This window comes from Saccostrea echinata, unplaced genomic scaffold (genome assembly GCF_033153115.1).
Source record: "Saccostrea echinata isolate AGI-Se365-2 ecotype Australia unplaced genomic scaffold, CSIRO_AGI_Sech_v1 ptg000003l, whole genome shotgun sequence".
NCBI classification, from domain to species: domain Eukaryota; kingdom Metazoa; phylum Mollusca; class Bivalvia; order Ostreida; family Ostreidae; genus Saccostrea; species Saccostrea echinata.
The window spans coordinates 12,847,344-12,919,432 of NW_026889752.1; the positions used below are offsets into that span (position 1 = coordinate 12,847,344).

Consider the following 72,089-nt stretch of genomic DNA (forward strand, 5'->3'; position numbering starts at 1 on the left):
TTTAACTACAACCCGTGTTTGTCGAAAAAATTAACCCAGTGGATCAACACTCCTGAATGAGGATGACATTTATATTATGTACATACATATGTACATACTATACTACATGTATTTGACTCTGCACTGTAGAAGTTGACAAAGTGATTGTATGTTGAATATGTGATTGTACTTTTACTGCAGTTCCTAATTCTGATACATTGATACCAAATTGTACACAATGCCCTTGTTATTCAAGATTCTTTTCTGATGACAAAAGCAAACCCAGTAACATTTGTTTTTACAATCACCAACTGAGTAAGCATTTCTAACACAGAAATTAAATCTGTCAAGACTTCCGGCCTGTAGAGAAGGGAGGACATGCGGGTCACCAAGTCTCTGTTATCCAAAACAGAAAGCCAAAACACATAGGCTATTCCCATTGTTGACATTTTAAGGTCATAGTTTTTTATTTAATCATTCACTTCATTTTCAATATGGATCTTACAACAAGAACTAGCTTCTTACTGTTTGTAACATTTTTTTCAGACATCAATTAGTTTCGAAGAGTCTGAGTGATCACAGGCATCCACATCAAGCTTCTGTTGTGTTTTCTGCAAGTTACCGATAACCAAAAATTGTTGATGTGTAAATAAAAATGAAAAAAAAATAAACAATGAAATGAGGTACGGAAAAAAGTTTATGACGGTCTTCAAATTTCAACAAAGAGGGCAGTTAACTAGTTATTAAAAATAGATAAGTATCTTTGTATATATATAGATATATATCCTCATTGCAGTTCTGTGCTATTTATCTGTTTGATATTAAAGCTGTTAACACCTCTTACGAGGTCTGTCTGTTTGGAATAGAGTGCAGGGTCATATCAACTTTTCATTTTTATGAAAGAAAGAATAGGTAATCATCTGACATTTAAAAGTCACGTGCAAGGGAGAGATTGAATGTAAGAGAAATCAGTTTTTGTAACTTAATTCATGTACAATACAGACTCCTCTCCATTACTCCACAGAACTCCACTCCACTCCACTCAGCTTTTTACCCCAAGCCAGTAAAAATGGAGAAAGAACAAGTCTCAATAAGGCTTATCTGTGGTCCCCGGTTGCTCGTCAAATTTCGAACATTCATTAACATTTTTAAAAATTAAATTTTATTATTAACTAATGTCTTTATTATTTGAATCATCATCTAAAAATGTCAAACAATAGATATAGGCAGCATACGAAGCTGCGCGTTGAAGGTAGGGTCCTTTGATTTTCATGAATATCAAAAGAAATCAGCGACAGGTACACACTTCAAAGCTTTCGTAAACACCGAGCACAGGTTTGTTCAGAGTCGAGTTTGAAATATAATGTGTATATTATATGTGTAAAGCTTGAGTGAAAATATCTTTGTTGAACAACCTTGTGCTCTATGTTTTCTAATTAAAAGTATTGCGATTTTGAATCTCTTCGCTGACTTCATTTACATGCGATTAACCTCTTTATGACCTATTTAGAATCATAACAAGCCACGTGGATTTGTATCGTTACGGGTAAATCCCCCAGTAAACGTGCTAGTTCTCAGTTGAAACGTACTCAGTTTTATATCGATCAGCATGGACTTGTTTGGTTCATCTTGTTATAGCTTTTATAGCCAAAGTTTTGTTAATAGAAAATTGTATTTGTAGTTGATTGTGAATCTTGAACATATTATTCGTCTTTGAAAAAAAATATCATACCAAGATCTTCTTTTTATAGTATCTAATCTAAATGTCTCCGCCCATTTCGATGTAATAGAGAAACCGTAGTCTGATCGGGGGAAAATGTTCCGGCATTTTTTAGTGTGATAGGTGTTAAAAATAGGCTTGTATTTTTGGATATGTTTGATTATTCATTATAAATACGCAATGTTTTAATTAGAAATACTTCGTTATACACAATGAAAACAAACAAAATACCGTATGCTAATATTTAACCGGTAAACCAAGGGTGTAAAAAGGGACCACACTACTATACTTAAGTAGAATACTCCTTCTCTCATGATCGGCGGGCATTTATTTGCACCACGCAATTGTTGACATCAAATCAAAATAAATAATGAAAGATATTTTTGAACCTTGAGGAGATATTGTGCCAAATATTATTTTCTTTATTCATAGAAAATTAAAAAAAGAAAAAGAAAACTAGCCTACAAAATATAAATGAACATTATTTTCATTATCCTTATACGGACAAACCCATTTTCAAAATTGATAAAGAAATTATACAATGCAACTGCAAAACCGAAAGTACATTACTGTGAGCATATAACCAAAATAGACAAGCTTAGATATGATTTATATTACAACCCACTTTATAATAGAAATTTGTGATTTGTTATTTACTTTTATTATTTGCTTTTAATTTTTATTATATATTAAAACAGAGATAGCTTGACGAATCGAAACTCCTTACGTTCAGAAGGCATTAACCTTAAAAAGGCTTTCTATTTTTATGTCAAGCAATCGCTATTCAACAAAATTTTTATACTTGTGGAAACATATTTGTTAAGTACCCTTTATTTTTTAAAAAAGAATGAAAGCAAACCTACAGAGTATAAATAAATTATTCGTTTTCGTATGTAATACAGTAAGGAAATAGTCAATGATTAAAAAAAATGCGACGAACCGAAAGTACATTACACACTCAACATATTACAAACCCAGGTAAGTAATGAAAGCGAAGAGTTATATGAAAATGAATTTGATCGTAAAAGCTATGGAAAAGGTTGTAATTTATACTTACTTTGACCATTTTCCTCCTGACCAACCTTCCTCTACGATAACACGACACGGTTGAGTAATCTTCAGGGCATTTAACAGACTGTGGGTTTTTTTTCCATGCAATTCTATAAGATAAAAGTTCAAAAAGAGTAATTAAACGCATTTGTTTTCATTGAAGAAATATCCATTTAAAAAGAAAGAAAAGAAAAACAAACACATAAAATCTTAATCAACAATATTTCAATCCATTTGTAACAATACGTACACACCAAGTACACATATATCTGACATCCTGGGTTTTCCAAAGGGATATTTAAATTTAATTTTACCTGTCTTAAATCTATAAAAACAGGTCATTACATACCGTCAAAAAATTCTTTGTTATATCTATATGTCTGTATTAGGTATTTATCAGAGTATCGGCACACTGTATTGACTTCAGAAGCCATAAAGCGTAATGAAACTTTTTCTTTTCAAAATCGATGTCATCATAATCATCACCTGCTCTGTTTTGCAGTTGTAATTCAATTAAATGCATAACGTGGATATTTCAAGCAATATTTTTATTTTCTTTAAATAACTTTCTTAATCGTGGAATTTGCAATCAAGTTCTCTTCTTAACAGGCAATTTTGTTTCTAGAAATGATAATTGTTTTTGTTACAATTTGCTAGATATCATCACATTTGATGTATATTACTTGGTAATTTAAAATGATACAATAAAGCTATTAAACATAAAGAATCTTCAGTTTCAACAGGAAAATTCTTTATTAACATACAATTTAGTGTTTCCCAATGTAGAGAATTAGGATTATTCACACGTATTTACTTTATACGTGCAGTTGTTATAAATTAGATTATATTGGACACCTTGATACATGTACTGCATTTATAAAGATCATGTTTTATGAAACTGAAGTTCATAGATATTGTTATTTCGCATTTTAAACACATGTAACCTATTGAAGTGAATTATGAAAATAACAGTAAAAACTTTTTATTCCCTTTTAATTTCCTCTAATAAAAACCGTGTTGAAATAATAATAATTAGAGGGTGCACCCAAGTAGAATAAGAAAAAAATAATGATCTTTTGGATATTTTGAGTAAATTGATTAACCTGATTTAAGAGTATTATTTCTAATTTTTTCAAGCATTATATAAAAAGTAATGTCACAAAAAATATATGCAATTGAAAAATAGAGAAAGACTACTAAGGTTCACATAAATGTTCTTGACTTGTTATGTTGATTTTAGACATGTAATAAGAGAAAAAATATAATTTCCATATATTCATTTTTTTGTTTCAAAGATGTTTTAAGTCGTCAACTATAAGTAAAAATGAAGTACAAGATATATACGTAAAGATAGATTTTTTTTGAAAATTCTTAGATTTCCAAATAGCTCTTTAAATAAATAAAATGATCTTTGTGTTCAACTTTTTTTATTTATATGATGTGGCAATTTTGTTTCTACAAATGATGGCTGCTGCTTTGCATTTGATGAAATATCGATGGAATGAAAAGGAACCTTGTGTTTAGTTTGATCACAAAAACAAGTTTACAATTTCCCTCCCACTCCACTCCCACCGTTAGTTCGGATCTCAAAAGATTTCAGTGTACATGCATACAAAATATATAATTAATCAGACATGACGTTGTTTCTTTTCCGTTGCAGCTACCGCCACATTCCTCCCTCCTTATTCGAGAATTCTATTTTCAGATATTAAAAGAAAAAGTGCTTTACACTGTATATATGTATACATGGAAAGTAACATTGTGTCTTGCAGGAGATTTTATCATTATTTTATATATTAGCCAATAATTTTGTCATTATTTTTGTATATCAATTATTTGTTGTTTTAAATGAAATGTTAAAAAATTGCAAATAAGATAAACAGGAAAATAACTAGTCCTACGAGAAAAAATAGTTTTATTGAATGTAGAGAAGAAAATCTAATGCATTTCAAAGTTTTCACAATATTTGACTGTCTTAAAACACGATATTTAAATTATTTTACTTCTTGTATATTGTATTTTTTAAACTAATTAATGAAGTCAGGTTATAATACAATGATTTTATTTACATTTCTAACATATAGTGCTGATAAAAATGTTATTTTGGCATTTTCAGAGAGATGCAGAGAAAGATACTATAGTGACAGATGTATTGATTGACTGATTGTTGTTTAACGTCCCTCTCGAGAAATTTTCACTCATTTTGAGACGCTACCACTTGCCGGTGGAGGGCTACAAATTTTGACCTATACTCGGCCTTCAGGGCCATTGAGCAGTGAGGGATCTTTTTCGTACCAACACCTAATTGGACACGGGACTCGGTTTATACGGTCTCATCTGAAGGACCGGTCTTCACGTCCCGCAGTGGGGTTCTAGGTTCTAACCCGCGACGTAAGGATTAACTCCTTACTCCGCGACTCTAGAGCAGATGCTCAAACTACTGCGCACGCGGACGACGTTACAGATGTATACATAAGGATATAAATTTCGTTAACAGTCGCGGATCATAAGACCAAAGTCGACGCTTCGCGTCTCGTTTGATCTGATGATCTGCACCTGTCATTTCGATGTGATACGGCTCTTTGTATCAAGTTACTGTTTACTAATATATGTTAATCATACAGTTTGTACACTTGTACATATGGGTTTTCTCTGCATTGTTTTTCAATTATGAGAATAAAGTTCATTGTAATTGTCATTGTCCAACTGTTAAAAATCTATCATTTTTCCCATTATTAAGATAAAGTTGAACTTGCTGCGCCTCGGTTGACAATGGCTTTCTTGGGTTGAAAATATTCAATGTTACCCTCAACTACATACAGTATTTATATTGACATTTAAAGTTACCTAGTGAGTCAATATCATGTGTTTCTTTTAAGATAATTGTTTCATAAAGCTAAAGATTTATGAGAAATATGAATAAGGCGAAGTTTTGAGATCTCAACTGCACGGTAAAAGCAAGAAAAAACTGCAGAATGTAAGTGCCGAAAACAGAAAAGGTGTATCTATGGCCTGATTGTTATCGTCAATGTCAACAATGTCAAGCTCATGTGTCTTTTATTTTTAGCGTGAAACTTGTAAACAACATTGAATTAGAGCAATCAAATGTGAGGAATAAGTTCTGATCATCTTTTTTGAAGATTATATCAAAATCCTCGGTCATCCGACATTTATATCTATGGAATTGATACCACGGAAACTTCTTCAACTTTTCTGCGCATGCGTACCTTAAAGAGGAAGAAGTGAAGCAATATTTTCGTGTTGGGGTAAACTAAAATAATTTTTACTTATATTTTTCTCCATAAAAGTAGATTTTTTAGGTTCTGAAACCTGTAATTTTCTGAAACCTAATACTTTCTAGATTTGAATAAAATTTGCATGTGTCTTGCAAAATTTTACTTTTGTCAAATTTCCCGTTTGTCCGTCACAGTATCTCTTTAAACAACACAGCTGCTACATAAATATCGTTGCGAATAAACTTTAATACACTTGGATGGATTTAAAACTGACAAAGAGAAAGTTAAGTTTTTGCATGTTGTTGCTGGTTTTAAGTAGCTTTTGTCTTTTACTTGTAGCCCTAAAGTGACAGGGTCCAAGACATTCACGATTTTTATTCCCTTGCTCAGGGATTGATTGATTGTACGTTGTTTTACGTCCCATTAGAGACGTCACCATATACCGGTGAAGGGCTTGGACCTTTACTCGGCACTCAGGGCCATTGAGCAGTGAGGGATCTTTAACGTGCCAACGCCTGCCGTGACACGGGACCTCAGTTTTTAAGGTCTCATCCGAAGGACCCGCAACTTTCACTTCAAAGTGCCGAGCGCATGGTGAAGGAACAGTTGCTACCCATTTTTTATCGACTTAGGTCAGTCGCGGCCGAGATTCGAACTCACGACCTCCCGATCACGGAGCGAGCGCTCTACCGACTGAGCTACCGTGAACGGTTTCCCTTGCTCAGGGATATTATGCACCAAATCTGATTTTAATTTTTTTCATTCGAGATGGGAAATTTGACAGATTCAAAAGTTTAAGTATTCATAGATTAGCTGAACCATAATATCTAAAAATATCTAGCCATTTATTGGTTGTAATAAAAAAGGAATGTAGAATGCATAATATATTGTCTCTCTTTGTTAAGTATTGAATACAATTTGGAAAAAACTTCCTGAATTGCATTTTATTCTTTAATTAGTCCACACACTTACATTATAAAATGGGTTCCATATTCATTTACTTATTTCTCTTTCGTTTGTATCTGGTTCATAACGAAGACAATGTATGTGAAAGGTAAGTACATAGTCTTTAGAATTTGTAATTTTCTTAAACAAAGCTTATTGTTGAAATCTTCATACGAGTGTAGGAGTTAAAAAATATTCATTTTTAGGTATTACTTATATTTCTACAGCTTTGACGATTGCTGTCAAGAATGGGATGACATCTCGATGATTTGCAAAGGTACGTATATCTACGTATATTTAGATTGTTAACAATGACTTCACAATGACACAAAGATAAAAGATTCAATTAAATTCTTTACTCTCCGCTGGGAAGATGACTAGAAGTGGAAGATGTAGGGTGAAGTCGTTGAATATGTTTTTATTCACTGAGAGGAAAAACAAACGTTATGAAAAATAGCATAGAAAGAAAGATAGACTGAAAGATATAATCTGCATTATCATTGATCTTTTCAAGTAAGTTGTTCTTGGGCCATGTGATTGATGAATTCATAATTATATTTTTTGAGGGATTGACAGATACATAATTACATTTTTCTTGTAATTATATTTTACTTCTTGTTTGTTAGAAAATTTGAGCTCTGCATTTAAAAATTTACATTGGATGAGTATTATAAAACAACATTAAGTCTTATTTTTTTGATTTTCTACATTAGGATTAATTTAATTAAATTTTCTTAAAAAGGAGAGTAATTAAACATCCGGGATGGTGCACGAAATGTATTTATACCATGCACATTTCAAAAAAAAAAATTGTCACATCTCTCTTAACTTTGATATGTTTTTTCCTTTTTTTTGTCATTTGCGTTAATAAAAATAGAGAAGCAAGTATAAACTTCGCCATCGATTGTATGATAACGCCCTCCTTTTATTTCCTTATTCTGAAGTCTGTTCTCCCGGATACGTTGGGTCAAACTGCACACAGATATGTCCGTATCCCAATTATGGCTTGGATTGTCAGGGAAAGTGTGAATGTGATGAACGCCTCTGTGACATTACTACAGGATGCTATGCTGAGTCTGGTAAATAGTACTTAAATTTTGAAAACAAATTAAATGATATGATAACATAATGAATTATGTTTTTCTTCCTGTTTTCTAATCTTGGAAAACGTTGTACACTATTTAATAAACAGTTAACATAAGTAGATATTTCGCAACTTTTTTTCCCTCCTCATTAATGTGTGGCATCTCTTGGAGAGAACATATGAGATAATTCAATATGAGGATGCATATGCGATTCACACATTTTCTTGAAATTCAAGAAATGTACAAAGATATATCTGAATAATTGAATAAAGTGAAGAGAAATCTTTAACATTCCCGCTCAGAAAAAAGAAACAGTGACATAAATTCAAAACGATTCTGTCCGTCCAATATGAATATTTTCAAAAATAATTCTAATTTAAGAAGCTTCACAATCCAAACATTTTGATAATCTTTCGTTTCTTTAAAAAAAATTATATAGTTTTCGTAAGAATTAAACATATTTTTTTTCTTTTCGTTTGTTGACAGTAGGTTGCAGACAAGGTTACTTTGGTGATCGCTGTGTGTATAGATGCCGATTTCCAAATTATGGGAAATACTGTCAGCATAAGTGCCAGTGTAAGGAATCTGAATGTAGTCATGTGACCGGATGTGGAGAGAATCAAGGTAACTAATTCATTATAAATCTCAAAATGAATTTCTTGTATGAAATAATATTAAAATTGACAATAAACGATGTTTTTTCTTTAGTCACGTTCAATATCTCTGTAACCAACTCACTAAACAAGGACAAAATTTCCACAGAAGTTTCGATGTTAGTCATCGTACTTTCTATTGCTTTGACCTTTGTCGTCATTCTAGCAGCAGTCATTATATTTGTCTTTTGTCGACGTCAAAAATCAACAAGTGAGCCACATCATTTACCTGCACCTCAGATAAGAGGTTATTCGGACTCAATTAACTATTTTGTTGATGATTCCAGTCAACGATATAGTTCAATGTATGATACTCCAAGAAGTCGCCTCGAGACTGGCCGAATTTCCTTGAATCAACAACGGGAGAGTTCATCCACCAAAATATACCCGGTGTCATCTGACTACTATGAGCCTGTTGACGCTTACACGCAACTGGACAAAATGGATGGAGCTGACTGTAGTTAAAGAAGAAGCAAGAATGTTTTTCTCTGATGAATGCCAAAACGCAGAATATATTTTGTTTTCAAAAATCTTTAATCACGAAGTTTTTTTTATATTTAAGGTATACACATATTGTTATTTGTTTTCACACATGAAGAAGAACGTTAAGAAGCATTATTTACATGAATAAGTTTTCTTTTTTTCTGTCCATATTTTAAAGTGAAATTTAATTTACGAAACAAATAATCTTTTTAATTGTATACTGCTCATCATTTATATTAAAAGAATTATATTTTAAGTAATCTTACACAGGATATATCTGATACAAAGAGTAAGTAAAATAATCTTTTTAGTCTTTTTGCATAATTTATGTAAAATGTAGGTGATTGATTATATATATATATATATATATATATATATATATATATATATATATATATATATATATATATATATATATATATATATATATGAAAATAAAAAAATAACAAGGCAACAATGTTAGTAAAACGTAAGCGCTTTCATTACTTCTTTAGGAGTTTTACATTCCAAAACAATTCAAACATGTGACGTTATAACGCTACCTGATATATATATGTAAGACTCCAAAGTCCGATGGTCACGCCAAAGTCCGATGGTCTCGCCAAAGTCCGATGGTTCTGCGCCAAACTCCAATGGTTTGATGTCGGTACGGACGCCAAAGTCCGATGGTCACGCCGAAGTCCGATGGTTCGTTTCCTTTGATACGCACTGCGCTAAAGTGCGTTGGTCCAATACGCCAAAGTCCGATGGTGCGTAGAAACAATCTACGTTTATGACGTCACAATAATCCGACGTCAATTCTTGACGCCGTTGTCCTGTTCAAAGCCACCATTCCTGAATTTGTCCTCGCTTACAATTTTATTGATTTTACTTATTGATTACACCTTCCAGAGATATTAGGATTAGTCCTCGCACACCACTCGCGACTGATTAGGGTTAGTCCTTGCTTCGCACTAACCTGAGAGATTTATGGTTAGTCTTCGCACACTAGTCGAGTGATTAGGGTTAGTCTCACACCCACCCAAGTTATGTAGGTCATAGTTGTAACACACTTTTCGAGCGATTAGGGTTAGTTTCACACCGATCCGAGAGATTAGGGATTAGGGTTAGTTTTCGCATAATGATATATAAGACCTTGGCATGGCGCGGTTGCAGTTTGGAGCAGTAGTACTATGGCGTCACAAACGTTAATTGTTTTCCGCACCATCGGAATTTGGCGTGTCAAACCATCGAGGTTTGGCGCATATCATCGGACTTTGGCGTGACCATCGGACTTTGGAGTCCTACATATATATATATACATATATATATATATATATATATATATATATATATATATATATATATAAATTCTATGCTCTTTTTTCTGATGAATCTATGAATCCAATAAGGATTACAAAGGGATCACTTTTAATATCGTTTTCATTAGTGCAATTATGACCTAAATTTTTGTATGCTTATACTCAAAGGCCGGGTACACGGCATATTATGATAGTTTTTTTACAGATAATTTTACACAAATTACATAAATTACAAATTTAAGAGGAGCGACAGGGGTTTTCATTGTGCAATACATCGCACAGCAACGTGAAATGAAGAGTATTAACCATTTCAAAGCAATTATTTTCACTTGATTTATTTAACCTCCATGTAATTAAATTGAGAAATCGCAAGTTAAAAACATCTAAATACCACTTTAAAGAACTAACTTTTTAATGATTTTTTCAACTTATAGGTACGTGGACGTCGTAATAGTGTTTTTGTGACGTTATGATAGGCTGAAGGTCTTTAAGAGGGGGTCAGAAAAATGTTACAAAGGAAAAAAAATAAAATATATGCTCATGAAATTTGAAACAAAGGTGCACGTGTATTTGAAAATTTCAATTATTTTTTTTTGTTATTTATTGCACAAATCCTTAGTATCTGTCACATTTTTGCAGTACTGATTTTTTTTTAACATTTTTGAGATCTCCCCACTTGAAACCAGACGGTAGAATTTTGTGTCTCTTACATATAATGTACAATATAGCAAAACTTTATCACATATTACAATTTGGGCGAAAATGTTTTGTCAGCAATTCCCCAACAAGTAACAACGGTAGGAGGGTGAGGACATAAGATTAAGCTCATGATAATAATAAAAATAAAATCAACAATTCATCTTTTGAAATCTTTTTTCTATAATTTGTAGAAAACTTGCAATTTTCATGCAGATCTAATTTCTTTATCTAGAATACGTGATCACTTTAAAATATTATACACAATCGCCAGAAAATTTTGTCCAGAGTATCACAATGTACAGCGAGATTAATATGCTTTGTATTGTCTGTAAACTAAGAGAAGTCAGGTTTACTTTTGTTCAGCCGCACCGATGTTTGAAATTGCATTTTAGTCATCAAATTCAGCGACATTTGGTGTTCAAGAAATAGTTTTTCATCCATTGACATATCGCATTTTTGAATGAGTTCTGTCATTTCCCACTTTTCGTTACACTTTGGACATAATACAGCAGCTTCTCCTTTCGTAAGCGCATCTTTCGTATAATCAAAGAGGGTTTCCGGAGCTATTGAAACGTAAACCATATAGTAAACAATGCAGCAAAGGTAACTAAACAATTTATTTAAGAACAAACATTTCTATTTAAATGTCAACTGAAGGCAAAAACAAAATAAAATGAAATAAAAATCATTACCTGTGAAATGATTACACCTCATTTTACATTTCCTAGTCGTTACCGGTTTGTTGGATATGATGTCAGTTTCAACGCTTGAATCATGGCATGCATCGTGTACAATTCTCTTGTTATTTCCTATCACTACCTGTATGATATCTTGATGCTTCTTCAGATTTTCAAATCCAGTCTCGTCATTATAAATTATTCCATCCTCCTTAACCACAACCCAGATAATCTCCTTTGGGAATTGTAGCTTTTCAGACAATTTCTCTCTCAGCATAGATATATCTTTGACACTCTTTTTAAACAAAATTAATAATGTAAAGTATTCTTAATAGATAGATACAATTAAAGAACAGATTCTGATGTATAATAGTTGATCAAATTAAGAATAAATGATTATAATACTGAAGAACATAATTGAAACGTGTGCATATAGATTTACAGTTGTTAGTCAGGATAATAATGTATTGTTATCTTACTTTCACAGAACACGTTCCTGTTTTACCAGTCATAGTTTCAAATTTCATTATCTCTTCGTCATCATCTCTGTAAACGAAAACATTCGCAAAAATAAATGTATGACATAAGATATGATTTGAGTTGTCTCCCGCTCCCTTTCTTACCTTGAGATTTCTGGGCGTTCAATCGTTATGCTATCCACACCATTTTCATCATCATTAATTTTATCATCTTCATTTCTGTCATCTTCAACGGTTTCTTTAGTTTCATCATAACTGTAAGATAATATGTAACTGAATGACTGAACATCTACATTTGAATCCATTATTTCTATAACGAAAGAACAATGTTCGAGAAGCACAAAAAAACTTACCTCTTTACCATATCCTTGTCTTTTTCTTCATTTTTCTGACTATTTTTCTCGACATCTTAACAAAAAAAAAAATATTAAATAAATTGCGCCCAGTTATTAGCAGACATATTTTTGTATTCATATAAAGCGGAATATACATGGGTAAAGGAAGACGTTTGCTGTGGCCATCGATACGACATTTAGATATATTGACGACGTATTATCAATTAACAATAGTTACTTCCATTTATATGTCGACTCGATATATCCCAGTGAACTTGAAACAAAAGATACCACCGAGTCTGACACATTTTTATATTTGGATATTTTACTAGAAAAAGACGTTAATTATAACCTAACAACAAGACTTCCTGATAAACGTGATGACTTCAACTTTTCTATCATCAGCTTCCCTTACTTATGTAGCAATATACCCTCGTCACCTGCATATGGGGTTATATATCCCAGCTGATTCGATATGCAAGAACATGCTCCACGGTCGACAAAGGATACTTATTCCTCCATGGCACTTGATCCCACCTCTGATGATTTTTAGGGGTCCGTGTTTACTCTGCTCCCGATTTGTGGTGTGTTAATTGGCCTTTTAACTTGATTTCTGTTCGTTATCTCCATATATAATATAAATGCTCCAAAAGTCTTTTATAAACAGAAAACAGAGTACATTAACGATGTAGCTGACCTTCTTTTTCTTCTCCTGAGTAGTTCATTAATTTTTCGGAAATCTCGCTTTCTTCATTTCCTTTAAATATATACATTATATATATTTTATTTTTCTTTGGAATCATAGTTTACATGCTATGCGCAGATAACTTCAATATAAATGTAGAGACGTATATTGTTACATTTATAAATTATAAGTATGACTCCATTCACTTTGAATATATCTAAAAAGCATTTCATCATTTTGCAAAAATATTATCACATCAAAGAGTAAATAATAATATGTTTAAAGTATATATAATAAAAATTGGATACAGGCAAATAAAAGACACTTCCGCTCACCTGAGATGAATATTTTATCTTAATTTTGAATCTTACCTCTAATTACCTTCGGATTTCTACATCGTTTCCATTTCTTGTCATACAAAATAAATAATAGTAAGAAAACTACAGCAATAATTGCAACCACCAAAAAGACAACAATGATACTGTAGTCATTCCTGAAAATACAAATAGCAGAATATTACATATACTGTTCATACTTCCAAATAGTTATGTAATAAAAAAGAAAAACTTTGAACGGAAATTGGGATTTTGACAATTGTTTTAATAATAAGTATAATAAATAATTAGTAAACATAAATAACTTTAATACGGAATCTAAGATAAAATATTATGAAGAACCTCTGCAAGATACGTTATAAATCACATAAAATGATAATTTAAAGAATATAAAAATTATTTTTTACTTCTTTAATTTTGGGGAGTCGATTAAAAACTGGATTCAAGCTTTTTATAATGGAATTAAATCATGTGTCATACAAAATGGAATTACTTCTGACTACCTGTTTCCTCAAAGAGGATGCAGGCAGGGGGACCCAATTTCTCCATACCTTTTTCTACTTTGTGTTGAAGTTCTGGGTATTCTAATTTCGAAACAATAGATATATAAAAGGAATAATAATTGATGGAGAAGAATATAAACTTTCACAATATGCTGATGATACTTTAATAATATCTGATGAATCGCTACAGTCTAGGAATGGTATATAAACAGACCTTGACTATTTTGCATTTGTATCTGGTCTGAAAATTAATTTCACAAATACTAAATCGGGGCTGGATTGCCAGTAAAAAATTTCTAAAGAAGTTTTTCATCACAAGAAATGGAAGCTTGATTGAAATAATTCCACTTTTGATCTTCTTGGTAAATTTTCTATCAATTTAGAAGAAATGATCGAACTGAATTACCACCCAAAATTAAATAAAATAAAGCGGTTGATAAAACAACGGCAGTTTAGAAAACTTACTCCAATTGGTAGATTAACAGTGATTAAATCCCTGATTATACCCAAGATGAGCAATTTGATATTGACTATTCCGAACCCCAATAAGGAACTTCTAGAAGAATTTGAGAAAGACCTTTTCTACTTTCTATGGGGAGTAGAATTCATAAGGTTAAGAAAACCATAATAATTCAAGACTACAGAACTGGGGGGGGGGGTGAAAATGATTGAATATATGGATTTTTTTATGTGCATTAAAGTCAACATGGATCCAAAGATTGATTCATTTAGAAACAAATTGGCTAAAAATCCTTGAATCAGAATTAGGAATGCAAATTGAATCTCTATGGGTAAGGGGTTTAGACTTTACTGCTAACTTGTGTAATAAAATAAGTAACAAGTTTTGGAAAGAGGTTGTATTTGAGTGGGTCACAATCATTGACTCTGGTAGCCAAAATAATATGCAAATTCTTCATGAACATATATGGTGTAATCCAAGAATTAAAATGAACAACTAATCTATATTCCTGAAAAGTTATTTTGATGCAGGCTTTGGTTTTATAAGAGATCTGCTTGACTCTGATGGAAAATTTGTAAGCCTTGAGTACCTCACAAATCTAAATGTAAAAAACAAATTTTGTACAATATACAGGTTTAAAAGTAGCTGTTTTAAAAATATTGAAGAGTATAGAAATTGAAAAAAAGAAAAATAAATGTCCATTTACCGCTGATTCTCTCTATGTTTTTACAAAAGCACAAAAGAATGTAAAGATATGTACAGCATTCTCATTAAGAAGAAAAAAAGAAACAACTAAGACAATGGAAAAATGAGAAAATATAATGGAATGTTTTTTCGGGATATAGAATGGAGCAAAATATTTGAACTTCCTTTTAAAACCACTAAATAAGCAAAGTTTTACTGGTTACAGTTTCAGGTTTTGCATAAGATTATTGCAACAAATGAATACCTTTATAAACTCAAACTAATTGAATCACCTGCATGTTCCTTTTGCAAACAAGATGTAGAAACAATGAAACATTTACTTTTCGAATGTTCCTACGTTAAAAAAAATTATGGTGCTATCTTGAGGAGTGGTTTATAAATAAATTTCATTTTTCCACGAATTTTGATAGAAAAGATATACTTTTTGGCAAATCCAACAATAAAAACATGTTTAGACTACAGAATATATTAATACTTACTGTTAAGCAATATAATTTTGCTAGTAGGTTTAAAAAAAGTGCCTAAACTAATTATAAGCCTCTCAATGCTAGAAAAAAAAAATATTGTAGATAGAATATTAAATGAAAAAGCTATACTATTAAGAAATTGTATATTTTCAGAATATGCAAAGCACTGGAAAACTATTTGTGATATGTTATAATATATTTTATCAAGTTTATATACAATCAAATGCACAAGAAGAGTTAAAATACTTAATATTGTTCCCGCACACATTCTCGAGCACTTTTCCTCTTGCACCACCCTTATCCCCTTCCTTTTTATTTTTGTATATAAAGCTTTCACAGCCAAAATTTATACCACTGTACAGCAAATTTATATTTTATTTACTTCTTTTCATTTTGGTTTTGAAACATATTATATTGTTGAAATGTAAATGCAACATACATTTACTACAAAAGAAAATATGTAATATAAGTATAGGGAAGTAGAAACGAATGTATGAACTGACTGTTAATTAAGATATGTACAGTACATGTATATGTGAAAACACAAATAAAATATATGAATGAGAAAAGAAATGTGCAAGCAGAAAAAAATATATTTTTGCTTGATGATGATTGCATTATATGAGTTTTTAAAGACAATCACTGACGTGTAGCTTACTTTTTGCAATGCACTGAGTTAAGTACCTCCTTTTTATCTTCTATACTTCTGTAACACGACTGATCTGTGAATGTAAAATGCAAACTGTCAAAAGACTGTTAATTTCAAAAATACATATATTTAAAATTATTGTTTGTGGAGATACTAAGGCAAAGAGTATTTATTTCTTTTAATAAAGATGTCTAGAATGTTATCATGTTCAAACATAATCACTTCATAGCTTTGTACATGGTTTTCAATTTTTACGTGGCATACACACATTTATAAGATTCGTTTGACATGAATCTGGAAGGACATGATTGAACAAACTGTGTACAATCTAATCCTGGCTCATTTACAATTCTCTGGTCTTCTGTACTGAATCTTGCACAGTACCCTGAGAAAAGAAAAAAATAATAATACAAATGTATACAGGATATTAATTTGATGGGAAGAAATTAAGTGTATCTAGTGCCTTTGATGATATCATAAATTATAACGTTTCAAAAACTTTCTGCACAAAAACGAGAATTTATATAACCGAAATAGGTGTGCATCCTCAAATATTGCAGCAATATATATGATTATTAATATACATATTTATATTTATATCTTTCAAATTGCCCCTTGTCTATATATTTTTGCGTCACGAGATATTGGGGCATTTGATTAATATTGTATAATACATTATATATTTTAGACATTTTTACATTTGGTATATAATTTAGTAAAAACAATTATTTCCTTTTCGACAAGCACATTGTATACAGAATATTTATCATAATGTGTGCTATTTATAGTAATAGACTGTATAAACTTACAGTCAAACCTCGCTATTTCGAACTTCAAGGGACCAAGAAAATACTTCGAGATATCCGAGGATTCGAGATACCCATGGTAAAATACTTATAAAATAAGCGCTTGGGACTTCAATATCACTTCGGCATATCCGTGGTATTAGGGATATGGAAGTTCAACTGTATTTTATCAGCATTGTTAAACGTTAACCAGAAAATAAAGTGACCAAAATATGACTAATTATCGGGAATTAGAATTGGAAGCCCACGATCTTAATCTTCATAAACTTACCTGACATATACCACACAGGAGCACAAACTTCCAAGAGCATTGTGGCCTCCTTGTTCAAAACACAGTGATAGACAAATTTTTCAGCCGAAGTGCAGTTCTGTACTTTTGAAAGATTATGGCAGCCTTTCTTTTTTGCGGCCAATCTCCAATCAGTTTCGTTTGAAGGACACTTGAGCACATAGGATACCGTAGGAAGACTTTCGAGACATGATAGTCCAGTGGAAGACTTAATATTGTATATTAGAGACAGTTGAGCACTTACAGATTTATAGTTTTGGAACGAATGAATTCTTGATTTTAGAATTCTTTTTTCCAATTGTTTAATAAAAATATAATTAATTGCAACATATCAAATCTTACCATAGCTGTAGGATAGATACTGCATAAAATACCAAAAATGTACAAAACAGGCATTCTTTTCTTTTCACTTCTCGCCATTTAATCCTAAATAAAAGTAAATAAACAATTAGGAATCACTTAATTGTCATAGAACAAGCATTCTGAGAGTATTGCAATAGCAATAATAGTCCCCTACCGGCAAGCGTAATCTGGTTCCTGTTAAAAATTGAAAATGCCATAATTCCGTCAAAAATAATAGAAGCGGAACGAAATGCAACCTTGATCTATAACTAATCAAGGTAAAGTCGCATACCAAAAATCAGCTCAATATCTGCAGGCGTTTAGGGGAAAAGTGCGGAAAACCAAGTGGGACAGACTGACAAACAGACAGAGGGACAGAGAGACAGACAGACAAACAGACTGACAGACAGACAGACAGGCAGGCAGGCAGGCAGACAGACAGACGGACGGACGGATGGACAGACTCAGAGGAAACCTATGGTCCCCTCCGGTTTCAACTTGTTTTTTTTAAAATCTTTTTTGCATAATTGATAAAGCCAGAACCCAGATAATAGATATGTATCTATCAATGTACTTTCTGGTCTTTGATGTCCACGTCTATACTCAAAACTTCATATTGCATATATAGAATGAGTAATCCGGTAAAAGATTACAATCGATTTTATGCATGTTTAAATCGAAGAAGCAATTATGTGCCTTGCAAGTATGCAGATTTTAATCATAGAAATATGATAAGGAAATGATAAAAGATTGTCTTAGTTAGTATACTTCTATACCATTGAAATTGGTCCAAAACTGTAAATGAGGTGAATTGTTTTTAAAAATTTCATTCATTATTTTATTTTTATTGCTCTAACCGCTACAATATTGCTCATTAAATTTAAAAACCAGTATATATGCTTTGTATACCATATTGTAGTATACATATGTTCCAAGATTTATTCGAAATCAGAAAGTAATCTCTAAAACGAATGGGGTTTTTGGAAGAATCCTCCAGAAAATTCAATTCTAATAGCCATGACAATATTGTTTGTCGAAGTAAAATGTCGATATACAGATTTATGTGTCTAAGTATAGACTGCTTGTTTACAGAAACACTAGCGTTCTAAATTTTCCGGAAGTTTCTGTTTTTAGTAACCATGGAAAAATTATTTGTCGAAATCAAAACATAATTCAGTAGATATTATTACGCTATGTTACTGTCACAGTTATTGTTGTTGTTGGTCTAAGGGGTAGGGAATTAAAGAAATAAACATGTTTACTACAAAAATATCTTATTCTATCTAACTGCTTAAATTTCGTATTAAAAAGAACAAAAAAGAAAACTTACCTGAAAAGGTAGGAAGATTCCTTATTTATGTAAAAGGAAATGAAATCGAAACTGGAAAATGCAAATAAACGTCCAGGTAAACCCAAATATTTCGCGCTATATTTAAAACAAACTCATGTTACATCGATTGAATTTTCATCGCCACGTAGCCTTTTATCTTGATTCATTATTTCAACAACTTAAAAAGCTTGACAGCACATTTTAGTTTGTTTATCTGAACTTTTTATTAACCTTTGATATAAAATGCAGCAGTTCCTCTTCCTTTTGCACCTAAAATTTTTGTACTGTGACTATTGTTGGTCTTTTCCTATTCACAATTTACTGAAAATTTACACTAATCATTGAACAAGGACATTAAATTGTATATTCTAGCAATTACATTATCGTAAAAATAATTTACTTTATACTTACGTCCTTGGGGATAGTGTCTTGTAACACGAAAGGTGTGGGTTTATTTTTTTATAATAACAACCCCCAAATTTACATAAACATCAAGAAAGTAATGTTCGTGGATCACAGAAATGGAAAAAAAAATATATGGCATCAGTCTTTAATTTTTGCAAAGGAACAGTAGGGTCAGAATACATTCCTTTATAACTTCAATTACATAAGAGCTGTTAAATTTTGTTATAGTGCACGTGAATCGCATACATCTGCTTCCTTGAAGAGAAAAATATTTTCAATATTACTTTAGAGTTTATTTCTAAAAATACATTTTAATCACAGTGTGATTGTGCAGTTGGCATAACCTATTTTAACCCTCTCCCTAAATAATATAATTATATAGTCTATTTATAGTTCCAATATAATCTATACACTACATATTCACTAGATTCGGAGGGTCAGTGCGCGTGCAGCTGCGACGCCTGAAAGACCCTCAAATAACGTCGTAACATGCAGGTCGTGTATCTGAGCAGGGAAAACGTTAAGCAAGGGTATCGCCAGATTTTCATTCAAACAGTTCAACGGAAAATGGAAAATGGTCTTGCACAATACGAAAGGAAAGCATGAAATTAATACTTTGTAATCTGGGCATTTTTTAATCTTTCTGTAACAGAAGTTCGATGACAAAAATTGTGTCGTCATGCACCGTCAGTGCCTTATTTACTCCAATCCGGACTATCTGAACGTCGCGCACTGTGTTGGTGTCAAAAATCATTATTACCATAGCGGCAGCATTTACGTTATATATATGTTTTGGAAACAATAAACTGTATGAAAGCTACATATCATTCAGTCGGTAATTATATACTTCATACATTTTATTGTCAAGATCTAGTACATGAATAGTGCTTACAGATTTCTCAAATATGAAAAACGAATCCCTTTAATGATCCATTACAATTATGGCTTAATAAATTCAGGTGTATCGGTACATAATTTGTAGGTAAACTCAACAAAAATACATATTTAAAGCTACCCTTTTTAATGACAAATGAAAAAATCAGGTATAAACATTGGAGTTTTCTCCATCTCAGACAAGGAAAATGTATCAGTATTACCTACAGTCTCTCTGCCTAGATAGCCGAGCGGTCTAGCGCGCTGTTCCTGTACTGCTAGGAGACAGATTCCGTAGGTCGAGAGTTCAACCCCGGGCTGGGGCGGAAGTGGGTATCCTTGTAAAAGTGAATTTCTCTGTGCTTTATATATTAATATTTCTTCACTTAGGACAGTTATGTTAGTTTAAGAGTTGTTGTAAATTGTGCTGTATAAATAAAATTAATATCATTACAACTTGTATTGGTAACGATCCTCTAATAAAATTAATGTCCAAATAACTGTATCTCACTTCCATTCTCAATGACCGTGTAGTGTAGGGCGGCGCCGCGAGAATTCCATCGACATCGAAAGCAAGTTTTTTGACTTGCCTAGATAGCCGAGCGGTCTAGCGCGCTGTTCCTGTACTGCTAGGAGACAGATTCCGTAGGTCGAGAGTTCAACACCGGGCTGGGGCGGAAGTGGGTATCCTTGTAAAAGTGAATTTCTCTGTGCTTTATATACATATATATATATATATATATATATATATATATATATATATATATATATATATATATATATATATATATCCTTTCCAGAAACCCGGGAAAGGATCGAATACTTCAATTTTAATGTTCGAATTGGCAGGGTGAGAACTAGGGATGAGTGTTGATACGGAAAAAAAACGTTAAATGCATATATTGATATTTTGACTTGTATATCATGATACGTATTTCTTTTCATTTTCCATAAAAAGTTTTAAAAACATTCTCAAAGTTTCATTGCAATATTGTTAGGTGTAAATGCATTCTAGAATCTACAAATACAGCTTTATGAAATAAGGAATGCTTAAAGCTGACATGAATTCTTAAAAACGCAAAATTTGCATCAATGTACGACTTGTTTCATACCAACTATTCCGCCATATTTCTTTCAGATACCTTGTCTTATTGTAACGATATATACCCCAGTGCCCTCGTTACACTTGAGTGAATTTTTGGTTTGGCTATCGACACGTGCACATCTCCGATAGTAAAGTATTTGGGGAACACATGAATTGATGAAAACATTTTAAAACCAGAACAGATAAAAACAGTCATAACGATAATCATGAATAATTATCGTTTTGAATAACATAAATGCAAGTTTGGAAGAAGAAACATAGTTGCGCGTGTTTTTTAAAAGCATACCAATATATGCGCATTAATCTTAAAATAATACACAGTAAAACTCGTACAAACAATTTGCAATAATCTATCGTAAGAATGGAACAAACCATCGCTCCACCAGTGTATTTCCTATGCATGTCCATATGCATTCAAATACAATTGATGCATATCGAGAGAACACGTCGAACACTGTAAATTTATTCATACCTGGAAATAGACCACTGTACCCGTTCGAAGAGTGCACATGCCGAATAATTTACATCTTATATTCCATTTATTGAAATATGCATCACAAAAAGTAATAAACTCCATAAATACTCAGCAGTAAACACGTTGTCACTTCATCGTACAGCCTAGCACTCGAATACGCTTAGTCCGTGCTGATCAGATTTTGGTCGGGGAAAATATCAAAAGTAAAAAAGGGAATTAGTATTTGCGCGACTGGGTAAAAAATAAGAAATCACTAAAAAAAAAAGTCTGATTGCTGATTATCTAAAAAATAAACTGAGTAATTTGGTGTAAAATAAATGATTTAGAACACGACATGAGAGCATTTAACCAGAACACAAATTAACAAATATGCACATACGTGGAGCCGGGGAGGGGGGGATACTCTCTTTTCTCAGAGTGTCTTTCAGGCACGTTGCATCTAAGAAATAATTGACACTTTACCTGAAAAATCTTTGACAAGCAAAAAATAATAATAATAATACATGTAATAATAAAAATTATAATAATAATAAAAATAAATAAAAAAATAAAATATTAAAAAAATCTCCAAAATCCTATTTTGTGGCGGGGATGGGGGGGGGCAACTTTTTCGAGGATTTGACTATAGTGCAACAAAAAGTGGAGGAGATCAGCCTTTGATTATGTATTTCATACTAAACAGTAAAACATTATGCTCGAAAAAAGGGGGGGGGGCATCCCCCACCCACGCGTTCGACATGCAGGTTTTTTTTTTAAGACTGGCTGCCACCCCCCCCCCTCCTCTAATCCAACATTATTGTACATTGTACTCAAATATTTTTCTGCCGAAAATGATAGCATGAATGGAATCTGTCCCTCCTCTGACTACGGAGTTTTTTTTTTTAAATGCCTGTTTTCCCTCTTCACTTCCCCCAATTTTTACGTGCCTGAAGTTTTTCTTTTGCTTGTCAATCATTTTACTGCCCCCTCCCCCCCCCTTGCATACACACACTTTGAGAAACGGTGCTACGTGCCTGTTTTATATGCATGTATAGAAAGTCTTTCCATATTGGAGAGTTTCCGCAGGTAGTCTAAAATTTGGTACCTATTCAATTTCTTGTATTTTGAGAAAATCTTAAAAGATAGTTTAAGGATCACTTAAAATCTAAACCGCAAGATTATAGATAAATATTGTTTGCATTTTCAATACAAGTACATGTATACTCTCTCTCTCTCTCTCTCATGTGTAAGCATCCATACATGTAAGAGTAATAATGCATATAAAATCCGATGTAGTAAAAATCTTGGGAAATTATATAGTCTTTAAAAGGGCAGATCGAGGAATTTTTCTGGGGCAGGGTGGATCAAACCTGCTGAAAAAATTGTCTCCTTTTTTTGACAAGCCAAAAGAAAAGGGAAAAGAAAAGAAGAAAAAAAACCTACGCACCCAAACGAAAAGGGAACAAAACAATTGTGAAAACTATATATCACGGGAATGGAAACGTGGACCCTTCTCATGTACTTTCCAGAGAAAACAAATTCAGTTTTTTGTTCCTTTATAAGAGCACATAGGGTTCCTACCAAAAATATTTTAGACAAGAAAAAAAAAATAATAACCAATATCAAAATTAAAAAAAAACGTGTGTTGGGGGGGGGGGGGGGCACTGTCAGGGGCACATTGTTTTCCTTTCCTATCAACTTTGACTATTAATTATATAATATTTAAAGAAATAATACACATGCACACAACCATATTTTAATCATTCAGTCACATCACAAAATTTCTTTAAATATCTAAAACGTGTAAATATGTGTAGTTGTTAAAAAAACTTATGTAATGTAAAAATTAGTACTTTTGCATCGCCTCGTGATATCTTTGGCAATGCGCGCGAAGATTGTTGAATCACAACTTCACATTTGGGTACACGGTAGAACTTTTTCAATTATCAATATTACTTTCACATATACTATTAGTGTAATACTTATTCAACTTCAATATATACAAAAACATGTACTGTAGATTATTTTATATACACATAATTATCTCTGTGCTTGTTGGTAATTGTATCAATCGTGCTTGTAATTTGTGACGCCTAAAAGGGTCATTATTTGAAAATAATCTGTCTACAGAAACAAATTGTTCAGTGTGTGTAAATTTAAGATATATCAGTTTTTTTATCTAAAATAGTTGAGGCGAGTTCATTGCAAGTATTTGCATATATTTGATCAAGGAAAATTCGACCTTTTTCCGACGTTTGTTTAAAATATATTGAAAAATGTATTCTACATATTCCACCCCACGCCCTTTCATTTTCTTTAAAAGATGTAAGATCTGTAACAAGAATGTATGTTTATGTAATAAATTTGTTGAAATGAAGCCACATTCATGAACATATTTACTACATGTACCGACAACAGTTAGTTCGATTTCTGAAAGGTTTTATTTGCGTGACTATATTGTCTAATCAGGCAAATACCAGTGTCATTTCCACCTTCGATATTTTCCCTGACCAAAAATGCTGATCGGCAGGGACCACGTGTGTTCATGTGCTTCTGACAATTTGTTTACCGTTGAGTTACAAATGGAGTTATTTCTTCTGTGATGCATATTTCAATAAAAGGAAAATAGGAAGTAATTCTTTCGACATGTGCACATCCCTGTAGCGATAGCTGTATTTCAGGCAGATGAGTATAAAGCATTCGACGCGTTTTCTCGGCATGCATGCATGCATTACTTCAATGCGTAAGTTGCATAGTATGTGCTTATACCGTGTAGCATGCATAAAGCTCAACAGTACAGTGTTTTTGTTTTTTTTTTTTTTTTTTTTTTTTTTTTTTTTTTTTTTTTGAAAAAATGCATGTGGTAGCTTCTTTATTGTTCAAATATATATGTAATGTATATCAAACATGCATTTGCCGTTTTGATTTTTATGCATTGCATCAAAATTATTCAAAATTTATATAATCCTTTCCAGTTTTCAGTAAAATTCCTAGTTTTGGTAGGATTCTTAGATTTATTGCATGTTCCAAAACTGCTTTATCGGAGATGTGTACAGGCCTACATGTTTTCGGTCAGTTCATGACGTGTTCCAAAACTTTGATGTCGGAGATGTGTACATGCCAACAGCCAGGCTAGAAAATCACTCAAGTGTAAAAAAGGCATCAGGGTTTATATAGCCGGTAAAATAAGTGAGCGCATCTGAAAGAAATATGGCGGAAAAGGGAGTACGGGAATGAAATAAGTCGTACAAGGATGAAAATATCACATTTTTAAGAGTTCATGTCAGCTTTAAAAGGAACAAATTACATTTTGTAAAGCAGTTAAATGACGTAGACTCTTCTTTTAAAGAGTATAATTTTTTCCAGATTACCGATAATCGACTTTAAGGTCAAGATCTAGTAAATGACTTTAGACAAACTTTTTGGTGCTTGATCCATTATGAGGTCATAATCATTTCAACTTTCCTTTTCCCGTACTCTATGGCTCAAATAGAATTATGTAGAAAATAGTGTACTTTCATGAAATTCAATTCGAAATCATGTTAAAAAAATAATCCCGATACCTATATTCAATTTAAGATTAATTTAAATAAGACACTAAAAACACACGTTTTCTGAGAGAATGTAGGCAATCTTGATACATTTCCTTCGTCTGATATGGAAAAAAACTCCAGTTTTCATGACTGGTTTTCTTAATTTTTCAGTGAATAATATGATTTTTCGTCTTGTTTACCTGCAAATTATGCACTGAAACACTTTATTTGACGAAGCTATTTAAAGATTTAAAGCATCATTAAAGGAATTCTCAAATCTGAAAAATCTGTAAGCACCGCTCATTTACTAGATCTTGACCTAAGATGAAACGAATCACAATATTTAGGTTTATCGTTATACCCCTATGTTAAACCCCGAGGAGAACGCTTAAGGAAATGAACTGATCGAGGAATACTTTTAATTCTGACATTCTGGAAATGCAGAAACATGACAAAATTAATGAAAATATATATTTAAAAAAAAAAAACATCTTAAAGTCACTTTTTAGATAAACAATAATACAATTTTCAGTGTTTTTGTATGAGTTTTTATGAAATGAGCTGAAAAACATGTTCAAACCCTCATCTTGTATAACTTACAGGCTTAGTTTAATGATTCAAATTTGAATCTTGATGAAAGTATGTACAAAACGGTCTACGAAAAACTCTTTGCCACAATTTATGAGCATGACAAAAAATGAATGCAAACGCATAAAGCACGTTAACTGCATCTGTTTTCCTAGGAGCTCGAAATCTACGATCTTTATCCAGATCAGGCTCGTAGCAAAGTACCTAAAAGTAGGGGAGGAGGGCTCAATAATTTTTTTTTATAAATGCAAAACTTCGGAACTGTCCCAGATCGACAATCCTTTTTAATTGGGAAGGGAGGAGTCGATTCTCGCTCTCGTCCCACCTTTTACTTTTTTAAAAATAAAATGAAATGACTTGGAATAATACCACCCCACTGTAATAAGGATGTGAGTGTGTGTAAGGGCGGGGATGGCTTTGAATGAAAAGAAGATACCGTGCTAAATACATTAACACATCTAGACTATAGGGAAAATAGAGAACAGGTAAAAGATCCTCCTGATATGACATGGAATTGTTTTGAATGTACCTCAATGAAATCAAAAGCGGGTAAATGAAAAAAAATTGAGATCAAGTAAAGTTATTTTTCTTCCGAGCTTTTTTATGGTCCAAACTATGCACATATTTCCCTCCACGGGAAATGGCAGAGATTTTAATCATTTTTTTAATGAACTGCAATATATATTATACAACATAACTAAGTTTTTTTTCATCGAAATGTAGGTCAAAAAGTCACGTCAAGTAAATTCTCTAACGTTATGTTATCTAGCGTCATTTTGACGTTACCCAAATTGACACCAACAGCGTGCGCAACGTCATAATAAAACAATTATAGACTCTTTCGCCTTGGTCAATATTGATATTTTCTGATAATTATCAACGATATTCACCACCAAAGAGTCCATAATTGTTTTTTATATCATTCTTTAATAAAACTAAAAAAAAAAAAAAGATGAACATATTTGAATGATTTTTTTCTCCTATTTATGCAAATATGTAAGAATTTTCACAAAGCATATCTTAGTTGGTAAACAAATGAGAGATAACTCTATTACTCTATAATTTTTGCAAAAAAATGTTTTATGTCATAGAATTCAATGAAAAAGGGGGAAATATTTTAATCCAATCCCCACTCCCAGTGAAACAAGAATTTTTTAAAAGGTACTATGAAGAGTTTTTTTTCCAAATCAGACAAAGGAAAGGAAATCTATCCAGATTGCCTACATTCTCTCAGAAAATGTTTTTAGCCTCTTCTTTAAAATAATAATAAATTGAATATAGGTATCGGGATTCCTTTTTACATGATTTCAAATGAATTCCATAAAATACTTTATTTTCTACAAAATTACATAATTCTTTTAGAGACGCAAAGTACGAGAAAAAGAAAGTTTAAATTGATTATGACATCACAATGGATCTAGCGCACAAAAAAAACAGTCTAAAGTATTTCACAAAATCTTGATCTTGTTACAACGCAAAATATAAAACGACGTTAAAGATAATAAACTGGAATTAATATATTTTGCGTCGAAGTTAACAGAAGTACTAGTGATAATGCAAAATATAATAACATTTTCTCTGGATCACGCCATCTTGCCTTATTATACTTTGCTTCGGCCTTGATTTTTAAAATGCAATGGCGCAAAATGTTATAACACGCTTTTTAGATTGTAACATGTTGCGTTATAAGATTTTGCCTCGGGATTAGTGCAAGATGTAATAAAATACATAATGCATTTAGTATTAAAATTTAAGGTATATTTTTTTGAAAAATTGAAATTATATTTCATGACATGCAAAATCTGTCGAAATGGTAAAAAATAATTAAATTAAATTTAAAAAAAATAATAATTCTCCCTCTGCATTTAGGGAGAAATGACTCCCGAGACACAACAAGTTAAATAATCTTTGTAATCAGGAATAATAATATATAATAGATTTATTTATTTATTTGTGAAGAAAAAAATGTTAAATGCAACGCAAAATATAATAGCCCAAAAAGTAATCCAAACTTGTTTTTACATTCTGCGTTTTGCATTATATTCGACACAAAATCAGTAACGCAAAATGTATAAATCCAGGAATTATGTTATAACATTATGCGTAATTACCTTCTGTGTTAACCTCGACGCAAAATGTAATAACGCATAATATAATAACCTCAGTTTATTACATTTTGAGTTGTTAGTACATTTTCCATTGTAACATGCCTTTTAAACTATTTATTCTAAAAACATTGATAAGGCAAACTGCGTAGTATATCCTTCTTCCAACATGAACCAGCAATTCAAATGCTATCAGCAAAAAGATGTGCTTAAGTTACATAGTGAGTCAATATCATGTGCTTCTTTTAAGATAAATGTATCATAAAGCTAAAGATGTATGAGAAATTTGAATAAGGCGAAGTTTTGAGATCTCAACTGCACGGTAAAAGCAAGAAAAGACTGCAAAATGTAAGTGACGGAAAAAGAAAAGTTGTATCTATGGAGTGGTTGTTATCGTCAATGTAAACAATGTCAAGGTCATGTGGTTTTTTTTTTATTTTTAGCATGAAACTTGTAAACAACATTGAATTAGAGCAATCAAAAGTGAGGAATAAGTTCTGATCATCTTTTTGAAGATTATATCAAAATTCTCGGTCATCCGACATTTATATCTTCGTAATTGACACCATAACTTCTTCAACTTTTCTGCGCATGCGTACTTTAATTAAAGAGGAAAAAGTGAAGCAATATTTTTGTGTTGGGGCAAGCTAAAATTATTTTTACTTAAATTCTCTCCATAAAACTAGATTTTTTAGGTTCTGAAACTTGTAATTTTCTGAAACCAAATTCAGTTGAACTTCTCGAACACCGATATCTTGAATACCATGGATATGTGATTTGGAAGTCCAAACCACTTATTCTTTAAGTATTTTACCCTCAATATCTCGAATCATCTGATATCTCGAAGTTTTTCCTCGGTCCCATCGAATTCGAGATAACGAGATTTGACTAGTTTCAAGACTTGAATAAAATGTGCATGTGTCTTGGAAAAATTTTGCTTTTTCTCAATTGTCCGTCGCGGTCCCAGATAGCAAGCTTACGTTGGGCCAATGCAAGCCCAACGGTGAAAATTGCATTGGCCCTCTGTCAGTTTTATGCGTTGGCCCAACATCATCTTGCTCATCGGCCCTACGTTCAACCAACAAGTTGGCTCGACGTTGGGCCAACACTCGATGGTTGGTTATCTGGCATTGGCCCAACAATTGCCCAACGTTTAACTTCCTGTAGACCCAATGTTGGTTCAATGTTTTTTAAACCTAAGAATGAATGTTGGACCAACGTTGGCCCTACGTTTTTAAACATGTTGGCAAATGATCGGCGATTGAATTATTTTGGTTCAACAATATGAATTCCTGTAACCTTTTTTATTTCCATAATTACGAGTAAAACACAATTGATTGAATAAATCCTGCAAGGTAAATTAGCTTGTTCCTAAAACAAATGTTTCATTTTTTGTCACTCCTATGGAATGAAATCGACAGAGGGAAATAAAGGTATTTCACTGTTTTCTTAAGTCTATCCCATATCACTTCAGTCACAATATAATATTCCTCTAGAATAAGAGTCCCAGTGTTCAAATTTGTGAAACTTTGGAATGTTCTCCTGCCCATGTTACTTCTGAACCATTCACTTCTTTTTTCCTGTTCATATTATTGTTTCTTAGTCTGTAAAATCCATGTCTCTCACACTGATAATTAAGATAAATCACCCACTGTCCATTAAATTTCAAACATCAATGGTGTTGTAACACAAAGGGTTTACTCCCCACCAGATGCTATAAATGATATAAAATATATATCTGTTATAACTTAACCAGATTACTAGTAAATATACATGCATATTTTGAAAATTGCAATTCTTGAATAACTTGTTCAATTTTACAAACTATGCTCAAGTTAAAACTTTCACAGAAATAAAATTCTATCAATCACACCTGAAACGACTATACTTACATTTCAAGCTAAGGGCTAAAACAATCCATTTTCTCTTTCTTGCGATTCAAAACGGACACGCACATGTATATGCTTTGTTCAATTGTTGCAAGTGATAAGATGTGACCACTCCGAGTTAACGAAACGGAGCTGATTAGGATGCCTGTTTCCTAGGAAACCGGCCAGTCACCTGCTGAGCCAGTGGATTTCACCACTGACCTAATTATTTGGAGCTCTAAAATTCAGCACTTTAAGTTCCATGATGCTAAATATAGAATCTACAAAATTATTAACTGTGCAGAATAATTAAAACTTCCCCATCTACATGTATTTGCAATGGTCTCCGACACAAATTACAAACATAAATCAGTGTTAAAAATTTTATTTTCATAAATTAGGTTCTGGAATAATTTTTCGTTTTTATTAAACGTACACTGTAAATTATTGATAAATGGGCTATTAAGATAATCCCTCGTTCATAATATTTTAACGAAAGATGAGATGTCTCTATTGTCAAAGATTAGCTTAATAAGTGGTTCTAAAAGATAGAAATTTAATATGTGTAATTAAATCACCAACATGTATGTTAATGAAAGTTGTTTTTATCCCAGTATTCACTCCGTTGAACCAACATTGGGCCAACGTTAAAAGCCATATTAATACCTCATTATAATCAAAATTTACTACGTTGGGCCAACATTGGACAAACATTACATGCCCAACACACATTTCATTTGTTTCATGTCAACATTACTTGGTTGGCCCTATGTTGGACCAACATTTCATCCCTACACACAGTGGCTTTGTTTTAAGCCAACATCTACTTGGTTGGACCCAGGTTGGGCCAACATCAAATGCCCAACATATAATGGTCATGTTTCATGCCAACATTTACTACAATGGACCAACATTGGCCCAACATCGCATACCCAACACCGATGGACCAGCTTTCACACCAACATATCATCCGTTGGGCCAATGTTGGGCCAACATTTACCGCCCAACCCCAACATTATACCAACCTACCAATCATCAGCCAACGTTGGCCCGATGTAGTCTTGCTATCTGGGGTGTCTCTTTAACACCAGTTTACACCAGTCTACGTGATTGTTGATATGGTGAATGACTTTCTATTCTCTTTATAGCTTTATTCGATATATTTAGTGAACATTCATGCACTTTTCAGTGGGAACAATATGCAAAGTTTGTTATAAGGTATCACACCTATATCAACACGGTTTTGATATGAAATCTTCTCCCTACTTTAGCTAAATAAAATCTATTTTTATTTAACAAACACACTTTTGACAAAATCTTCAGAGATAAATTAAATCATAACTTAATCATAAAATTCCTCTGTAATCTCATTTCACCCAGATTCCATTGTTTTATTACGGGTAAATTTAATATGAGGTTTGTGATCACAATTGAATACCGATATTCAATGTGCTGTGTAGTTCTCCTCAAATACATCTAAAATGGTTCATTTCAAAACTTCTGCCCACAGGAACACAAGATTTTATGAAGTTTTGTGATATCAAGCCTAATGCTTTTTCGAAATTCTGGCAAACGACCAGCATAAATAAATACGTTTACAGCTGAATTCATAAACAGCAGGATTCGGCAAGTAGCTCTGAAATAGAAAAAAGAGGGATTTGAAATCATAATATTCTAATGATAAATATATTTACATATTATTGATATAATTTTTCCAGGTATTCCAGACCCTTCGTAAAACAATCAGATCTTTTATTAGTCTTGAAAAAGACAAACTGGTGTTTGCTTTTATCTATCTAAATAATTAAAGTAAATTTGTAATGTTATTTCTACCCAGCTGTTATCAGATAAAGACTATGCATATTTGTTCTATTACATTTGAAAAACAATCAGTGCAAAGTCTTTACATAAGATGCATCATGTATGAAATTTATTTTTTTCGTTAACTTTAAACTTGAATTAGAATTAAAATCCATATCTTTTTATCAAAAACCAATTTTAAACTGAAATTATGCTTTGGAAAACCTGATACACCAAAAGTTGGAAGTACCTAATGTTTACCTAATAAATGAGGAATCGTAGCAATTTGTAGCACAAGTTATTTGGTAGAAAAAATATATTGTCAATGGCGTCCATGCCATTATGTAGAATCCCAACAAAACAGACACCATTACTGTTGACTTCAGTTCTTGACGAATGAAATTATTACTTGAATTAAGACTTCTATTTCCCAGCACTCGTTCTTGAAGAGCTATGATTTTTGCCTTCAATAAAAGTACAGTTTAAAACTTGGAATATACATTTTATATAATATTAAGAAATCGAACGAAAATTCAGTTGTCATTAATTTCAATACTTAATTCTATATCTAAATATGAAATGTTGTTCATATGGAAGAAAGCAAAGAAAAACACTCAGAATCAAAATTTGAAGTATCAAATATGTTTTGAAAGAATTTTTTTTTACCATATGCATAAGTAGCACTATGATTCGTTGTGAAGCGAATAGTTTAAATTGGATCTTAATTGTCTTACCTGACTTCTTGCAATTTTAACGATTCTAATATACAATGTCAGCATAATCAGGAGAGGTAGAAACAACTGAATAATGAGGAATATAATCACATGTGTCACAGAGAAGATCAGCTCGTAGCGACAGACAACACGTCCCTCGATGTATTCTTCTAAAAAAAACGTTCAAGAAATACATACTTATTTTACACTTTGAAGAATGGAATGTCATAGATGGAAATATTTGTCAAACAACTGAAGGAAGAAAAGCAAGTTATTTAAATCTATTAGCGATTTGTATGTGTTATTCTGGCATAAGACGTGCTGAATGATTTCTAAATCATAACCTGCTTCAAGAGTGTAACTATAAGGTGGCATGATGGCATATGTATTATGTAGTACTTTCTGTCAAACAAATAATATAGTACTTACCTCGGTTGTAAAAAGTATACATTATAATGCACACACACTGTGATAGGGCCCAAATAGTGAAGATGGTGTACTTTGTGGATTTTGTTGTGATGTATAGGTGATAACGTAACGGATACACAATGGCGACATATCGGGTGACAGTGATGGCTACTAAGTGATAAGAACAGATAATTCCCAATGCAAGCACCTCAGTCACCAAGAAACGACAAACGCTCCACCGGCCTAAAAATAGGAATTCCTTCGAAAATATAATAACCTTTTTTTTTTAACCATTTTAGCTTTAATTTAAACCAAAAACAGTTGGAAAAAAACCATTGTATACAGTTAAGTTATATGTTCATATGTACATACATGTGTAATATGAAATAGCAATTTTGAATTTTTATGCCCGCGAAGTCGAAGATTCTGTCTGTCATTCTGTATGTTAGTCTGTTTGTCCACAAAAGCTTTATAACCTTCACTTTTAACTGTTGAGATTGGGCTTTCACACTTTACATTGTGACAAGAACTGTCTTTCGGTATTAACATATTTTACTTATTGACCTTGGAGGTTGGCCCACTTTTGCAAAATTTAACCAAACTTTAACTTTTGCCATATCTTTTGAATGGTTTGGTGCTAGTGCTTATATCTCTCACATGTTTATTACCTTATTGCCTGTCTTTGTTTGGGTATCAACAATTTTGACCTTTAAAATATTGACTTTGACCTTGGAGTATCACCTTCTTTTGAAAAACTTTAATTTTGGCCATAAGTTTTAAATGGTCGATGCTAGGGCTTTCATATTTCACATGTGTATTTCTTGTGACAAGCCCTTTCTTTGGGTTCCAACAATTTTGACCTTCTCCTTGGAGTATGTCCTACTCCAAGGTGTTTTTGAATAGTTGGAGCCAGGGCTTTCATATTTGACGTGTATTCCTTGTGACAAGACTTTCCCGTTACCAACAATTCTGTCCTTTCAACCTTTTGACTTACTTTCGAAAAACTTTAACCTTGACCATACGTTTCAAATAGTTGGTGCTAGGGCTTTCATATGTCACATCTATTTTTCTTGTTACCAGGACTTTCTTTGGGTACCAACAGTTTTGACCTTATGACCTTGACCTTGGAGTCTCACCTACTTTTGAAAAAACTTTTACCTTGACTAGAATTTCTGAATGGTTAATGCAAGGACTCTCATATTTTACAAGTGTATTCCTTGTGACAAGACCTTTTATTTGGGTACCAACAATTCTGATTTTATGACCCTAGAGTTTGACTTGCATTTGAGAAATTTTAACCTTAGCAATAAACTTCAATACAAAGGCATCAGTGTTTCACAAACACATCTTGATTTTAGGTAGAAAAGATTTTAGAATATTTTAATAGTTCATTGTCAGAAATTTTGTGAGAACATTTATCAAAGAAAATCTTCAAGCTGCATTCTATCATGTGTTAAACATTTTTTTTAAAGCATATGTTTGTCAACAGTGCAAAACCATGCAGGAATTGTTCTACTAGAAGCATAATTGTAGTATATGGAGTAAACACTATTTGTTTGCAAAATAGTTTCAGCTTTGTTTTAATTACTTTACTTGATCACGCAATTCTTTGACAACACAATTAGCAATTCTTTAACAACACAATTAACAAATAATTATCTAAATTTATTTTTTAAAGTATTTATATAATTTTAATATCGGTATATATATAATATGAAATGTATTTTTCAAATTTGTGTCTTATCTAGAATCAAATGAAAAAAATGAATTAAAATCAATTTAATATATGTCATGTGGTTAAGGTCTGAGATTGTGTATGTCTTCTAATTTCCGCCATGCTTCATCACACACGTATATCAGCAGCAGCGTTCTTAATTACCTTAATCCCCTAAGTAGGAATCAGTTAATAATGAATTAAAGTGCTTATTTTATACTCCCAAAACAAACTGACATAATAAATAGAGGATATTCAATGTTTTGTACATGAATATGGAATTTATTTCACGAGTGGGACAGGATTTTTTTTATATTTTCACGAGTGCGAAGCACGAGTGAAAATATAAAAAAAAAACCTGTCTCACGAGTGAAATAAATTCCATATTCATCTACAAAACATTGAATTTTCTGTTTATTACATTTTCTTTGATTTTTCCTTTGCCTCTGTCTTTTCTTAACACAGTGTCATAGGCTTGACGTCATAGTTGAGCAGTTGAGACGTCATAGCTTAGCAGTTGTGTGATTGAAAACATTACGTACATAGCATGGATTTTAGCAACATATTTGGGAAGAAATTGCAGTTTTAGCTTATCAAGATGCTTAGTTACTATTTCTATCTTATGACAGGCCAGAAATTATTTTTTGCTTACTTTGATATCCTTTCACACTGTGAGAGAATATCATTTTGGTATCCTTTCACACTGTGAGAGAATATCACTTTTATTCAATAAATAAATCACAGTATTTCACTTTTGAAAATGTAATAATCCAGTATCCGCTGTAAAAAGTAAAATAGACAGACAGTAGAAGTTCATATAAATACGGAGAAAAACACGACCTCCCTCAAACAGAGAAAATGAATGGAAAATTAATACAATTACCTAACGGCCGACTGACTTCTGGCACGTGCTCAAGATGAGCAATGTTGTATACAGGATAAACTATTCCAACAAGTAAATCTGTAACTGCCAAACTCACGATGTAAAGATTACAGGGCTGTCGGAGATGCGGATTCTTTATCACAGTCCTGATAACCAGGATATTTCCGGGAATGTTAACGCACGTAATTATAATAAACATCCCATAATAATAAACGTAAAATGCAACTCCATGCACTTCAGACGTATATTTCGATTCTAGATCCGTGTCATTCATATATGTCGTAGGGTTCTTAAACACATCATTGTTTGCGGTAGATGAAAGCAACATTTTGGTGATTTTACTTCCAGAGTTATCTTCTCTGCATGAATGATGAAGTCTAATGACAAAGTCTATATGTGAAAGTGCTGTTACTATTTTCAGCGACATCAATTGTGTATAAAACGGAACAAGGAAGCGAATTTTAATTAAAAAAAATACAATTTCGGAAGTGTATACGTGCAAAAAAAATCTGACGATAAACTCAGAAAGAATATTCGATTGATACTACTTTCCTTCCATATTTTAGTCTATTTTAAGAATCACATTGAGAAATATGTACAACCTGACACTCTCAGATATTACAGGCAGCTATATAAAAAATATCCATAAGGTAATTCTTTAGGCAAATCAAATTTTTAAAATTATTTGTTTATTAATTGACCTTGCATTCCAGAAAAATTATTGCCCATCGTTTTGCATTTTGGATTTTATCACGAGTTCTTCTATTTCCCACGACGTCATACATTCGAGACATTTTACTTTGGGTTTTCTATATGTGGTGTTATTTCTGGTGTTATTGAAAACACTTTCCGTTTCAGAAAATTAAATTGCATACTCAAAACACATATTTAATTTTCTTCAATAACATTATGTAACAATGTACGTTATTAAAATGACGTAATCTGTATCATTTGATTTTATTAGAAATAGATTACATTTGTTTGTTACGACAATTTTTAGTTTGTTTAATCCATTTGGGTATCAAATACCGGTGTTAAAGACATTCGTAAAGGAAAAAAACGTATTATGTTTACATATATATGCAGTTAATATATTTTTTTGAAATGTTGTTTATTATTCTGCTTACAAGAAATGATTTTGTTTGTTTGTTTGTAGTTTAACGTCTTTCTCAAGAATTTTTCACTCATATGGAGACGCCACCACTTGCCGATGCAGGGCTGCAAAATTAGACCGATACTCGACACTTAGGGCCATTGAGCAGTGAGGGGTCTTTTTCGTGCCAGCATCTGCTGCAATACGGGACCTCGGTTTCTACGGTCTCATCCGAAAGACCGGTCTCCTTGTTCAGCAGTTGGAGTCGAACCACGAGGTAAGGACCAACTCCTAACTCTGCAACTCTAGAACAGAACTCTAAACACTGCGCCACGCAACGACGCTTACAAGAAACAAAGTACCTGTTAAGTGAAAACAAGACATTCTGCATGTTTTAGGTTCTGCACATTTGATAGAATGGCTCGAGTGCTTCTATGCTATTCACATACGACTCCTCTATCATTTCCAATCATAACTTCAAATTGCCTCTGATATTCCTTTTGCGAACTAAGTATCATCATAATATAGAATTCCGCTGTCTTCTAGTACAATCCAGATACGAACTACGCACGCTAACTCTCGATTTTCGCCTTCATTTTACAAAAATATATTTCAAAATCAATGACGATTGGTGATTAAAACTTTTTTGAGTGCAAAGTAAAGTTCATTTATAAATAATTCATCATTCTTACAACAGTGTCAAAAAGTTAATTGCTCTCAATAACAACTCCTTTTATAGGAGGGGGCTAAAAATCCATTGATTTGGTTTTCGGATGTGTTGGATAACGCATGAATATGTAAGTGATACACCCCTACCATATTATTGTCTAAGGCTGGCTCAAAGCCTCGAATCACGATTTAAAAGTTTCATATTCCATAGGGTAGCTTGCGTAGAACTCGGACAAAACTTAGTTAATTTTTTTTTTATTTTATTATAATTATTACTTGAATTTTAAGATTTTTCAGCTTTTAAAATTGTTTTCTTTTTTTCTGTCTATTAACCCCCCCCCCCCCAAAAAAAAAGAGAAGGGAAAAAGAAATCGATGTGCTCTAATGTATATCGAATTTTAAATGAATAGAGATGTACATTTGACTTTGCAGGAAACATGGATGCAGATTCCGAATCTCCTCAGCTTTCTCAAACATGTAGCGTGTTATTTCTACCGATTTGAAATTCAATACCCTGGCTCGATCCATTATATATGTGTGAGACGCCATTTATATACAGACCTAGTATCCGAACTTAAATTCTTATTATCAATTATGTATGAAAATGTTCGTTAAAAAGCCGGTTATCCCCCCCCCCCCCCCAAGAACTTTTCATACAGTACTTGTATAGTGAAATTCTCCAATGCAAATGTATCTAAAAATTAGGTTAGAACCAACTACCCCCCCCCCCTTTTATACACTCCCCGCCTACAGGATGGTATTTTCGAGTTTAGACAATTCTCCTTTTTCTGTTTGTCAAACATTTTTAAGGTAAGTTGTGCCCCCCCCCCCCATTTTTAAAATGCACATGCCGGATCTTATGAAATAACTGGAGAATTTAATGTTTTGGAATCTTCAACATTTTTTTATTCAATACTTAACAAAATGGTTAAAAAAAACGTAACAAGGCATTTTTTTCTTTGAGAAACTTTTTAATTTATTTTCATTAAATTTGATTACCACTGTGCATATTTAAAATGGGATATTTTTAGTTTATGCAATAAAAGTTTTGACAAATGCTTTCTACTCAATTCATATTCCAGCGTAAAATGTCCAAGCAAAGAACAATTGAAAAGTATGATGCAAGTATGACCCAAAATTGTGCATCATGTGCATGCAGAAGGTAAAACTGATGGAACGTCCGTTGTAATAGCTACCTCCTTGCCGAACCTCAACGCGTACTTTATTCAGGGCATCGAAACTACCTTGCTATCATGTAAAAATAATAACTGATAAAGTGTAATTAAGGAAGAATACGACATATACATGTAGACTGTGCTTTTTCTGGCTAAATGATGCGCAGGAGTATATTTGACGACCAAATTAAAAAAACTGTCTTAGAACTGTTCTTTGCTGATGATTACATACTTTTCGTCTTCAGACAAAATTTATTTAACTTTTAAACAATATTGACGCTGTTTTTCTTAAATAATCAACAAACTATACAGGAAATCTAGAAAATTTGATAAGATTTATTCATCACATAGATCGGAAGACGTACGCTCAATTTGTAAATTAGAAACGTACAGAATGTAAAGTGGAAATGTAGCCTCTGTACCATTCATTTGATGATTGCAGTAGGACTTGTATGAACTTCATATTTGATGCTTTTCAGTTTAATAATTCATACTAAAATATAATACTTGTTTCGAGACATTTCGATGTGGGAATTTATATACATACATGAAATTTTTTGCAAACTTTCTAATTAAACCAATCAAAATACGAATTGTTTATGTTTTTACAATAATTTGAGGATCACACGTGTATGTCATTTCCTTATTGTTCCCTACCAAATCTTTCACAGCACAAGACTATTTTGAAAAATTGTCTCAAGTTTTCCTTGATACTTTTACGGAATTCTTTTAAACGGACGGAATAAATGAATATATTTATCGCCGAGTTCAGATACAGCAATATCCGACAGCTGGCTCTGCAATAGAAGAAATAAAAATCAGGTATCTAAAATCAGTATTTCAATTTTAATATGATTTTTTTTTTATTTGTGACACGATTGCAGTGTTTTCCTTTGAAGTTTGCTGTTCTGTATTAGCAATACAGAACGGAAATACGGTGGGCGGAGCTACTTTCCGTTCTGTATTAGCTCTGTTTACTGTCTTGTATTAGCCAACTGTTCTGTACGTACAAATAGTAAATGCTGATTTTTTTCCTATTATAAATTTGAAGAAATATTTCCTTAGGAATGTAAAATGTCAAAATTTCTCAATCACTTTTAAAAAAAATTATTCCACACAGAATCTACACGTTATTTCTATCCAAACGAAAAGGAAAAGTCGCAATTATGGAAAACATCCTATGTTGGAGAAATTCCTGAAAACCTGTTTGCTTTCCCTGCTTTTTGTGTCCCCTTCAAAATAGTAAAGCCAATGGGTTCGCGGATGCAGCATACATTACGTGAAATTCGCACTCCCCCTCCCCCCATTTTCCACTCTTCTCGTGTAAACTCAATGAAGTCTATTTTTTCAGGATTTTTTTTTTTTTAATTTCATCTTAAATCCTTATCGCGGACGACTGTCGCACATCTCTTTCACTTCGTTTTTAATGTCGCATTTCAATAAGAAAATAAAAATCCGTAACATCAAAGTCCATCGAAAAACTATCTGTATGGCCTGTGTATCTATAGTTAACTGAGATTTTAAGACCCCTGAAATAAATTTGGTCCAATCTCCATTTACAACAAGGTTAAATCATCCATCTTATCAATTAAGACTGACTTCGAGTCTGTTATGTCTACCCCGTTGTCAAAACTAATCTGACTAAATCTTACGTTGTCCGTGAAAATATATATATACTGCGGATGTATACTCCCCGTCGAGGCCTCATCTACAGAAAGAACAAACGAACTCTGGCGGAAGTTTGGATGCTGCACGGGCATGAAGTGGGCGGTGCTTTTTTTTTTTTTTTTTTTTTTTTTTTTTTTGATTGATTGATCGTGTCACAAATCATTTAGAGAACTCGACAGGTTCTGTATCGTAGATACAAATTTGGGGTGGAGACTCGTGCTACGCACTCGTGCACCCCAAATTTGTACCTGTCTCGTTCTCTAAATAATACTTATAAAATGAGCTATATCTTGAAACATAACTACTGGATCATTTTATACAGATTTACTATAATGATTACCTTATGAATGGACTAATGTCACAATTATGGACACATTTTATCCGGTAAAAGGAGTATGTCATAAATGGCATCCAGGCAACTGTGTAGCATACTAATAAAATCGAGACCATAAATGTTGACTTTAATTCATGTCGATTCACATGGCAACAACAAGCTCGTCTTTTATGCCATGAAATTTGTTGAAGAATTGCTATAGCTTTTGCCTTCAACGATTAAGAAAAACATCATTGATGATACTTAATTTAATATATACTCCAAGTGGTCCGTAAGTTATTAAAGAAATAGCCAATTTCAGTATATCCTTAAAAATGACGTAGTTGGATATCATAATGCAATATTTCCTTACTGGCTATATACTAAATATAAATTCGTAACAAAAGAAAATTAATCATTAAAACAATCTACCTAGGCATCTTTTCCCTACACGGAAAGGTGGACATACCTGTGTCCTTGCAATAGCGGCGATTCTAGCGTACATAGGAATCATAATTAACAGAGGAAGAATCAGCTGTATAAAGAAAAAGACACACATGTGAGCTGTGGAGAAGATGAGCTCGTATTGACATACTTGGTCCTGTTTTTTGATGTATTCCTCTGTAAATTATAAATCAATTTCACATGTAATATATACAGCTAGGGCATCGGAAAAAACAAAATGACAGCCCCGTGTTAACCCACCCACCCCCCCCCCCCCCCAAATTGAAAAGATTGAGATATTGAAAAAAAGTGCAGTACTGACCTGGGTTATAGATTGTGAACACTACTACACAAACAGCCTGTGACAGGACCCAGATCATAACTATGACGAAATTAGTTGACCTTTTCGTGACGTATATATGATAACGTAATGGGTTCACAATGGCGATATATCGAGTGACGGTAATGGCTACTAAATGATATGATGAGCAGATGTCCAATGCGATGACCTCACTCACCAGAAACCGACAAACATTCCACTGGCCTAGAAATATAATTTTTTGAACAGCTGTATATCTTATATTCAATTGATCAGTATCTCATACATATACGTATACATAGATGTTAGGTACCTCCATAATAGTAAAATTGAAAACAGCTTTAAAGATAATAATATTACGGTTATGTTTACAATATTAAGAACATGAATTAATGGATTCGGGATCTACATATACATCGAATATTAACTATCCTGTGAAAGTTAAATCATGTTCCTATGATATACGTGTCTATTACTTTCCAAAATTTAAGAAGGTAATTGTTTAGGAATAAATATATAATAAGATATAAATCATATTTTAACAATTGTGTAGAAAAAAATACATAATTTTATATTTCATATCTAACAATATGCAATAAACAGACAACCCTTAAAAAAATATAATTTCTAATGATATTTATTCGATGGTAGTGCATTTATGTTTTTTTTATTATTATTATTATACAATGATTTGCTAGATAAAATCTGTTATCAGTGATACATTGACATACTCACACCTTTAATTATCGGCAACACGACTACAGCTGTTCTTTCGTGTCTGTTGTTGGCATATATTTTTATAATCATTTGCTTGGTAAAGTATAACATTCCTTTATTGTTTTTGAAAGTATACAATGTACTTGTCAATAATTTTAAACAAAACTGCATTCTCATAAACATTAAGTGTTTCATTAATTTTCGAAAGCCCCCCCCCCCCCCCCCGCAAATATATATATGAAATTGCTCATCAAATGTATCAGAGCTCGGTTTTTTTTAAACAATTAGGTCATTAAGAATTTGTGTTCGGTTTTCATTCAGAAACAGGTTTTCCATCGCTCCCCAGTTATACCTCTGGTCACTGGTACATTGCTATACTTACGACCACCAATAATTAAAATTTAAGCATCTTTTTTTTTTTTTTTTTTTTTTTTTTTTTTTTTTTTTTTTTTAAATGTGTCACGGTATAATGAGATGTCATTCTAAATGTTCATTTAAAGATGGATCTCAAGCATAGACTGTGATATTGCAAAATTGTGAATCTGATGAGGCAAGAAAGAATAGAAGAAAAGCTTTTGTCTTTCAATTGATTCAAATTCCCTGATGGTTGCAGTCTCTTTTATGATGATGCTAACTCAGGTGTTAACAGAGAACTATCTTTAATCACGTGATCACTCGTCATAAAATGTCTCCTTACCTGCCATGCAAGTAATTGAATATTTAAAGGTACCATTTATTTCGTCTACAAACAGGTCGTGTTAAATTCAATTAACCCTTTGGTTTAAGCTAAGTATTCCAAATTTGATAGTTAAATCTATTTTTTTTCGGCTTTAAGATTTTTTTACGATTTAATCAATGATTGAAAAGGTGGATATAGCATAGAGGTGTCACTTTCAATACCCATTTAAAATGACTCTTTTGTCACTCCTCTTTTCTGAAGTAAGGACAAGCAGAAATGATCTCGTTTTGCCAAACGTAGGTTGAAAACACTTACATAAAGCTTTCATATTATTGCAGTTACATTTTAAGATAAATTTCTTCCTTTTATAAGTCAAATTCTCTATCTTAATGCAAGCTTTCAACTTTACTTTTTATAATTCACTCTCCTATTTTGTCTTACGACAAATTGTCTTTTGCTGGATGCACATATATGTTGCATTTACTCACAGAGTTGCATGGAAGAAGAAATTCATGTAATAATAAAAAAAAAATCGCTAAACAATGAAACAGTTTCACTTCCTTAGAATAAAGGTGTATATAGATATTTCCAATTTTTGGTCCTGACAGAAAATAAATTTCTAGAAAAATCTCTTCTTTGGTATAGACAATTTATGGATTTCTATAGGAAAAAAATCTTTATTAAACTTATTTCGTAAGAAATCTCAGAATTACAAAATAAAAGAAAATATATCAGCAAAACCAGAGACCTGCGCAATCCATTTTGTTTCTGCGATAAAAGTCGTAAAGGAATCCCTTTTATAGATACGATAGATACTTTGTTAATCTTTTTAACGAGCCCGGTAATTTATTACGTATTTAATATTGACTTATAAAATATATTAAGTGATGATCAAATTGTATAAAAATAAAGAAATAATGAATGTAAAAAAAATATGCTTACCTAATGGACGACTAATTTCTGGCAAGGTTTCCAGATGAGAGACGTTGTAGACGGGATAAATGAATCCGATAAGTAAATCTGTAAACGCCAAACTGACGATACAGAAATTACATGGTTTCTGTAGATTTGGAGATTTTATAACAGTTACAATGACCAGGATATTACCTGGTATGTTAATACAAGCAATAACAAAAAACATCCCATAATAATACACGTAAAAGGCAGTTCCGGGATCAGAGGAGCTTGGGACATCTTCCATCACTAATGTTTTCTGAAACATATATTATTGTCTGCAGCAGATGTTAGCAACATTTTATAGCATCACTATTACGCATTAAATGTATTGATAATTCTTTTTTATGAATCTTCATAATAGATACATGTACGAGGCTTTGAAAAATTAATCACTTCTTCAATGAACTCGAAATTGCATTAATAAACATTTTCTGACTGTTTATGTTTTATAACACCGAAAAATATATATTAATCGCACGAAATGTTATATGATGTTATTACATTTTGAACTTGTTCACCTTTCTTCGAGACGTTTAAAAAATAATTATTAAAAAAAGTCACTGAATAATCAGGATTTATATCTTAACAGTTGGAACGCCAATGGACTTGTAAATCTTTTCGTAAGTGATTTTAATTCTTTTGTACTCCTAAAGGAACAAATAACCGGAGTATATTGAAGTATACTGAAGTAGTCTTTGTCCCCCACCCAGCACAAATAATTCTTACAATACCAACATGCTTGGCAGTTGATACAATGAAATTGTTTTTTTATAATTAACAAAGCATTAGCACTAAAGGCAAAACCACAAATTCTAGGTCTTTTTTTTTTTAATATATCGCATTTTGGTACATGAAAGGCTGGCGATCTATCCATATAAAACAATTTATGTTAAAATGCTATTAATTCTAAAATCTTTAACTTTTGTACACCTGTTAACATGTATCAAACAAAGATGTAGATCAAAAATGTATTAAAGTTCCGGAAGCATAAAATAGTCATTTTCAAAAATTTTGCCAAAATAAGTCATAGTTTTTATTATTCCTTTTGCTATATTTCATTTATTCTAATTCCCAAGATCAACTTTGTTTAATTAAAAAAGTAAAAGTATTTTAACATTAGAATATATTTCCAGAATCTATCATTAAATGGAATATGGGAGCTATTATTGCTATTAATCTTCCAAAAGTTTATGGTAAATCGGAATATCATGATTGTAAATCCAATTATCAACTAAAGTATAAATGTCTCTTAGTAAATCAAAATTTATAACATTTACAACAATGAAATTTTGTAATATATTCATTGAATAAAAATGATATCCTTAAAAGACATTTGATAGTTAAAAAAGTGAAAATAAATAATGTAAATTATTGTATACAGATTTATTTTCGCCCCGTGTTATTTTCGCCCTTTTACACTTGCAACCAATTTTGCCCCGTTTTCATTTCGCAAGTCATTTCTGTTGAAAAGATTATATTGGGTTCTTTGAATTCGCCCCGTTCTATATTCACCCATCGGTGAGAAGGGCGAAAATAAAATGGGCGAAAATTTCCCTGTATACAGTATATCATAGGAATTAATTTTTCATTCGATTTTTTATCTATCTATCTATCTATCTATCTATCTATCTATCTATCTATCTATCTATATATATATATATATATATATATATATATATATATATATATATATATATATATATATATATATATATATATATATATATATATATATATATATATAAAGCAAACGGAATGAAAAATTAATTCATATGATATAACTTACATTATTTTTTTGCATCCTTTTAGACTATTTTTAAATAAATGAAAAGAAAAGTCTGTCTAAATTTTATAATTTTAATGAATATTTTCTTTCAGTTGTTTTCAACTGTAATCCATAATATATATAATCAATATACAGCATCTTTCCTACATCTAATTACATACATATGCATCGTTGAAAGTTTGACATTTGATACTTTTCAGAATTGTAATATTAGGAAGCTTACTGAATGTAATGACAATTATTCAGATTGCAGTTATCTTTCTTCGCATATAATGTACATAACTAATTTACTCCATGAAAAATTAAAGCCAATCTTTCTACCAAAAGTCTTTTTTATTTAAAACTTTAGCACCTTTAACAAATCAATAGAATTTTGATCAAAATTCAACACAAGAATTCTATTTTACAATATCACTCTCAAACAATTATATTACTTTAAAACCAATTGTGACCGATATATATATATATATATATATATATATATATATATATATATATATATATATATATATATATATATATATATATATATATATATAAGTATGAACTCTTTGGACATTTCAAATGATTAGCAACCAAATAATTGACAAACGCAATATAAGGACACCTATTTACTAAACCAAAGGGTTTTTTATAATTTCTATATGCCTTCTGTACTGGTGTCCCTTCTCGGTTTACTGATGCTTTTTATTAGTCCATATGATGAAAATTGGCTATAAATTGGTACTGTAATCTAAGTTACTCTGCACCTGACTTATATCTGTATGTGTGGCTATGGATTTGTTGGAGGAAACGCTGTTGGAATGTTTCATACCAAATCTTTCTATTGCGCAGGAACACAATATTTTGTACAGTTTTGTGAAATCATTCCTGATGCTTTTTCTGAATGCTGCTAGACGACCAGCGTAAATAAAAACATTTACCGCTGAGTTCGTGAACAGCAGTATTCGACAGCTGGCTCTACAATACAAAATAAGAGCGTGAAAATGTATTTTCATTAAATATGACTTTACTAAATTACCGGCATTTTTATAAAATTACTTTTTAAAATATGTATGGGAATTAAGAAAGTTGAAATAGTAATCATTTTCATCTGTGCAATAAATTGTTTATTTTGTGTAACAACTGACGTTTTAAGTCATAACTGCTAAAATAACTAATTAATCAAAAATTAGTGAATCACACCCAAGTATAACTTTATAAGGGAAACTTATTAAACATACCTATCTTATGAAGCTTATGCCTAAGCCAATTAGCTAGTCAGTATGAGTAAAGTTAAACTTTTTTAAGTTCGGTACATACATATACGTACATAACAATTAAACCTCTTTAAAGAAAACATAAATTCATATTATCGTCACATTTTAAGATTTATGGATGCCTATCAACAGATAAAGATTATATTTCATATAATATCATATTCCAAAGCAGAAGATTGATTGTGTACCATTACCTTATGAATGGGGTAACATTGCAATTTTGCACGCAAGTTATTTCGTAGAAGAAATATATCATCATGGGCATCCATCCAATGGTGAAACATCCCAATAAAATGGAGACCATAAATGTTGATTTCAGTTCATGACGAATAACATTGCTGCTGGATTTTGGACTGTTATTCCATGAAACTCTCTCCTGAAGGGCTATAACTTTTGCCTTAGACAAAAAGAAAAGCAAAACAAGCCTTATTTTTACAATCAAAAGTAAATATCCATCGCTGTTGAACTCCCTTTCTCGCACTATTTGTAGTAAAAGACATTGACCAAAACGGCTTAATATAAATTACTAAATCCCACCTAATTTAATAGATTATAAATGTCAATTTACAACATTCAGCATTCTGCTCTGAATTTGAAATGATTATAAATTTTAAGATTAATTCTTGCTCTACCTGTGTCCTGGCAATTTTGGCGATTCGTACGTACAGTCCCAGCATTATGAGCAGTGGTAGAAATAACTGAATGATGAATAGGACACAGACGTGGGCAATGGAGAAAATCAGTTCATATCGACACACACTTCCAGGCTTATTTATATATTCCTCTGCTCAAAAAAGACCAATATCTTATTAGACTATCTCAAAATGTAAAAGGAATTCTTAAGAGCAAAGTTACTGAGAGACAAAGAGGTTTTATTTCACAGAAAAATTGAAGTGTGCTTAGTTTTCCTCACGAACTCAAAAATCTATGTCCTCCACGAAATGTAAAATTTCAAACATATAACAACTCAACACTTCTTCATCCGAGAAATGAAATATCAAAAATTCCTACGAATTTATTTTTTTCCCTTCAAACCACAAAATTCGGAACCCACAAAAATAAGTGATCTTATAGTATTTTGAAATCTTACATGAACGCTATCATAACTTCTCGCATGACCGTATAATAATACATGGCATATTAAAAGTAAACTTTAGAAAACTTTATATATTTGAGGATATGATCAGGAACCTACCTGGGTTGTAGATAGTATACATTACTATGCATACACCCTGTGATAAGACCCATATTGTGGCAATGACAAATCTGGTGGATTTCGTCGTGACGTAGAGATGATAACGTAATGGATACACAATGGCGATATAACGAGTGACTGTGATGGCGACTAAATGATAGGATGAGCATATCTCCAGTGCAAGCACTTCAGTCACCAAGAAGCGACAAACATTCCACTGACCTATAAGATAAATGTCTTTAAATTGTTTAAATAAACATTAATCCATACAATAGCAAATTATTCTTATATGAACAACTTAAGACACAAGTCTGGGTCATTTACAAGAAATTCAGGCTTTCTGAAAAATCAGTAGATTAGATGAAAAGATGTGGTGGTCTATCTAAAAATCATTAAACAAAATTCTTTGAGAAAAAAATACGCCAAAATTTCATTAAAAAGTTTTATAATGTTTCTTGGGGGAATATTCTACCAAAATAATGTATTATCCAGCACAAGCGTCAGGAGAATGGATTGCATTATGTGCCTTCAATATGTTTCGTGTATCTTGTCTCGGATTTTTGAATCTTATTGTACTTTCCCAACAACCCTATAGTTGATATCTTTGATATTACCATACATTTATTTCCATGCAATTATATAACCATAAAAACAAATGAAAAATGCGCTCTTAGTATCATGGCGAACAAATATAGTGCAAAATCTATATTAATTGATGTAGTTTTCAAAGACGAAAACCCACAGAGGAACGAGATTTATGATACTGATAATAATTATGTGTAATAGATAGTATATTGGGTCAGATGATCACATGTGTCAAGCTAATGTAAATCACTATAGGCGATTAATATTTGGGTACTTCGTTTAATTCATCGGAAAGAGAATTTTAAAAGTCATTTAAAATTAATTGGAAAATATATTCTTTTACAGAAAAATATGGATCTTATTCGTAATATAGAGGTGCATTGGGAGAAGTGCAGTCGATAAGCATTAACTCTTTTTCTTTGATTATTTCCATTGTTCCCCGAGGATGTAGATTTCAAATTCCCGTAGCGTACCTGTCACTTTGGTTCCCAGTTTTATACAAAGGTGCTTTTAATCAGATTTATCGCTCATTAAGGAAGCATGGTGCAGCTCTCAATTAAGTCGGTCTTCTGCGTGAGACTTTGAGATAATGTAAACTACCTTACGAAAGTGCAAAACTATCATTTGAAGCACATAATTGGCTGCAAAAAATTCGATATTTGCATTCTTCTTAATATCAATGTTAGTATTACAATCTAACAACCTTCAAATAACAAAGTTACATTTCAAAAACCAATTTAGCTGACAATTACTTGCATGACAATTTAATTATATGAGGCAATTTTATAATTTCTCCGAAAGGTAAATCTTAATTTCCGTCTCAGTGCATGGAAGGGAATATCGCAGTCATTAAGCACAGAACTGTAAATATCTGTCAGGTACATAACAATTAAGATAACATATTTAAGTGTTTTATCGCTTTAAAGATTTTTGAGCTTTGTTTTCAAAGTTGCTCTTGGGAAAAAAATTCTTTGGATACGAAGTACAGATAACATTTAATGAGACAAATATGTGTGTACCTATACAGTAAATATCTATATGATAATCCCCTACTTCAAAATCTGTCCCTTCAAAGCAAAATAAAATCTAAAATTAGAAGCTTGAGAGTTTTCAACCACACTAAAAGCACGTTTAATAAATATCAAACGTACCCGTAGATTTTAAAATTAAACTTTTTCTTTCAATCAAATAAATAAAGATGCACCATAAATAAAGATGCGTAATGTAATTTTTGAGAAAAATTTGTCACGAGTCTTAAAATGAAATTTATTCTTCTTCTAAACAAAAACCAACAACTGATCATTTCTTTGAGAAATAATATATCTTTGTCTGATTAGATACATTTTAATCAATCCAAATAGATTCCCTGCAAGAAAAAAAAATATTAGTTTTTAATGTATTTTGTAAAAGGTTTGGTGTAAAATTGTACTGTCTACTTAAACGGCGGTTTGCTACCAAACTTTTATCCATGACACAAGGCAAAATATTTTGCATCTTTCCTTCTCTCTTAAGATAGATTATAAGATCATAATGTGCTGGTGCCAGCCGACAATGCATATAACATCATTATACTCATAACTCCCTTTCAATAGAAGATATTCTTCAAAATCATACACCAGTTTTAGATACTTTCAATATTTCTCACAACAATTGTATTGAATTTTGATTACAACATATATACATATTTTAGATTCGAAACTTTAAAATCCTGACAGAGATACACATATACATAAGGTGATCTAGTTAATGTTCTACCAAACCTTTTTCTTCACTTCTTGCGAAAATATTAACAGTATTGTAAAAAAAAAAAAAAAAAAAAAAAAACTTAAGCAGTACTGTACATCAACATATACAAAAAGAGGTGAAAAACAAATAGGGATACTAAAAGAAACCCCCAAAGAACTTCAGAATTATTCATTTCTTTTTTAAACCATTCGAATAAAAACATGACTTTTCGACACCGTATACAACAATTCTTCGCGATAGATTGAAAACTCTTTGACATCATAAAAAAAACTGTTGATTTTTTTTTCAATAAAAAAATTACCTCTGAAATTTTTCATATTTTGTGATTGTTTATCAACACAATTCTAAAATTACATGTACTTTGCTAAACTCAAATATACTCTTAAGTAAATATTTTAAACTGCTGTACTTCTTCATTTGTAATACCTATGTACTCTTAGGAGACCAGGTCTGTTGGAATTTCAATGGGCATTTTCTCTACTCCTTTATTAACCGACTTAGATTTGTATTCTTATAAATCAGAATTAATTCAAAACCTTCTAGAATATAAATTAAAAGTCAATCTAGACAGGGTGACTCTGGTGAATAGTGTAGCCCATTGGTCTCTTGATTTTATACAGGTATTTAGAAACCTATCTTCACTTGAATGGAACTAAAAAAAAACTTCACAATCATTAACAAACTATTTAAACATATTTTTCATAGCTTATTTTGAAGGAAACTTTAAAATGTGCAGATAAAGAACAATATTTAAGCTCAAAATCCTAATGAAACATAAAAATTGAGAGCAGAGCAAACTTGACCCCTGGAAGTATCAGAAGAGAAGCTGGATCAGGTGTCATGAAGGAGTAAGTACCTTGTCGATCGGTCACACCCGCCGTAATCCTTTTTTTTTTTCTTGATCGGGAAAGGGAGTAATCTGTTGACCAATTGGTATGAATATAATAAACTAACAACTTGTGTCAGCATTCAAGCTAACTACGCAGTAGGTTCTGGCACGAAAAAGATCCCTCACTGTTCAAAGGTCGTCAGTGCGGAGAACAGGTCTAAATTTGCCTATCCACCGGAAAGTGATGGCGTCTCAATAGGAGGGAAATTTTCTCGAAGGGACGTTAAACATGCAAACAAATAAAAACAAAAAAAATCGGCCTGAACTAAGTACAGGTTGAATCTGCAAACAAGGTCATTTCAAACTAAAGCAGGGTTGTCTTGCTATGTCTTGAAAAGATATTTTTCATTTCCTGTATATCCAGAAGTAAAACACTATTCTCCTTTTGTAGTGCCCTACCCTTCCCCCTCCCCATGGGTTATGATTGAACAAATTTTAATCTAAACTGTCTAAGAATTCTAACATATTCATATGATTGATCATGGCCTTTTATCGAGAATGTTTTAAAGGGTGTTTTAATACACTTGTGTAAATCTTCAAACCACTCTTTGGCCCCACCCTCCCTCGGGAGTTTAAACAAAATTGAACCTATACTACCTGAAGATACTTGTATATTTAGAGACATTCTCGTAATAACTTGACCTCTTATTATAAACTGTTCAAAAAAAAAAAAAAAAAAAGAAACGCATAGAAAAATTTTGGTGACACGATGAACATAAAGGTTATTTAGTAGAATTATCGTATTCATCGTAAAGAAATGTGGTTGGCAAATAGGTCTACAATCTTAATGTCATAATTACTCAAGAAATTTACAATCATAGACAGTTCAAGGTCATTAAAGATCAATATTTGGTATGCCCCCCGCAGACACCAATGATTGCCTAAAACATCATCCAAATGGACGCAAATGAGTGTATTATAAACTGTATAGTAATGCTATCCCAATTTAAATGTAGTTTTGTTCAGCTGTTGCGGAGTTTGGAGATGCTATTGTCTTAGGCGGATATGCCTGTCCATTTTGTTCAATACATGTTTAATGGGTTTTACTGAATTTAATGATTTCTCAGGACTCTTGGACATGATAGACCAGAAAAGACCTTCGACTAATTGTCATGAAAATTACTTAAAGAATTTTTTTTTCAATTATCCAACCTTTTCAAATATGGATACGGAAGTCAACAAGGTAGCCAAATTTAACCATATATTTTTCTCTAACATGTATGTGGAGAGATATCAATAAAGGTTCTCGACCATAAAGAAATCCAGGAAATAGGAAATGTCTCAGTATGCTGACAACAAAATGCTATTTAAAGCTAGTTCAGAAAAATCGCATCAGGCCTAAGTATCAGCATAACAAAGCTGTAGGGATAGGAAGTAAAATTTATCAGTAGGATAGAATATGCCCGGAAACGAAATTTATTTGGACAACGAAGTTTAATTTTCTGATATTCATTACGATGCAGATCTCGCAAAGCTCAGTAGAATGTTGACAAAAAAGTTTTGTTTGTTTGTTTCTTGTTTAACGTCCTTTTGAGAATTTTTCACTCATATGGAGACGCCACCACGTGCCGGTAGAGGGGTGCATATTTATACCTATACTCGGCACTCAGGGCCACTGAGCAGTGAGGAATCTTTTTCGTGCCAACACCTACTGCGACACAGGACCTCGGTTTATATGGTCTCATCCGAAGGACCGATCTCCATGTCCTGCAGTGGATTCGAACCCGCGACGACTCTAGAGCAGACGCTCTAACCACTGCGCCACGCGGGCGACCAAAAAAAAAGTAAAATTAAATCAATTGCTGAACAAAGTAAAATAAAAAAGTTAAGTCCTGTTGGGAGAATTACCTTTAGTTAATAAACTTGCTTCTCATGTCACAGCTTAATCATTTACTTGTTTCCTTACCAACTCCATAAATTAGCCTTCTGAAGGACATAATAAGTCAGCCTTTCCTGATTATCTCTCCTTGGAAAAGGCCATGAGCCTTTAAATAAATAAACTTGAATACCCATAGCAAAATAAACTCATGTGCTAAGTTCGGTTGAAATTTGCTCTGTGGTTCTGCAGAAGAAGATGAAAGGTTTATGACAACGACAACTTCGGCAGAAAATGATCTTTCAACAGAAAAGTTCAGAAAAGCCTTTAGCTTGGGTGAGCTAAAACTTGCCAAAATATTTTCCTATCTCGTCAATATTTCTTTCATTCGCGCAGGTACAATTACATGTAGTTAAATTGTCACAGACAATTGTCCTTTGCTGGATTGTGGTAAAATTGCTGTTTAAATATGACCAACCTAGTAGATGCATGTTTAAATGTATCTCATTCCATGTATCCCACTCTGATACTATTATGTATTATCCAGGTTTAACATGTTTAAAGAGGGCTTTGATTTTCGATTGTACAGGGGTAACAAACATCTGTATAATCCACATCTGGTGCATATACAAGATTGAAAATTACACATGCTTCATAAAAAATACAAGGAAACAATAGCGGATTTTTTAACTGTAGACATTGGGTAACAATTTCCGGAGAAATTAGGAAGTTAAGAACATTTATACGCACTAAAATGTGCAAGATTGTTTTTACTCTACTACCAAACATATTGATCTTAGAAATCTGTTTATAAACAGAATTATTGATAACAGAATCTAAAATTCCAGGAAGTGAGCTTTGTTTCCGCGTAGACGATCTTTGTCCACTCCTTATTTTACAACAGAGAATTTCGAATCGGCATTGTTCATCATATTTAAATTTTGCTGAAAATATGACATCGTGTTTTTTGATATATATTGTTATAGATACATATGAATTGAAATGATGCTGCTTGATTTCAATGTCTTTGTGTAAAAATTTTATTCGTTTTTGATTAAGGATAGGGGTGCCATCCATATGTTTCAGCCATAAACATAATAACGATTTATCACATTCAATATGGGGTAATTTATAGGATAGCGGATTAAGGGTTTGTTTGAACAACCCTTATTTCTCACTTCACGTGCAACAAATCTGCCAATGCTACTTCTTTAACAAAACTTTTAAAAACTTTCACTATAAAATCGAACTATACTACAAATTTTAAAATGTTGCATAAATTGTTTACAAGGAAGTTCATTAGTATTTGATTTTAAAAAAGGAAATATATGAATCATTCGGCAATAATTACCCTAACCAAGGTCAATTTCTTCAGTAGGTTTGTTGTCTCCTTTGCTCAGTATTTTTGTTATTTTAAATATGTACTTTTTAAATTTAAAATTAAATATCTGTGTGATAATGTTTGCTTATACATTTTAATTCCAAATTAGTTAGAAATAAGCTTCAAATTCAAAGGTACATGTATTATCGCCTAGCTTTACCATTTTTCATTCATTGAAATGTAAATATGGTCCATGCACTTTAAAGACTTTCTTTTCAAATTGTTTTATTTTTTTTTTATAACATGCACTAAACCATTATTAGTATATATCAAGTTCCGTCTTTCTACATCAAAATCAACAAAATTAGGAAAAATTTTCAAATTGCTTACCTAATGGACGACTAATTTCTGGCACGTGTTCCAGATGGGAGACATTGTACACAGGATAAACAAATCCAATGAGTAAGTCTGTAACCGCCAAACTCACAATGTAAAAGTTACATGGCTGACGGAGATTTGGCGTCTTTAAAACAGTTCTGATAACCAGGATATTTCCTGGAATATTTACACAGGCAATAATCAAAAACATGCCATAATAATACACATAAAACACAGTTCCTGGATCAGAAGACTCGTTAACCCTTTCCATCCTAGTGTCATTTAGATCTCCCACTGTGTTATTGAAAACGTCGTTCACAGCAGACGTGAGCACCATTTTATCGCATTCTATTGAGTAATTTATGTCATTTTTAATTTCCGGTAGTGCATCCATGAATTCTGTGTGGCATTTTAAATATCTGTTGGGTTTTTTTTTTACTTAAAAAGTACCATCTTACTTACGGAGTCACTTTTCTCTGTCTCGCTAATGTGATCATCTCTCTGCAGTAGAAAGTTTGTATTGGATTTTACTCGATAATAGCTTATCTGTAACCAAATACCCGGAGATACCTTAAAATGTTGATTTACAGCCCTGTTGTATTTAAATGTTCGATTGAGGAAACAAAAAAAATAATATCTTAAAAATAGTTTTCAGGAATTTGTAACCAATGGAAGTAATTTCTTCATACAAAAAATGATGCCAAGTTTTAAACTTAGAATGTTTTAAAACATAGAAAGAAGATGTCCTAGAACTTTTATAAAACGATTTTCAGATGTTCTAGAAATCAGGGTTTTTTTTCATTTCATTCTTATTTATATTTTTCCTGTAATAGTCTCGTAAGATCTTCACAATTTCCTAAATTTTCTTGATTGATCAGGTTAGAACACGTGTAAATGTTAAATATCAGGATGCAGCATCGTTTACAACACATATCTGTATTACATAATTAAATACGATAAATAGGAGAACTTGACGATTTTATCAGTAGACTTTTTTCCTACCGAGATTTTCCAGGAAATTATTTAGATCCTTTGTGTTGTATAATTTCTTTAAATCGTTCTTCACAAATAAGAGAAACAAAGCAGATATTTTCATCAACCTACGAAATGGGATATTTCTTGAAAACAAATGTTGCAGGTGTGAATATATGTGCTTTTGAGCTATAGTAAGATGAATGAAAGCCTACTCTTTTACTCAAACAGTTAATGTTATATCGAAAAACAAACAATTGTTATCTTAATTTAAATTTACTACTATACTACTGTACATGAATTAGGTTTTTTCATTCCAAGGATTTTCACACAAAATCTGAAACATTTTCTAGATTACATCTTTAAAAAATACAGTATATTCATTTGTAGAATAAATCTGTCACATGAACATCAAAAGAGTAACTTTGTTCAATTTTGTGTACAGTTATTTGGAAGTCAGAAGTGATGAATTGAACTTAGCACTTGGCACAATGATCTCTCTTTGTAACTGTTTGTAAATCATTGTAAAAGTGGGCAACAAAATAAAGCACAACTCTCCCTAAAAAGCTTTGGAATAGTTTTATGAACGCAGAAAAAAATGACTTTGTTATTACATCTTTAATTTAAAATTAAAATTTTGCTTTTTTTTGGGGGGGGGGGGGGTTTTGACTCGCCCACACTTTACAATTTTCTTTCAGAAATTTAAAAACCCCCAACAAAGTGTTACAGATAGTGTACATGTTTCTCACACATCTTCGTCCATAAATTAAATAAATAAATAGACATCACTAAGTCTGACACATCTGTTTCATATTTGGGTGTTTTACTAGCTAGAGAAAGATACTGATGACAAACTAACGCGTAAAATCTATGATAAAAGTTATGACTTCAACTTTCCTTTCGTCATGCAACTTCCCTTATTTATATACCAATATACCTTTACCATTTGTATATGGGGTTTATGTCTCCTAGTTGATTCGATGCGCAAGGGCATGTTCTATGTACGAATAATTTCTAAAACGATACAGCAACTGACAGATCAGTTGAAAATACAAGGGCATCAACAATCTTGTTTTAGTCAACATTTCGTAAATCATCACTTTGCAAAAACATTCTGTCGATAGGTCGAAAATTGACTGGCGTCTTAAATACAAGTCGTTAGGCCATTACTTTCAGCGTCTTAAATACAAGTCGTTAGGCCATTACTTTCATACTAAATTGTCTAGGATTTCTCCGTTTACCCGATCATGACAAGAGACACACGGTGGGTGTGACCAATGGACATGGTGTGTTTACTACTCAATGGCACCTGATCCTATCTCTGGCGTTTCAGAGGCCTGTTTATATATATATATATATATATATATATATATATATATATATATTCTTTGCTCACAGTTTGTATTGTTTTCATGGACTTAGCGCGATATAACCATTCGTTATGTTCACATTTCATTCAGAGTGAACCTCATTTATAATGTACATTAATAACTATGTTCCAATTTGGAACTTTTCCGTCAAAAATATAGCTAAATATGCCTACATGCGTTTTACACATTTTTTTGTAATCTTTGATAATATAAATGAAATTGCTTGTGTGATTGTTTATGTTATCTTACAGTGCAAGCATCAGATTCTCTTTCCCATAATCCAAGATAATCGCTGGAGGTTAATGTACTTTTCTATAAGCAGGGAAAAGAAAGCAGAATGTGTATTGGCCAAGCTTAATTCGAAGCTACTCCCAGGGATATTTGTCGTCTTGATTTCTTGTATTCGCTATACAAGGCTCCTAGAACGATTAATTTTTTAACAGAGGCAGGCTACTGACAAATAAGTTGATGTTACAGGAATTTTAACCTCCTCCTTTAATGGCAGCATTTTGTGAATTCTTTGTTCGTTATAATAACCTATAACAACCCGTCATCGAGTCAATTTTGACTGACATATTTCAAACCCATTGTTAGGCCTTTGTTTTTATACTAAATATGACTACATATTTTTCCGTCTACCTGATCAATACATATGGCCCATGGCAGGTGTGACCAGTCGACAGGGGATGCTTACACCTCCTAGGAATATGATCCCACCTCTGGAATTCCAAAGGGTCTGTGTTTTACGCAATGTTTACAGATTTGTGTTGTTTGTAGGTTTTTGAGATTGATTAAATTCACCTATTTCATTATATAGTCAAAAGAAATGACATTTTAACCAATAAATCAATCTCGTTTTGACAAAGAAATGATTTCAGCGTATTCTTAGGAAAAGATTTTTTCCGTAGCAAACGCATAAAAGTTTAAAATTTAATCATTTTTAATTAAACTCACCAAATCTAAAATTTAGTACAATCACCAAATATCACATATCAAATCAAAAATATCCTTCGCGTTCCAGCGATTTCAGTTCAGCAGAGAAATTGATTAAGTAACCCACAAAGAAAAGAACTTACAAACGATGCTGATTATATGAGAGGCTTTGTTTTCGGTCGCTGAAATAGTGATGCTATGCTTTACTCATGCTAACTTGTAAAAGAGTTGTTAAAGGAAAATTAGTTTTCAGAATCACTTCTGAAAGTTAAACGGTAGTCGGAACATGTAACTGAGGACATGTATAAAGATATCTATTATGATGAAAACGATCATCAAAGACCTAAAGAATGTAACACATTTTCTGTTTTACCTCGTTTAGAGACCGATTCCTTTCTTTTACAGTAAACTAAATGCTTTGCGCGTGAAATCGTGAAATATCATAGTCGCAGGCAATAAGATGTTTCAGTCTAACGTAGCTTTTAAAAAACGAAATTAACAAAATGAACGTTTGTTTTAATGGCCAGTATATTTTCAGAAATGTTTCAATCCATATTCTAAAACAATCGGATTTTGTGATAAATATCGTGCAAAATCAGCACTTGTATCTCTTACTTGTAGTTAAACATGATATATCTTTTACTAATTAAGGTTTTTTGTTTTAAAAAATAAAGTAAAGAACAATGGTGAAATCAATAACTCCATAATATCCCGGCCCATACTGCTGTAAGCACTTAATTGCCGCCACACAGCCTGACTGGAAAGTATTGCCAATTTTCTTCAAAATCTCACGAATGCAATTAATAACTGCCTACAATGCAAGATGAACGAAAAACTAACCGCGGGCGTCCAAATATCAGTAAATTGAAGTGACATGAAGATATCTATAACATAAACATGATTTTGTGAAGTCAGTAAAAATTCAGAATACGTTTCAACTTATAGTGGTTGACCATGGCCTTGAGTAATATACACTATGGGGTCAAAGATAATATACTGTGGAATCATCATTGTTCCTGGGGGACCAGTGTATTTCATGGGTCACCCTTACCAACGAATTTACATCCCCACGAACGTTTATTTTATATTGATTCATTGAATCTTCCGTATAAACAAATAAGCCACGAAGTTACGTCCCCACGAACAAGTAAAGTTTTGCTTGCCCACGAACATTGACCCCCACGAATTAAAATGATTCCACAGTATGATGCACACTATTGATATATTACAGAAACGTAAGACCAGTGGATCCACAAACTACATTGACATTGAGAACAAATACCGGATGTAATTTTAAATTATGATTTACAATGCATGGTCATATGATTTCCTCATATTCAGTATGACATCAGATAGTAATGGATGGAGATGTGACAAGTTACCCCTGGTATAAAGAAGGAAAAAGAAACCTTGGGAAGATTAATAGATTCATTTTTCTGCTTTGTTGCCGTTTGGTTGGCAAGATCCATGTACTTTCTTTGTTTAATTAGTTCTCATATATATACACTAGAAATTAAATGATTAAAAAACTTTTTGTTTATTTAATGTGGGTTTGTAGTCATTAAAAATTCTCAAAGGTTATTACATTTTGGTATCTTTTTTTAAAACATGATAAATTCATTTCAAGCCAATCTTAACGAACTCTAAAAATACATCATTTATTACCCAGCAATGATCAGGTGTCTTCTCTTTCCTGTCGATGCTTTGGTGGAGCTGGTTTTTATCGCTTTTAGAGAAGTGATTCAGTTATTAAGATATGTTATATTCATTTGCATCCACACCCGTTAATTTATTAGATAATTTGATTTTTTTTTATCTGTGACTTTGTAAAGAAAATTTCCGACTGATTTCGGTACTACTGATAACTAGAAGCGCTTCAAAAGCATAGTTGGGTCGTATTTTGGCTAACATACTCAGTATTCCATACTAAATGTTAGGGCATTGTTGTTGGATTACTCAGTTAATCTCAAGAGGGGTGTGAACGGTCGACAGGGAAAGCTTACTCCTCCTACCTAGCTGATCCCACGTCTATTGTTCCCAGAGGTCGGTGTTTTTGCTCTGTTCACGTTTCGTATTGTCTACAGATTTTGAGATTTATCACAGTTTGATATCTTCACTTTGCTCATTCTGTAAGTCTCAGTCGTTATACAAATCCTTTACTACCATCAATGAAGTACTTGCTTTTTTGCATCTGACTTCAACTCCGTCTCTTTTTCTTGTATAAAGGACGTCCTAATCTGATGTTTAGTGACGAAAACAAGGCGTCCTTCACCAGAACAGTGTCTTCTTTAAAAAAAGAAAAAAGAAAAATGCACCAGATACATGTTGAACGCACGTAGCATTCAATATTCGGTCAATACTTTGTAATATGATATAGCCTAGGAAACCCTTACTGACAAAAAATGATTTTTATTTACATTACACAATCATGCTTTGAAAATGATACAAACAAATTTCTGAAAGTTTAATCAAAATTCATCTCTGCATATTTTTTTCAATCATGAAACATCTTCCGCTCTTTCATCGTACTGTATCTAGAGTGGTCTGATAGTTGTTGGTGCATTATTCCACCAGTCAGTGATGTGTGTTCTTTTTTATGTAAGTCAATAAAGGATTATGTTTGATAATACGCATTCCTTAATCATTCAGTGGTTTAGTCCATGAGTTGTTTGACATGACTAGGGATCGACCTGAATTGCAGTACGGAAGAAAGCGGTCAATCAGATAAGGTTTGCAATGGGCAAACTACACTACATTATATCAAAAAAAATTCTTCTCTGAAAGTATAAATATTAGAACACCGCCCAAAAATAAAATGAATTTCGCAATAAAGAAAATTTTTGCTTACTGTATAAATTTCTTTTTATTTTAGCGAGATATACATTTGGCCAAGCGCACTGTTGTTCATGGGCAGATTCTTGATTTTTCCCCAAAATTATCATAACACCGATATCGCTCCACTTATGATAACGCAAAACATGCATAATTTATATTTTCGTTGAAGTTCCAATATACACAAGAAGGAAGAAATGCATATAATATATTTAAACTTATTTAAAATGTTCAACGAGCCTTGCATGAATGCCGTACAGTTACAGTTATGAAATGTTCTATAGCCTGACGAGTGCACTGCACACACAGCTCTATAGTGTCCAAACATATGACTAAGGTGAAATATTTGTAACAACATCGTAAAGTAACGGGTGTTTGTGTAGTAATGCTCAACATTATTGTAAATAGTTATATAGTGAACAAAACAATGTTTATTGTCAAATAATGTGTTTTTATTCACATTCAGAGGAGAGATGCTCGAACTCTGACCGTTTGATATTGAGTGTACCTCCTCTTTCATAAGTGATAAACCACAGATATAAAACATTCATCTCGCAACTAACTAACTGACTTGACAAGATTAAAAAAAAATAAATGGATAATTAAAATAATAGTTTATTTAAACTTATAGTTATTTCAGAATCTAAAAATTTTTGATAATTCTTGAAAAAAAACAATTAAAACATTCATAAGACATCTCCATTTGATTTGATTTATTAGCCGACCGGTTTTTTTATATTCACATAAACAGAATTTATTCAAAAACGTCTACATGAGAAGTAGAAAACACATTCGATATTCAGCTGTATCGACGACGTTTTGACAATCAACAATAGCTAGTTCCATTCTTATTGCGACTCGATACTAGTATATCCCAGTGAACTCGAAAAAAAGACACATAGTCTTTCACATCTGTTTCATATTTGGATGTTTACTGACTATAGACGATAAGGGCCAACTAATAACTAAACTATATGATAAACGAGATGATTTTACTTCTCCATCGTCAACTTCCTTATTTATGCAGTTATACTCCACTATCACCTGCATACGGCGTTTGTTTCTCCCAAATTATTCGATACTCAAGAGCATGCTTTGAGTACAATTGATTTTTAAACAGAGGCATACTACTGTAAAATAAGTTGATGTCACAGGATTTCAACCCCCTTGGTTAAAGTCAGCATTTCGTAAATTCTATTGTCGTTATAATTACCATGTTACGAAATACAACCTACATGTATCACTGGGTCGTAGTTTGTACCAATTTTTAAACCTTTGTTTTAGTACTAAATTTCACTACGGAATTTTTCCGTCTACCTGATCAATACACAGGGCTAACGGTAGGTGTGATCGGTCATGCATTGAAATAATTGAAAAAAGTAAATTTTTGTGGTGTACCTGATGGTAATGCACAACTGACTTTTATTGCTTCCAAAGATATTTAACACAGCATACGACCTAAGTTAACCTACAGGTATTCTTAGATTTAACTTAATTGATTCAATTTTTCAATAATATATGATAGTTTTGTTTTTAAAAAAATGCAGACTTTTTATATCAGGAATGTTCGTTTTGTAAACTTTTTTCCATATACATTGCATGAAGAATTTCTATTGCAAGAACAACTATCTGGCATTTCTTTTACTCCTTATGCAACATCCTGATTTTAAGGTAATAAGTCAAGTTTGTAAAAATCATCGTCCAAGAATGAATCTTATTTTTTTAAAATGAAAATAAAGCTGAGAAATTATGTATCAAAAACATTTTAGAAAGTAACAAAGTGACAATTAAAACTGCTTCACCTCTTGTTAAGAAATACACGTAAAATATATGCAAACAAACATCAAAAGTTTAAGAATAAAGCCTGTTTAATTAATTCTGATATTCAGGGGCTAGCTAGGGTTAGCATGACTATTGGTGTACTACTTCTTCAAGACGATCTTCTTCGATTTTAGGTTATGTCAACAATGCAACAGATGTCCTCTTAAAGCTTGAGAAGCTTAAGTCGTGCTGAATGCAAAAACAGTGTGAAGTGTTGGACATTGATGTACTTCAGGTCCCGTTAATCCATTATCTGCTTTCCTTGCGGCTGTCTTTTTTCCATCAAATTATTCTTTATTTAATTTCGAAATTCATAAAGAAATATTCTCAACTTTCCTCATTCTTTAAAGATCTTCATAAATTGTTGAAAACAGTTTTACTAGTATTTTGTACAGGAGCTACTACTATACAGAAACACAAACAAAAGACATGATGCACTTTGCAATTTTATTATACTTCCTATATTCATGTAAATTTTTCTTTCTATTATTAGTTGTTCCCCCTTTAGCACGAATAACAGTCTTAATACGACAAGGTATGAATGAATTAAGTTTTGCAAGAAAAGCTTTTGAAAATGATCATGATTCCTGCTGGAGTGCCTTCCACATATCTTTTTAGTCCTTTGCATGTTTTGAACAAAGATTTCCTTCCTTTAATCCAAAATGTTTTAAATTGGGTTTAAATCTCGAGACTTTTTTCCGGTAGTCGAAGTGTCGAAACTGTATCGTGTTTGAGAAATTCTCTTGTTCTCGGAAAGAGATAATGCAAGATGTTAGTAACACATGTACTTGTTTACTATTTCCAAGAAAACGATTTGAATCTATAGCTCAAAAACGCAAGAGAATGTCTCAAACGCAATACAGTTTTGACACTTCCACAGACGGAAACTTGTCCAGATTTAAACCCAATTTAGAACATTTTAGACCAAACCTTTTTCTTAACTTGCCAACGACTTAAATTTGGAAGGCACTGCAGCAGATATGGTCCCTCACTTCCATAAAGGTTCTGTGAAAACTTTATTAATAGTATGTCTTGTTGCATGAAATACTGTCATTCGTGCAAAAAGGGTAGCAATTAACTATTTGAAAGAAAAATATAAATTATACATGAAAAATAACTGTGATGATAAAATAACAAAACTCATGATATCTTTTGTATGCATCTGTTTAATAGAAATACATATCTTCCAAAAGAAGTTTTGTTCACAAATTCATGTCAGATTTTAAAAAATTGAGCTGTAGTTTAAAAATGGCAGAGTTGGGCCTAGAGATAATTTCAATTCAAATTATCAGAAATTCAAATGGATACCAGATTTGAAATTATAACTAAAAGAGATAAAATCTAACACTTTAATTTAGATACATTAGACCTAAGCTTTAAATTAAAAAGCATGTAATAATTCATTTATTGCTGTAAAATAGCTCTTAATAATTGGGTTACTAAAAGTAAGTGGCTGTTGTTTGGCTGTATAGTGGCTGAATGTTTAATTATTGCTTTTTAATGATATAAAAAAGTTTAAATGTAAACTTAACATTGGAGACTTGAGTTTTTGATGTATGGATTTTTTTTGCCCGTTTGTTCCTAAAACTATCCTAATATTTGATTGACCATTGAGGATTTGAACTAGTTGATGGGCATATTGCAAGAGCTAGTGTTACAGTTTGTGTCCTATTGTTTGGGTGATCATGCATAACTCTTTGGCATATTCTTTGGCATAACTCTTTTTCATATTATGAAATCTGAATGTTTAGTTGACGTTAGATTTTTCCTGTTTGGGTTTTTTGTCTCATTTTAAACTCGTTTGGATGGATAGATGAGTTCAAAGTTCATCAACCCTCTTCTAAGAGAGGTAACTCTCACTGGGGAAAACGACTGTTACTCCTTTATGCGATTGTCAAGTTAAAAGACCATTTCTGTGAAACTTTGTAAAACTCTTCCAAAGTATGTTAAAATTAAGTAATCTATACATAAATTAGACATTTTGGAAAATCACGCTAAAGCACATTTTTATAAAAGAGTGACCAGTAATATTATCAACTTTAAGATCAGTAACGTAATCGGATGATTCCCAATTAACATTGCAAAATAAATAAATAATAAGAATATTTAAAAAGCTCTCTAAAAATCAGCCAGTATTCGTATGTCTAGTTAGATCACTGACTTGTAGGATTTGAGAAAGTAATTTGACTCTCCTGTAAGAGTCTGTTGCTTTCTCCATCAGGAGGCTGTCTTTGAATGTTTCCCTCGCGGCATGTCTGAAATCGAAGAAAGATCTTCCTAATATATTCCTTGCGTAGCAATACGTAAAGCCAAGGGTTCACATTGGATTTTAAGTCTATCAGTCGAACAAGCCAAAGTTCAAGTTTTCCAGGAGAACCAGATATGATTTTGATTCCTCGTAAAAATATGTCCACCTACAAAAGAATAAAAAGAAATTTACTGAATAATTAGTGCATGTTGAAGGAAAAATTCTAATGTTTATTTTTTCGATTCAATAACATGTCATTTTCTATGCTAATAATCGCTCTGTTAGAAAATGTCTTAAAATGTGTTCGTTAAAAGTATATCATAATTGTCGCCCGCGTGGCGCAGTGGTTAGAGCGTCTGCTCTAGAGTCGCGAGTAAGGAGCTGATCCTTACGTCGCGGATTCGAATCCCACTGTGGGACGTGGAGACCGGTCCTTCGGATGAGACCGTATAAACCGAGGTCCCGTGTCGCAGTAGGTGCTGGCACGAAAAAGATCCCTCACTGCTCAATGGCCGTAAGTGCCGAGTATAGGACAAAATTTGCAGCTCTCCACCGGCAAGTGGTGGCGTCTCCATATGAGTGAAAAATTCTCGAGAGGGACGTTAAACAACATACAAACAAAAAATATCATTAGTTGTAACAGAGAGATTATTAGCACGACTTGTACTTGACAACACCCACCAAAAATGGTCCCCAACAAAGGACATAAAGTGTCACTGAAATCGCCAAAAAAAAATTGACATGAACATCATAGAAGCCAGTTACACGGTCAGTGTCGAGAAGTCTGCCACGGTGTTCAGGGTCCCTACAAGACATACACATGACGCAGATATTTATGTACACAGTGTAGACGAGGACGCAAATTCCTGTTAGAGAGTATACTGTTGCACTAAATACAGATCCAATACCTTTGTTCGTGACGTCAATAAAGCACCAAGACCCGGGATAAAAGGTTTCGCTTTGTCCAACGAACAAATGAAGTAAAGACACAAGTGCCGAAAAAATCCATATCATCAACAGACCAAAGAGATATTTTCGGCGATTCCACCGCATCGCGTCAAGTGGTTGTCCACTGTTAGTTAAAACAAGATATCGGTCTGTGCTGATACCGGAAATGATCATACCTGACGAAATTTGCGTGAAAGAGTAGATGAATGACTCAGCCTTGCAAAGATGAGGGGGAATTGTGTAATTAAAATTAGATCCATATCGTAAGACTTCAAATGGGAAAACTATCAACTGGTTAAGAAAGTCAGACATTGCTAGACCCAAGAAGAAAATGTAGAAGGAGCGCCATTGATGGTGCTCCCGGTTGCAACAAATAACACATAAGGCTAGTCCATTGCCTACAAATCCAAAGGCGAAAAACACGTATGTCGGAATCCCCGATTCGTGGATATCAGGATCATGTGTTGAATTTGCCATCTGTGAGTTCATAGACAAACTTCCAGATAAACTGTTGGTTTTGATGTTCTCCACAAGGTACACCTATATTTCCTTATTATCCTTTCAATATCATGATAAATTTACTCTCTAACACACTTCCTTGGAGCAGTTGTTGCATTGAAGCAATAGTAGATCCTCTTTTTGATTTTCATTTACTTTGTTTTCTATTCAGATTTTAAAGGATTTTCCATACATCTGACATGTGACGATTTAATGCATGAGGTCAATGCTTTCCGGAAGGAGTACTTAACGTCTGAGGATAAAAATCATTGTATACTTGTTCACATTTTCACAAAATCAAATTACACCTAATCAGAGTGTAATACACAGTGTCTTTTTATTATATATATATGTATTCTTTATTTTAAATTTGATAATCATATTAATAATTGAACCTCTCTCTCTCTCTCTCTTTCTCTCTCTCTCTCTCTCTCTCTCTCTCTGAGATAGTTACCAGGTTACATCTTGTTAAAATTCCTTCTCAACAAAAATGTTAAAGATATAGGATTGTAGTTTTTCCAGAGACTTGTTTATCAATTTCCAGTGACTGTTTACATGTACGTGATGTAAACCCATCCATCCCAATATAACCACTTAGTTTTCTCAATAATCTATTTCCAATCACCCTGGTGATCAATTCATAGCATGAGTAACTGATGTTGACCCTTATTCGACACGCCATAAATTGATAGAAAACAGGAAGTCTCTAGCAAACATGGCACCCAAAAGTGTACTTAAGTGGAGACTAAATTTACTTGACATCGGAGGCCACTTCAGGACAGAAATGAAATTTACATCTACTGGCCACTGGAAGCAGACTATAAAGGATAAGATATATGGAGAGGTGGATGGTGAACTTGTGTCCGTCTGCCAATTTATTTACCTATTCATGAATTAATGTTCAGATGGCTATACTTTATTAGATGCGACACTAGAGGAAAGTTTTTTTTGGAAATCAAAACCAAACAATACACAAGAACATGAATATATAATTTATTCAAAAAAGTTAAAATCGTTCACTTCTTAAAATGATGGCTATAGTAAGTGAATTGCCAAAATACCAAATCGTATATAAATTCGTCTGAATCAATGAAATGTTGTTTTCACATATCTTCAATTGATAAACTAATAACTACATGTACAATTAAATTTAACATATTTAGCGACTGTTAAACAGGCGGCGTAATCTAGCAAGCAATCCAAACATTTCTTTCTTCTCTTTCCTCTGCTGAAATAAAAAGAAAGTTTGTAGGAATCATGTTTTATTTATACAATCATATGTGGATGAGGACACCAGAACATACAATAGGAAAATGAAATGTATATAAAATGATAAGGGTGGATGTTAACCTGTTGTTTCTTTGATTTGACACAACAAAAGAATCTTCTCCAACCTTTAGGTGTTGGTACAGGATCATCCTCCTACAAGCCAAAATTCATTTACATTTTTTTGCAGATGTTGTTGGTTTTTCTTTTATTTTTAAGCTACAATTGTGTAATTCAAAAAAAGTAAAATTCTAAAAATTACCTTACGAATTACTTTTTTATATTAAATACACACCATGTCGTTGGTTACATCTGGTTCAGATAAAGTCTTTAAGCTATAAACAAAAGATGGAAGAAATCTGATGATAGCCTTAATTTGTAATCGGCTTTGTTTCTACAATTATCGAATATGTTAATTATGTATATCATTTCACTTACGAATACTGGACAAACCTTGTGTTAGTGGCTGCACGGGTAAACAGGTCTTCAACGACCTTCGAGGCTGTGTTGTACACAGCCTAAATAACGAAAAGACAAATGTTGATCTATTTAAAGTATTATTTATTAAATAAATATAAGTTTTTTGTGTATTAGGAAGTCAATATATTCGTATTAAATAGTCAATATCTATGCGCATTAGATTAGTCAATATATACTAGTACAATATGAACATACATGTATATTAGTATTCCATTTAATGAATACCTTTTGCATTGCTAATTTCTCAGCGTTCCTCTTTTCTAAGAGAGCTCTCAGTCTGGCATCATATTCTACAGATCGTACCAAGGTTGGTACATCCACCTCTACTATAACTGCTCTATAAACAGGAAATAAGTCAGTGAATAGTTATGCTTATATATCTTTTCCTTAAGAGATGTCGGTTATAGTTCAGTGACAACTGTCCATAGAAGCAAACTGTTTTCTTTTAACTTGCACTAGCAAAATAAAATTCTGGTATTTATTGTTGTCCTTCAGCTGAATCTTCTCCGTTATTGTCAGTGTTGCTCTTTTGAGAAACTTCATATTTTTTTAATCATTACTTTTTTTCACTTGAACTCTACCGTTAACATCATGGGCACTGATTTGGTCATTACCATTTACGATAAATATTTCTAAATTTATAACAATTCATGAAAATAGAATCCACGCTGATACCAGAAACAAAGTCCTGATTTACTTTGAGTACATACCCAAGAATATCGCAGTTAGTAGTTGCTTGGATTATCAGGTCATTCACATTTTCCTGGGCTGCTTTGTACAATAACTGTCAATGAAAAAAATGGCCATGTGTAATTTCTACTGTTATTGATGAAAATTGATAATTTTAATCTCTCATTTCGCCTTTCAAATGTACAATGTCTTCATATACAGTGATATAGTCAAACCTCGTAATCTCGAATTCCATCGGACTATCCGTGGATTCGAGATAATGAGGGTAAAAAACATAAAGTAAAAGTGGTTTGGACTGCCTACTCACTTCAAAATATCCCTGGTATTCGGATATCGGTGTTTGAGTTAACGAAGATCAATGTATATTTACATCTTGATATTTAACGAAGAATATATAAGGAGTTAAATTATGTAAGTACTATATTGTATTAAGGACATACGCAACGTACCTTACCTACTGATAATTTTTCTAGATATTCTTAATTTAAGATTATAGTGTCATCAGATGTTCGTAGAAAAAAAACAGCATGCATTACCAGGGGTTTTGAAAAGATATCAATTGATGAAAATTCTTGTATAATTCATAAAAAATATATTAAAATTACTAAACATATATTCTACATGTTTTGTTTATCCAAACTTGTTTTAGAAGAAGTGTACAACAGCATATATAGACATTAAAATGTTGCAGTCACAGTTCTTTTAAGTATTGGAACTCTTCAACTCCATTGGAAAAGACAATAAAGTTCAAACTATGTTGCGTATGTCCTTAAGATTACTTGAATAGAAAATTTTACAGGTAGTGTATGAGAATATAAATTCTAAAAGAATTATGGGTGTCAAATCGGTCGATTTTTGATAATCGGTTACTCGGACGTTTTTCCGATCGAGTACCCGGGTACTCGTTAAAAATGTAAATACAAGTTTGTTAATTTTTAATTGTTAATTTGTTAAATCCAATAGCTGTTTTTATCACGCTTTATAAATGTATATAAACATGGAGTCTAACGGAAATGAGTTTTGTTCTAAATAAATACATGTACAAAAGACACAATTAATACATCAAAAATTACAAATGGTCTACAGTTCTTGTTTAGGATCTATTTCATCAACGCAAAAGGAGGACAATCTGTTACGCAAGTTTGTGATGATTAGACTAGCGAAAGAGAAGGAACGGACGTTGTTTGGATCGTTAGTTTAATATTTTTTCATATGTTGATTTTTTACCCCCGTATACACTAAACTTATACTATGGAAACTGACTTTAAACATTTTTTTTTTAATCTTTACTTATTTTTAAATGGGTAACGGCATTTCTATGCATGTCCAATTTCGCTGCCGTATATTATAAGTAAATAATTTTAAAATGATGTGAAGATAATAGACCACGATTTTCACTGAAAAAACAATCATTGAAGACATCAAAAAATTAAGGACCACAATAGGTGAGAACAGCTGCGTACCATGTGACAGGTCACTACCGTATATACTCACCTATAAGTCGGTCCGTCTATCAGTCGGTTGTATTTTTAAGCTTAAATTAGAAGGATTGACCCACTAAAATACCAGTCTTTTTATAACTCGCGTATAAGTCGGATAAAGAGTTTTGGACCAAAGTTAAACTCCCAAAAAAACGACTTATAGGCGAGTATATACGGTAATTACTGTGTATACACCACCATGAGCGATAACGGGTGTTTACATGTGTAGATGACGACACGCTAATTACCCGTATGCTTATTTAAGTTATTTTCTTATAAGTTTTTGATAAAAAATATGTACTTTGAAATAAGAAAAAATACACATCCGAGTAACCGAGTACCATTTTTAGTATTCGATACTCGGACGTTCGATCGAGTACCCGGTTAACCGGGTACTCGTTGACATCCCTAAAAAGAATACATGTAAGATCATAAATAATTTTTATACCTTTTGAGTTATTTTTCTCTGGTCTTCATAAGACTTTCGTGTCGCCATGATTCTTACTTCTGCAAACTTTGCACGAGTGGCTGGAAATGTGAGGAAGTACTGTACAATTTCGGAGGCTGCCATGTACATAATCTAAAGAAATTTAATACAAAATAATTATAATTATCAGTAAACACAATATTCAGAGTTGTATGTATAATATACGAAATACAATATGAAATATGTAGGCATTTGAAATAAATATTTCTATGTTCAATAGATACCTTTTGCATTTTCAGTTTCTCAGTGTTAATCCATTGTTGGTATGCGCTCTGTCGTACGTCATAATTTGCAAATCGGAGTGGGGCAGTTGTAGCTAATTGTCCCTTGTCTGGGCTTAAAAAAATGCGTATTGCAATATATATTGCATATAATACCACATTACAATATATATGATATATAACCCTGTTTTTCTTCTAAACCTTTACTCTTGATATGTACAAATGGTATAAGGTTGTCATACAGCTTAGAATGGCAAAAAAGGAAAATCCCTTGATCTAAAGAATGCGCAGAATCTAGAGAGGGTCGGGGGGGGGGGCGGACCCCATCCCCCTGGAATTTGCAGAGTTATTTAAAGTATATACTGAACCAAATCCAAATTGACTTTGCCCCCCCCCCCCCCGGAAAACGTGGAACCCACCCCATCATCACTAAATAGGTTTTTTCACGTTATGGAAAGGGATCTTTTTTATATATTGCATAAATGTGACGTATTTTGCTAACTGAATCTTCTAATGCTGCGCGGCTTTTCCAAAAACATCATGGCTACAGATTACTTTCGTATAGAAAGGAACGTTTGCTTTCCAGATTGTTTTTACCTTGGAATATCCTGGCGACATGTAGTAACACGCAAAATCAAGTCCCTCACATTCTCCCGTGCTGCTTTGTATAACATCTGTCGACAAAAAAAAACTATAGAGTTTATTTGTGCTCCTCAGCAATTAAAGACTTCAAGGCGTAAAATGTGTTATTCCTTATTAAAATTATTAAATTTTATATCGTGTAATTTTATCAATTATGTAAATCTTTAACGATATGGATCTGACATGAATTGCATAAAGTAAATCTCTATTTACGAGAACTTTATTTTCGCGTAATAAAGCGACGGAGATGGACTGCTTGCGAAAATTTCACACTCGCATACATTTTCATTAGCAAAGGATATATGTACAGCAATAATCAGCTTTCGTGAAAATTTTACGTCATATTTTAATACGTTTTTATTATACCTCTTGTGTTGTTCTTCTTTGTTCTGCATAGAAATTTCGTGATGCCACTACTCTCTTGTCGGAAGCTCCCACCAGGGCGAGGGTCATACAGGTGTTAGTCTGTTCTTTGGCAACGCTGAAAGGGAAAAAAACAATTAACTTGAAGCTTATTTCTCCGGAACTA

The 72,089-nt window shown here is 32.4% G+C and overlaps 7 protein-coding genes and 1 long non-coding RNA gene across 8 annotated transcripts in view; 1 reads left to right on the plus strand and 7 right to left on the minus strand.

Annotated features, from left to right (window-relative positions):
* The first annotated feature begins 7,140 nt into the window (after positions 1 to 7,140).
* On the plus strand, positions 7,141 to 9,338 carry LOC133178890 (multiple epidermal growth factor-like domains protein 10). Its single transcript, XM_061313552.1, has 4 exons — positions 7,141 to 7,207; positions 7,875 to 8,009; positions 8,502 to 8,639; positions 8,724 to 9,338. Exons 1-4 carry the CDS (start codon positions 7,195 to 7,197, stop codon positions 9,131 to 9,133), a joined length of 696 nt encoding a protein of 231 aa, XP_061169536.1. The 5' UTR covers positions 7,141 to 7,194; the 3' UTR covers positions 9,134 to 9,338.
* Positions 9,339 to 11,385: 2,047 nt separating this feature from the next.
* On the minus strand, positions 11,386 to 17,950 carry LOC133178475 (uncharacterized). The gene is made up of 11 exons (XM_061313171.1): positions 17,884 to 17,950; positions 17,524 to 17,749; positions 16,715 to 16,831; positions 16,456 to 16,519; positions 13,699 to 13,820; positions 13,340 to 13,399; positions 12,661 to 12,715; positions 12,452 to 12,562; positions 12,308 to 12,374; positions 11,844 to 12,123; positions 11,386 to 11,714 (listed from the first exon to the last, which is right to left on the minus strand). Exons 1-11 carry the CDS (start codon positions 17,935 to 17,937, stop codon positions 11,485 to 11,487), a joined length of 1,386 nt encoding a protein of 461 aa, XP_061169155.1. The 5' UTR covers positions 17,938 to 17,950; the 3' UTR covers positions 11,386 to 11,484.
* Positions 17,951 to 31,387: 13,437 nt separating this feature from the next.
* Positions 31,388 to 35,983, minus strand: LOC133178894 (melanocortin receptor 3-like). The gene is made up of 5 exons (XM_061313554.1): positions 35,663 to 35,983; positions 33,087 to 33,308; positions 32,679 to 32,827; positions 32,206 to 32,408; positions 31,388 to 31,780 (listed from the first exon to the last, which is right to left on the minus strand). Exons 1-5 carry the CDS (start codon positions 35,934 to 35,936, stop codon positions 31,636 to 31,638), a joined length of 993 nt encoding a protein of 330 aa, XP_061169538.1. The 5' UTR covers positions 35,937 to 35,983; the 3' UTR covers positions 31,388 to 31,635.
* Positions 35,984 to 40,603: 4,620 nt separating this feature from the next.
* Positions 40,604 to 43,940, minus strand: LOC133178478 (trace amine-associated receptor 6-like). Its single transcript, XM_061313172.1, has 4 exons — positions 43,682 to 43,940; positions 41,347 to 41,568; positions 41,050 to 41,201; positions 40,604 to 40,810 (listed from the first exon to the last, which is right to left on the minus strand). Exons 1-4 carry the CDS (start codon positions 43,938 to 43,940, stop codon positions 40,604 to 40,606), a joined length of 840 nt encoding a protein of 279 aa, XP_061169156.1.
* Positions 43,941 to 45,539: 1,599 nt separating this feature from the next.
* Positions 45,540 to 45,867, minus strand: LOC133178891 (uncharacterized). The gene is made up of 2 exons (XR_009720065.1): positions 45,804 to 45,867; positions 45,540 to 45,772 (listed from the first exon to the last, which is right to left on the minus strand). It is a non-coding gene; the product is annotated as an uncharacterized LOC133178891 (long non-coding RNA).
* Positions 45,868 to 46,032: 165 nt separating this feature from the next.
* LOC133178893 (melanocortin receptor 5-like) lies at positions 46,033 to 55,047 on the minus strand. The gene is made up of 5 exons (XM_061313553.1): positions 54,684 to 55,047; positions 47,937 to 48,158; positions 47,374 to 47,525; positions 46,936 to 47,138; positions 46,033 to 46,442 (listed from the first exon to the last, which is right to left on the minus strand). The coding sequence occupies exons 1-5, from the start codon at positions 55,006 to 55,008 to the stop codon at positions 46,196 to 46,198; spliced, it is 1,149 nt and encodes a 382-aa protein (XP_061169537.1). The 5' UTR covers positions 55,009 to 55,047; the 3' UTR covers positions 46,033 to 46,195.
* Positions 55,048 to 64,614: 9,567 nt separating this feature from the next.
* Positions 64,615 to 66,356, minus strand: LOC133178895 (prostaglandin E2 receptor EP4 subtype-like). The gene is made up of 2 exons (XM_061313555.1): positions 65,529 to 66,356; positions 64,615 to 65,013 (listed from the first exon to the last, which is right to left on the minus strand). The coding sequence occupies exons 1-2, from the start codon at positions 66,282 to 66,284 to the stop codon at positions 64,753 to 64,755; spliced, it is 1,017 nt and encodes a 338-aa protein (XP_061169539.1). The 5' UTR covers positions 66,285 to 66,356; the 3' UTR covers positions 64,615 to 64,752.
* A 1,096-nt stretch (positions 66,357 to 67,452) lies between these two features.
* The window catches only part of LOC133178479 (uncharacterized), a 5,307-nt gene continuing 670 nt past the window's right edge, over positions 67,453 to 72,089 (minus strand). Inside the window, exons 4-13 of the mRNA XM_061313173.1 lie at positions 71,927 to 72,041; positions 71,516 to 71,592; positions 70,922 to 71,033; positions 70,659 to 70,790; positions 68,750 to 68,823; positions 68,265 to 68,376; positions 68,013 to 68,077; positions 67,855 to 67,894; positions 67,644 to 67,715; positions 67,453 to 67,521 (exon numbers count right to left, since the gene is read on the minus strand). Of these exons, the coding sequence (XP_061169157.1) occupies positions 67,453 to 67,521; positions 67,644 to 67,715; positions 67,855 to 67,894; positions 68,013 to 68,077; positions 68,265 to 68,376; positions 68,750 to 68,823; positions 70,659 to 70,790; positions 70,922 to 71,033; positions 71,516 to 71,592; positions 71,927 to 72,041 (868 nt within the window). The remainder of the gene's footprint in view (positions 67,522 to 67,643; positions 67,716 to 67,854; positions 67,895 to 68,012; positions 68,078 to 68,264; positions 68,377 to 68,749; positions 68,824 to 70,658; positions 70,791 to 70,921; positions 71,034 to 71,515; positions 71,593 to 71,926; positions 72,042 to 72,089) is intronic.

Bases quoted from the DNA above. Each gene is read 5' to 3' on its own strand.
- LOC133178890 (XM_061313552.1), top strand. The intron at 8,010-8,501 runs GTAAATAGTACT...GTTTGTTGACAG, and splicing joins AGGATGCTATGCTGAGTCTG to TAGGTTGCAGACAAGGTTAC. The intron at 8,640-8,723 runs GTAACTAATTCA...TTTTTTCTTTAG, and splicing joins CGGATGTGGAGAGAATCAAG to TCACGTTCAATATCTCTGTA.
- LOC133178895 (XM_061313555.1), bottom strand. From the start codon at position 66,284: ATGAACTCACAGATGGCAAATTCAACACATGATCCTGATATCCACGAA. The intron at 65,014-65,528 runs GTGGGTGTTGTC...ATTCTTTTGTAG, and splicing joins TTTGTTGGGGACCATTTTTG to GTGGACATATTTTTACGAGG.
- LOC133178893 (XM_061313553.1), bottom strand. From the start codon at position 55,008: ATGGTGCTCACGTCTGCTGTGAACGACGTTTTCAATAACACAGTGGGA. The intron at 48,159-54,683 runs GTAAGCAATTTG...TTTATCTTATAG, and splicing joins AGAAATTAGTCGTCCATTAG to GTCAGTGGAATGTTTGTCGC. The intron at 46,443-46,935 runs GTAATGGTACAC...TTTGTATTGTAG, and splicing joins AATGTTACCCCATTCATAAG to AGCCAGCTGTCGAATACTGC.
- LOC133178894 (XM_061313554.1), bottom strand. From the start codon at position 35,936: ATGAATGACACGGATCTAGAATCGAAATATACGTCTGAAGTGCATGGA. The intron at 33,309-35,662 runs GTAATTGTATTA...TCCTATTTTTAG, and splicing joins AGAAGTCAGTCGGCCGTTAG to GCCGGTGGAGCGTTTGTCGT. The intron at 32,828-33,086 runs GTAAGTACTATA...CGTTTTTTTTAG, and splicing joins GTATACTTTTTACAACCGAG to AAGAATACATCGAGGGACGT.
- LOC133178478 (XM_061313172.1), bottom strand. From the start codon at position 43,940: ATGGAAGATGTCCCAAGCTCCTCTGATCCCGGAACTGCCTTTTACGTG. The intron at 41,202-41,346 runs GTCAGTACTGCA...TATAATTTACAG, and splicing joins GTTCACAATCTATAACCCAG to AGGAATACATCAAAAAACAG. The intron at 40,811-41,049 runs GTATGTCCACCT...TAATCGTTGAAG, and splicing joins CCGCTATTGCAAGGACACAG to GCAAAAGCTATAGCAATTCT.
- LOC133178475 (XM_061313171.1), bottom strand. From the start codon at position 17,937: ATGCCTGTTTTGTACATTTTTGGTATTTTATGCAGTATCTATCCTACA. The intron at 17,750-17,883 runs GTAAGATTTGAT...TACAATATTAAG, and splicing joins GTATCTATCCTACAGCTATG to TCTTCCACTGGACTATCATG. The intron at 16,832-17,523 runs GTAAGTTTATGA...TTCTTTTCTCAG, and splicing joins TCCTGTGTGGTATATGTCAG to GGTACTGTGCAAGATTCAGT.